At 55.7% G+C, this 60948-nt stretch overlaps 1 protein-coding gene across 4 annotated transcripts; it reads left to right on the forward strand.

Annotated features, from left to right (window-relative positions):
• The first annotated feature begins 14265 nt into the window (after nt 1–14265).
• On the forward strand, nt 14266–50498 carry HM13 (histocompatibility minor 13). 4 transcript variants are annotated; one of them, XM_004612594.3, is made up of 13 exons: nt 14266–14566; nt 26209–26307; nt 31252–31334; nt 35250–35338; nt 36548–36633; nt 36709–36834; nt 37137–37194; nt 38439–38522; nt 40916–40952; nt 42396–42498; nt 46103–46188; nt 47257–47403; nt 48207–50498. In XM_004612594.3, the coding sequence occupies exons 1-13, from the start codon at nt 14384–14386 to the stop codon at nt 48304–48306; spliced, it is 1281 nt and encodes a 426-aa protein (XP_004612651.1). In that variant the 5' UTR covers nt 14266–14383; the 3' UTR covers nt 48307–50498. The 4 variants fall into 4 exon arrangements, 2 of the variants coding, with proteins under 2 accessions (XP_004612651.1, XP_004612653.1); XR_008630169.1 differs by having other exon boundaries at nt 14267–14566; nt 47257–47459; XR_008630170.1 differs by lacking the exon at nt 26209–26307 and having other exon boundaries at nt 47257–47459.
• The last annotated feature ends 10450 nt before the right edge of the window (nt 50499–60948 follow it).

Consider the following 60948-nt stretch of genomic DNA (forward strand, 5'->3'; position numbering starts at 1 on the left):
GCTGCCCCCACCTGTCTTCCCCACCTCCGCAAGTGCCATCTCCGTGGCTCTGCTTAGAATCCAGTACTCGGGACCAGAGCGACGGCACAAGCAGCGCTTGGCTGCCCCTAGAGCTATCGCCACACCTTGTATGGCTTCCCTAAGCCCTGCCAAGAGTAATCCCTGAGCACAAAACAAGGAGTAAACTCTGAGTCCAGCTTGGAGTGCTCCAAAATCCAAACTTCCATCACACACACACACACACACACACAGTCCCTCCTCCCTCATCCAAAAAGTCCCATTGAGCCAATTTTATAACTTCATTATTCCTAAGAGCTGCATAGTATTTCATTGTTTAGATGTACCATAGTTTCTTTAACCAGTCATCTATGGAGAATTTCATACTGAGTGAAGCGAGTCAGAGGGAGAGATATAGAATAATTGGGCTCGTTTGGGATATAAAAAAGCATAATAGGAGACCGATAGACAAGGACAGTAGAAACGAGCACCAGGAGGACTGGTCCATGTTTAGAAGCCTCAAGGGCTGGAGGAGAAGGCAGGTGGGGCAGGGGAAGGACCCCCATGACAAAGATAGTCAAAAATGATAGCTCTGGATAAGAACTGAGTGCTGAAAACAGGTAAGGGAAAAAACATGATAACCTCTCAGTACTTGTATTGCAAACCATAATGCCCCAAAGGAGAGAGACAGAGAGAGAGAGAGAGAGAGAGAGAGAGAGAGAGGGGGGGGGGGGGGGGGGGGGGGGGGGGGGGGGGGGGGGGGGGGGGGGGGGGAGAGAGAGAGAGAGAGAGAGAGAGAGAGAGAGAGAGAGAGAGAGAGGAGAGGGAGGGAAGGAGGGAGGGAGAGGGAGAGGGAGAGGGAAGCAGAGGGAACCTGGGGCCACTGATGCTGGGAAATGCGCACTGGTGGAGGGATGGGTGTTGGAACACTGTGTGACTGCAACCCAACCATGAACAACTTTGTAACTGTGTATCTCACAGCAATTCCATTTTTTAAAAGTCCTGTGGATTCTATTTTCTTTTTTCCTTTCCTTTTTTGGTTTTGGGGCCACACAAGGCAGTGCTCAGGGTTTTCTCTGGCTCTGTGTTCAGGGTTTACTCCTGGTGGGGCTCAGGACTGTCACAGGGTGCCGAGGCTCACAGCAGGGCTGGCCAATAGCAAGGCAAGCACCCTACCCACTGCACTATCTCTCCAGTTCTTCAATGCTACTTTCTAAATAAAACCCAAACCAGCAACTTCCCAAACAGAACCCAATTTTCATCAACCACATCACATCTCCACCAAGCCTAAAGCACTAACTTTGATGCCTTTTCTCACATTTACTCCAGGCACTCACGGTGTCCCACTTCTGTCTCTTGCATTCACATATCCAGCATCTCTCTAGATCCACCACCACAGTTTTTTCTGGTCTCTCCTTCCCTATGTCTCTCTCTCGGAACCCCTTTTTGCTCATGGTGCAATATATTGACAGTTACCAAAGGCACCAAAAGATCTTACAGGAAGAACACTGAGGCAACATTATTCTCTTGTATCTGCAGGCCAGTAATCTAGGCCTCCGGAAAGCAGATACAAAACCAAAACCGAAGCCTTCCTTGGGCTGAAAAGCACTCCGATTTACATACCAAAGACTGGGCTGGGCTGCCACATGAAATCTACATTGTCAATTACAAATTAGGCAGCACCTGGAATCTACATCCCAAAGACTAGGCTGGGCCAGAGCCTGGAATCTACAATGTAACAATTCAAGCTTTCAGCAGGACCCATCAATGATGAAATCCCATGGTTGTGTTTCTCTTCTCCTTGTCCAACAAACATACGAGTTTTGTATGGGCATAGCAAGAGACGCATTAAACTTTTAGAATTGCTCTCCTGGGGTCATCTCAATCTCAGACTACAGTGCCCAGGCCAGATTAGTCTTTCCTATCCCTAGCAGGGTCCTAGTCTCGTCATTACTTTAAGATCATGATCAGACTCTTACAGTTAAGAATGAGGCACTTTGGCCAGGCCCATCTCGATGCCAGGGTAGCACATAACTTACCGCTTGCCCTGGGTCCATCTTGTCCCACGTCAGGACCCTGCTTTGGGGATGCTAGGAAGTAAGGGCAGCTGAGGCTACAGTCAAGAAAACAGATGCCCGGGAATTAATAATATTCAAAGCCAATTAAATGTCTTTCTTTGTCCATACAAAAAGGACTTGCTCTGAATAAACTATGCAAAGGACTCAAGGAGAAGAGAAAACCATTACTTACAAGTCAACAGAACACTAAGAAAGAAGCTACAAATAAACACAGAGGAATGGGAGCACTGTGACGGGAGTAACCCAATAAACCTAAACTACCTGAAGCTATGTAATCCTACACTCCGGGTCCCCTTTTCTGTCTGCTTCATTTCCTCCCTCCTGTATATTCCTTCTTGTTGTTCTTGTTGTTGTCTTTGGGCTGCACCCAGTGGTGCTCAAGGCTTACTCCTGGCTCTGCACTCAGGAATTACTCCTGGCGGGCTCAGGGGACCCTATGAGATGTTGGAGATTTAACCTGGGCATTACTGGGTGTGACGAAAGAAAGAAAGAAAGAAAGAAAGAAAGAAAGAAAGAAAGAAAGAAAGAAAGAAAGAAAGAAAGAAAGAAAGAAAGAAAGAAAGAAAGAAAGAAAGAAAGAAAGAAAGGAAGGAAGGAAGGAAGGAAAGAAAGAAAGAAAGAAAGAAAGAAAGAAAGAAAGAAAGAAAGAAAGAAAGAAAGAAAGAAAGAAAGAAAGAAAGAAAGAAAGAAAGAAAGAAGAAAGAAAGAAAGAAAGAAAAGAAATGCTCTAAGAAAACAATGTTGAAACAATAGCTTCTTCATTGTAGGGGCAGGGTTTGGGGTTGAGGGGCAGAGGACACACGTCAGTGCTCAGAGGTCACGCTCAGCTCCACGCTGGAGATTACTCCTGGCAGAGCTCAAGGTTCCATGCAGAGCCCCCGGTTTGATCCTGGTTTCACATGTTCTTCTCAGTACTGCTGGGAGTACTCCTGAGCACTGAGTCTAAGCATCCTACTTGTATACCATGCGCTGAATCAATAGCAAACTCCTCCTGTATGTACAACCCAGGCACGTGTCAGAGCCGTCTCTGACGATGGCCTTTTCACTGAGTGCATCGTGATGCTGACATTCTGTGACTCGTCTTCCCTCACTCTCTCCTCCTGGGATTCGGCTGGAGATTAAGGAGAACATTACCAGTTCCGGATTCCGACCCTGTGGGGCTGGAGAGGTAACTCAGAGGCCGAGATCTGGGGTTGAGCCCTGGCACTGCGTGGGCCTGTGCACACTACCAGGTGCAGTGTCCAAGTGCTGAGTCAGGAGAGGCCCCCACGCACTGCCACGTGTGGTACAAACAAACAAACAAGCGATTCTGATCTGCGGAGTCTCCTCATCCCAGAGGGTTTGAGATCCCATGACCATAGTGGACCGAGAAGGCCCATGGACCCAGGAGCTGGCAGCTTCCTGAAACAAATCCCAGCATGTCAGCTCAGCTCATGGGCTGCTACTCAGAGCAGGCAGGTTGGCTGAGAAGGAGAAGAGAGAGAGAGAGAGAGAGAGAGCAGAACAGAGTTCAGAGAAATCCTGACACATGGATGCTTTGGGGGTGGGGGATACTGGGACCCAACACTGTCCCTGCCAGTCCTGGCCAGGGTCTGGTCATTTCCCTCTTCGTTGGAGTTCAGTAGCCCACACAATCCGGCCTCTGCTGCTCTGTGAACTAAAGACGCCGGACTTGCTATGAGCTCTTGCTCTGCAAACCCAGCCCCCTGCCCCACCCAACAATGCGCAAAAGCAACTCTGAAGGGACTGCTTTTCCCTAAGGTCTTAAATGATGTGTGATTTTTCCCCTGTTAGGAGCAGAAGAAAGGGTTCATGGTACTCTCAGCCCCGTGGCACACCATCGGTATTGTTTTACACAAGCCCCTGTTTCATACAATGCAAGCATCTATTCTTGGCTATAATAATCCATTTTTACTCTTGCTCCCTTCCCTATATAGGCCACCATTCTAATATGCTTGCTCTGTAGTCTTTAATCACTGTCATCCCGTTGCTCATCGATTTGTTCGAGCGGGCACCAGTAGCGTCTCCATTGTGAGACTTGTTGTTACTGTTTTTGGCATATCGAATACGCCACGGGCAGCTTGCCAGGCTCTGCCGTGGTAGTCTTTCATATGTAAATTAAATTTCCTTGCTCAATTTGCCATGTGGTTATGTGCGCATGTTTTTAATGTACATAAATCATATCATACATTTGGGTTAAAGGCTCAGATCTACGTTTCATGACTTGGTGATGTGAGGGAAGGCATTGAGTCACACCCAGCAGTGCTCTGGGACCCATTCCTGGCTTTGTGCTCAGGAGTGATCCCGTTTATGGTACAAGGGAGTCAAATCAGGTTCAGTCACGTGCAAGGCCTTCGGCGTCTAAGCTGCAGGATTTAAAGATTGACACATATGAAGGAGATTGGGTAATTGTAAGGGACCGAACACAGTGTGTCCGTCCAGCCCTTCTCACTGAGAGTATTGACTGAACACCATCACTGCCACCTTCTCCGGACAGCTTCCCTTCATGACGCAGGAAACAGCTATAGTGCACACTCTCCCTCACCGTCTGCCCTCGAGACCATGGCCAGTGACTGGAAGATTCGGAGGGACAGGAACCTGAACTCTATGGTGCCATCTGTCCCCACCGCCCGAGTTCCCCTAGGAGCCAAACCGGCGTCCGAGCTGAGACCCAGCTTCACTTAGTCTCTTATCTCCTGCCTCCTCTCACTCTCTTTCTCCTGAGAATGCAGTCCCTCACCGTCACTCACTCAGACAAGGGTCCGCAGCCCCAGGTCTAGCACAGTAACCAGACTTTGTCTATAGGGGCCTATTTGGGCTGCAGAGATAGTACAGCAGGTCGAGCCCTTGCCTTACATGCAGCTGACCTGGGTTCGGTCGCCAGAACCCGAGCACCACTAGGAGGGATCCCTGAGCTTCAGAGCCAGGTGTAAGCCCCGAGCACCACCAGGCATGGCCCAAAATACAAACAAACAAGCAAAGGCGCATTTTCCCCCTCCCTCCTTACTGACAATGATTCCAGTGATTGGGAGCCACACAGCACTCGCATCTGTGCTGCTGGCCAGCTGGAGCAGGCCAGGGTGATGCTCAAATACTTCCCTGAGATGCTCCTCCATGAGGGGCTGGGCTATGGAAATCTGACCAAGACACAGGCAGCACCCGAGACGGATGAGAAAGGCCAGACAGTTTTATGACACAGGCGGACTTGACCTGTCTGTCTATCGCCACTACCAAGTCAAGCCTCGAACGCAGCTCACAGGAGCTTTCATAGGTCAGATACAGGCTGTATCACTTCCAGAGAAGCAGTTGCCCCGTGGATATCCACACGGTTGCTAAGTTGGTTGCTAACGAAGGCATCGTTGGGACAATCAGTGGTTCCTACAGTCTAAGGTTCATGTAAACATTTGCTACTTGTTTCAGTGGCCCCATTCTAGTCCTGTTCAGGTAACCTGGCCAGTCTGGTCCTCCTAATGTGCTCTTGTACTTTGGTCACTTATGACCCATTCATCGTCGGCCCAGCTCCTGAGATGGGGCACTCCGCTAGGATCTCGCTTCTGCCGCTAGTTTTCCCGATACCATTGCTCCATTCCAGTGGTTTGCTCACATGCTCACTGATTAGTCACTTCTCAGCTGCAAAGCTCATGTGCATTCTGGCTGTCACGCTTACCAACGCTCACCACACTCCCGACCACAGTGCTCACACACACACATGCACACACACACACATGACTTGGTACAGCTGGAAATTCCTTGCAGGGCTGAGGATCTCGGGAAGCAGCACACCAGGGGTTGAACTCTTGGCCTCACATTCACCAGGCAGGAGCTTTGGCCACTGAGCCATCCTCCCTCCCCCACCCCTGCCAAACTGCCACACTTTGAAGGGTGCAGGGGGGCTCTACTAATACTCAGGCGTGGGCAGAGGAGAGAAACCATGTCTGCCCTACCCAAAGCATGGAGCGGCATCCCCTCACCAAGCACGGGGCTGTAGATTCTAATAGACATCCCAGTGACGCCCAGCTCCCAGCTACTAGGGGGTGAAAGGGGAAGAAGTGGGGACACTGCTGGAAAGCCCTTGACATGCCACCTAATAGATCTGTGTGATGATTTCTCTAGGATTGTGGAACTGGAAGAACAATCCACAAAAGCAGTTTGAGCCTTCAAATAAAATTTCCCAAAGGGACCAGGGATATGGCTCAGTAATAGAGCACCTGTTCCGCATATGAGAGGCTCTGGGTTCAATTTCCAGCATATCACACACACACACACACACACACACACACACACACACACACCAATAAATATTCCAGCCCTACGGTGGTGGGATGGCTCAAAGGGCTGGAGCACGTTTTGTGTGTTGGAGTCCCCCCAGTGTCAATCCCGGAGCACAGGTTTTATGTGTTGGAGTCCCCTCAGTTTCAGTCCCTGACACTACATAGTCCTCTGGGGTAACCCCAAAAGCAAAATGATTCCAGCCCTATTGCAAGGAGTTTGGGGGCACAGAAAATAACAGTGATCAGGCTGGAGTGCTTGCCTTGCATGTGGCTGACCTGTGGCTTTTTCTTTCTTCCTCCCTTTCTCCCTTTCTCTCTCTTTCTCTCTTTCTCTCTTTCTCTCTCTCTCTTTCTTTTTTCTTTCTTTCTTTCTTCCTTCCTTCCTTCCTTTCTTTCTTTCTTTCTTTCTTCCTTTCTTTCTTTCTCTCTCTCTTTCTCTCTCTCTTTCTTTCTTTCTCTCTCTTTCTTTCTTTCTTTCTTTCTTTCTTTCTTTCTTTCTTTCTTTCTTTCTTTCTTTCTTTCTTTCTTTCTTTCTTTCTTTCTTCCTTTCTCTCTTTCTTTCTCTCTTTCTTTCTTTCTCCTCTGGTTTTTGGACCACAACCAGCTATGCTTACTCCTTACTCCTGCTCAGCACTCAGGAATCCCTCCTGGCGGTGCTCAGGAGACACTATAGGACACCAGAGATGGAGCCAGGGTCAGCCTCAAGCAAGGCAACCGCCCTAACCATTATTCTATCTCTCTGGCCCCATCACTGTTTCTTTTGTCTGAGTGAATCCCTGTGGCATGGGCTGCTCATCCCACCCCGTTAGACACATGGAACATCCCTGGGGGTTGAATGCATCTTGAGTTCAGACCCAGAAAAGGGTTAATGAGGGTTGTGAGGTGAGAAAGAAAGAAGGTTGGCTCAATGGAACAATCCAGCAATTCTTCCATATGTAAATATTGATTCAATGCCCTGTGGCCTCCACAGAGTATAAGAAGAGCAAATATTTAGTTTGACTGCTTCCTAACTTCGTCTGCCCGAGCAGTCATCATTGCTTCAGAAAAAGCTAGAATTGCTGGAGCGATAGCACAGCGGATATGGCATTTGCCTTGCACATGGCTGACCGGGTTCGATTCCCAGCATCCCATATGGTCCCCTGAGCACTGCCAGGGGTAATTCCTGAGTGCAGAGCCAGGAGTGACCCCTGAGCATTGCCGGGTGTGACCCAAAAAGCAAAAAAAAAAAAAAAGAGAAAAGAAAAGAAAAGAAAAGAAAAAGCAGGAATTTGTACAAATAACAAGGTTCTGTAACACTAGCACTTCTCCAACAATGCATGCATGCTAGGGAGCATTCTAAGGTGGAAACAGATTCTGCATTTCTTACTGGTTTCTGGGGAGTCTGGGGACCCCACATTGTCTAACAAGTTCTGACAGAATCAGAACACCGTGCTCACACCAACACAACTCATATTCAGATTTCCTGATTTATTTGAAATATTTCTCAGTAGTCTCCTTTATAAACTTTTTAAAAGTAGTGATACCAGATCTTATCAAGGATGGTAGTTTTCATGTGGTTCTTTTTTTTGGGGGGTCATCATACCCAGCGATGCACAGGGGTTACTCCTGGCTCTGCACTCAGAAATTACTCCTGGTGGTGCTCAGGAGACCACATGGAATGCTGGGAATCGAACCCGGGTGGGCTGCGTGCAAGGCAAATGCCCTACCCGCTGTGCTATTGCTCCAGCCCCTCATGTGGTTCTTATCCCTATTCTGTCTCCACTCATCTACAAGAATCCTTATGAAGGGTTTTCTTTTCTTTCATATTTTTGGAGTCCAGATTGATTGTCTGGATAATGCCACAGTCTGTATTTTTCTAAATTTTTCTGATGTTTTCTCATGAGTAGATGCAGGTTAAATATGACTGGCAGTTGGCCAAGCAAACAGAAGCAAAGCTAAACAAACAAACAAACAAAAAAACTACATCAAACTAAGAAGCTTCTTCACTGCATGGGGCCAGAGGGAGAGTACGAAGAGTGGGGTGTTTGCCTTGCACACAGCTGACTGGATTCAATCCCCGGCATCCCATGTGGTCTCCTGAGCATCTCCTGGAGTGATTCCCGAGTGCAGAGCCGAGAGTAAGCCCTGAGCACCATCAGATGTGTCCCCCAAAATAGAAGCTTCTGCACTGCAAAAAAAAATGATGACTAGATTAAAAGACATCCACTCCACACCTGGCAGTGCCCAGGGGTTCTCAGGAATCACTCCTGGCGGTGCTAGGGAGACCATATGGGATGCCAGGGATGGAACTTCGGTCAGCCATGTGCAAGGCAAGTGCCCTGCCTGCTGTACTATCACTCTTGCTCCTGGTTACTAATTTTTTAGCCCGAACTTATACTGAGATTTTAAAAGAATAATACTTTATACATAGATTTTGTGTGAGAAATTCAAGGCTAGAAAACTCTAAAATGAACAAACAATTGGACAAAATTTTTAGAACTATGACCAAAAGTTTGTTACTGAAAATGAATTGCCTCAAATGTGTAATAATAGCAATCACTGTATCACTGTCATCCTGTTGTTCACTGATTTGCTCGAGCGGGCGCCAGTAACATCTCCGTTCGTCCCTGTCGCGTGCTAGTGTAGCCCGATAGTATACTGGGGGCTCTTTCAGGATCAGGGGAATGAGGACCATTGTTGTTACTGTTTTTGGCATATCAAGTATGCCTCGGGTAGCTTGCCAGGCTATAAAATGTAAAAATACAGGAAAAAATATGTAATATTAAACTTATTTGATTAATGTTGAAGCATGCAAACACTAATTTTTATGGTTAAAAATATATGTTGGTTAATTTCCAGTTTTCTAGGTTAGACTAACACACATATTTGGTTAATAAAATATTGAATGTAAGTTAAAAAAATTAAAAATAAAAGACAGGGCCGGAGCAATGGCACAGCGAGTAGGGCGTTTGCCTTTCACGCAGCTGACCCGGGTTCGAGCCCCGGCATTCCATATGGTCCCCCAAGTACCGCCAGGAGTAGTTCCTGAGTGCAGAACCAGGAGTAGCCCCTGAGCATCGCTGGGTGTGACCCAAAAAAAGCAAAAAAAATAATAATAAATAAAATAAAATAAAAGACAGCCCACAGACTAGGAGAAAATATTTGCCCACCACATATCTGAAGGATTAATATACAGGATATATAAAGGAGTTGTAAGACAACAAAAAACAAGCACCTTTGGATTGGAGGGATAGCACAGCAGATAAGTTACTTGCCTTACATGCAGCTACCCAGGTTCAATCCCCAGCATCCCATGAGGCCCTCTGAGCACCACCAGGAGTGATTCCTGAGTGCAGAGCCATGAACATTTCCAAGTGTGATCCAAAAACAAACAAAGAACAACAACAACAACAACACCCTATTAAAAAATGAGAAGACATAAAGCAGGCACTTCCATAAAGAAGACATATAGATGGCCAATAAATATACAGGAAAAAAATGTTATGAATCACTTATGATCGGGGCTGGAGCAATATCACAGCAGGTAGGGCATTTGCCTTGCATGCGGCCAACCTGGGTTCAATTCCCCAGCATCCCATATGGTCCCCCAAGCACCGCCAGGAGTAATTCCTAAGTGCATGAGCCAGGAATAACCCCTGTGCATCGCCAGGTGTGACCCAAAAAGCAGAAAAAAAATCACTTATGATCAAGGAAATACAAGTCAAAATGACATATCATCTCACACCTGTGAGATTAGCACAAGAAAAACAAGCATAAAATTAGCATAAGAAAAACAAGCCAATTTGGTGTGACTGTATGAAAAAAATACCTTTATTCATTGCTAGTGAGAATATCAACTGGTTTATCCTTTTTGGAAAACAATATGGATACTTCTGGCAAAAAAAAAAAAATAAGGGGCCATAGCGATAGTACAAAGAGTAGGGCATTTGCCTTGCACATGACCAACACAGATTCTATCCCTGGCACCACATATAGTCCCTGAGCCCACCAGAAGTGATCCCTGATCACAGAACCACAAGTAAGCCCTGAGCACCATGGGGTATAGCCCCAAAAGCAAAAACTTAAAAATAAAAATAATTTTTTAAACTAAGAATTGGGTTTGTATATGAGCCACTAATTCCATTTCTTGGCATCTATCCAAAGGGCCCAAAAACTATTCCAAAAAGACATCTGTGCTCTTATGCTCATTGCAGCACTATTCACAATCGCAAAAATCTGGAAATAAATTACTACAGCTCAGCTGAGGATAATACAAAATCATGCAATTTATCACCATATAAATGAATCTGGAAATATCAAGCTGAGTGAAATTAGCTGAGTGAAAAAGGCTGAGAGGGACCGGTATAGCGTGATCTCTCTTGTTTGTGCAAAGAAGCATAGTAAGGGAATTAAAAAATTATCAATGACAATAGACTCTGAGAACTTATTTATAAAACAAAACTTAACCAAGTGTGGGGCGAGTCAGGCAGAGGACATGGTGTGGGTGGGGAAGGAACCCTGAGACAGCGGTGGAAGGAAACAGACACTCCAGTGTGGGGTGTGGTGTTGGAAAAGTGTATGCATGAAACCCTGCCATTAATAGTACTGGAAGTCACAGTGCTTCCATTGAAAATAAATAAATAATGAATTTATTAAATAACTAACATGGTTGATGAGTGTGAGAGCCGAGAGGTGTCCTGACATTGCATCACCTCTTGTCATTTCCCTCCCTCCCAATGGGTGATGCTAAGTTTATTTTGTCAGGAAGTGTTTGCCAGATCTGCCCTACTGTAAAGAAAGTTATACTCTGGGGGGTGGAGTGATAGCACAGCGCGTAGTGCATTTGCCTTGCATGCAGCCTATCCGGGTTTGATTCCCAGCTTCCCATATGGTCCCCTGAGCACCTCCAGGAATAATTCCTGAGTGCATAACCAGGAGTAACCCCTGTGCATCGCCGGGTGTGACCCAAAAAGCCAAAAAAAAAAAAAGAAAGTTACACTCATAATTAATCATCTGTGGGGTTAGCCCCCTTAACACCGTGCATATCCTGTTCTTCTGATAGTTTTATCATCCACTGATGAACCTTTACTGTTATTTTTTAGAGCTATTTCAACATTTAATAGTGTGTGTGAGCACATATGAAATGAAAATTGAAAAATCTGAAATTCATTCACGGTCATCGAATTTAGTAATATGTGATGGGGAGGAATAGATCTTCTATTGAAATTAGTATTTGTTCATTTAACTGAACCGTTTCTTTTCTTGCCCTCAGCTTCCATCTTCTCCGGAAAAATAACCTCAAGCAAGTCATTTCAACAGATTCAGAAAACCCCTGCCCTCAAGCATTCCCATCCCGTCTTCAGAGAATATTAAGACATAGCAGTTCCATGTCAGAAATCCAACATTATGGAAGCTTTCACGGGAGTTTTTGAGCTTGGATCAACCCTTGAGGTCCTGGGTTATCTTTACCACCTTCCACTCTGGAGGGTAATGAGAGATGCCCAGAACTGCCCGAAGACAAACTAGCTCAAGTGCTCAGTCTCTCGGAAGGAGGAGTATCTCCGATTTCCAATTGTACACTCTCAGATGAGGAGGCTCCAACCAGCAGCTCCGCTGGTGGGAAAATCCTGTGGCCTGAATTATTGATGGAGGAAATCATCAGATAGGTCGCTTTCATCCACTCAGGCCATGTTCATCTTACTGAACTCCAGACCCTGAAACTCTGCACCATCTTCCTAGGACTAAGGTACTCTGGCCCGAACTCTGTAGCCAAAGCTGGGTAGCTGGAATGTTTGAAAGAGCGGAGGTATGGAAATCCTACAAACCTGAGCTCAAGTCTCTCCTCTTTCACTGGTGAGCCCGGTGAGTTTCCTAATCTGTAACTGTGAAACTCATTCATTCCTCCCTGGTATCATTGGGACCAAAGAAAATACATCAATGGGGCTGAAGCGATAGCACAGCAGGTAGGGTGTTTGCCTTGCACGCGGCCAACCCAGGTTCGATTCCCAGCATCCCATATGGTTCCCCTGAGCACCGCCAGTGATAATTCCTGAGTGCAGAGCCAAGAGTAACCCCTGTGCATCACCGGGTGTGACCCAAAAAGAAAAAGAAAAACAGAAAATACATCAAGTTACGAGTACAAGCAAACATACTAGACAAGTAGTTTTAGTATTCAAAGTTTATAGACTAAATTCCCTATCTTGATATTTTCTTGCCATAAACTGTATGTTACAAACCAACCTCACCACCAGTCAACCTTGTATGGAGGGAGCCATGTGACTTTACACTATCTGTGCCATTTATCTGCTCTCTCTCTCAGTCAGAGTTCTACTTGTTTTGTTTTTTGTTTGTTTGTTTGCTTGGTTTTGGAGTCGCAAGTTCTCAGAGGCTCTCAGGACTTACTCCTGGCTCTGCACTCAAGAATCACTCTTGGCAGGCTCAGAGGATCCAATGGGGTGCCAGGGATCAAACACCAGTTGGCAAGGCAAACATCCTACCTGCTGTACCTCCTCTATGGTTCCAGCCTAGTTCTAATCTTTTTGCCTGTTCTATTATAATGGAGATTGGCCTTGCAACTCCCTTCGCTAGCTGACATATTTCAGAAATGACCTTTTCAGAAATGGGTTCTAGAAAGACACTCAAGAAGTGTGAGTGTGAGGGGCTAGAGCAATAGTACAGTGGGTAGGGGATTTGTCTTGCACGCGGTCGATCGGGGTTCGATTCCCAGCATCCTATATGGTCCTTTGAGCACCGCCAGGGGTGATTCCTGAGTGCAGAGCCAGGAGTAACCCCTGTGCATTGCCAGGTAACCCATAAAGCAAAAAAAAAAAAGAAGAAGAAGAAGAAGCGTGAGTGTGAGTGTGAACCCTACCTGCTTCCAACTTGTCTCACTTCTTGGTTTCTAGAGCAAGACTTGATCCAAAGTTTCTTCCAGCGCTAGAGAGCACCTTCAAGGTGAAGCTGCTCAGTTGGTCCCCAATATACTGTCTCTAGCTCTTAACCGGGGCAGAAACAGCATATCCCAGAGCCCCAGATAGTGTATTTCACACTTGAAGCTCTAACGCTAACCATCGTCAGAGCCAGTTACCTGACTTTCGTCCTCTGGAACTTCCTGTAACACTCTTGCCCAAGTCATAACATAGAGATGAAGTTCTCTCTAAATTACTAGTTATCTGTTAACGTGTTATGCAATGCCAAAGTAAACCCTAACATTCTATAAACTTATCTTTTTATTCTTTGTGTCTTCCCAACATCCTCCCTCCCACTGTACTAAAAATACAAGGCTTGTGAACTCAAGGATGAATTTTTTGTCTATACCCACTTAGAACCTAGATGCTCAGGAGGTGATGGGATACTCAAGGGCTTCAGAGATACTATAGGAGTTTGGGGTCATGTCTTGCATGCAGCTGACCCCAGTTCCATCCCATGGCCCTGGCCGCCCCCAGCATCACCAGTGTGGCCTGGTAAACAGTGGGACCACAAGAATTATCCAAGCAGACCCGCATCCTCAAGACCTTGCGTTGAACCTCCGGCCAGGTTGAAAATCTCTGAGCAGTACTTGGGAGATCCAAAAATAAAGATGATGATGATGATGATGATGATGATGATGATAATGATGATGATAACAGAATACTCAGTTATTTAAGGAGTAAAACAAAGACCAAATTGTGAATGAGGGCATGCCTGAATAAATTCTTAGCTCTCGGCATGAGACTCTGTCGGGAGTAGATCAACCTCGGATTGAGAAGGCACCTGGAACAGAGGACTGGAGGGGTTCTCGGATCTCCCCGGGATGCCTATGGCCGCGGTCCAGCGTTCCTTTGACGACCGCTAGCAGTTGCTTAGCAACGCGGCGCCCGCCCCTTCGCCACCGCTAGAGGGCGTGCGGGCGGGGGGCCGGGAGCGCGCCTGCGCGCGGGGCCCCGGCCGGGCGGACGTCACTTCCTGTTGCTTTAGGGGAACGTGGCTTTTCCCCCCGCAGTGTCTGTCTTCCCTTCCGCTTCGCCACCGCCGCCGCCGCCGCCGCCGCCGGAGCCGGAGCCCGAGCGCAGTCCCGCCATGGACTCGGCCCTCAGCGACCCGCACAACGGCAGCGCCGAGGCCAGCGGCGCCGCCAACGGCACGGCGCGGCCGCCGTCCACGCCCGAGGGCATCGCGCTGGCCTACGGCAGCCTCCTGCTCATGGCGCTGCTGCCCATCTTCTTCGGCGCCCTGCGCTCGGTGCGCTGCGCCCGCGGCAAGGTAGGGCCCGGGGCCCCGGCGTCCTCCCGCCCGCGCCCCCTGCCCCTTGCCCTGCAGCCCGCGGCCGCCGGTGCCCACTCGCCTGGCCCCGAACCTGCGGGGTCCGCCCCGCCCGCCCTGCCCTCGGCGCCCGCCGCCCGTCCTCCCATCTGGAGCGGGCGCCGCAGCCCACCCAGGGCTCGGGCCACCCCGAGAGCCCCCTGCCCCGCCCCGGTTGGCTCGGGCTGGTGCCATCCCCGGCCGAGGATGGGCGCCGCCCTCCGACACCCCGGGATGCACGGGCCGGCCGCGCCCGACTGACCGCGGTTCCCGGGGCCCTTTGTGTCCTCCTCCCCAAACCCACACCTGACCCTGCCCCCAGCCCCAGTCAGAGCTGTCCCGCAGCTCCCAGTTTTCGTTTTATATGGGAGGGTCGTTTGGGGTTTTGTTCCGGTTCTTGCATCTGCATCGCATCCAGGAACCGCTAGTCTGAACCAGGCACTGTCAGGACCTCTCTCTTTTTTTTTTTTTTCTTACCCCGTACTGACCCTTGGTTTTGTGGATTTCCTCTCCCGGCAGCCCACCTTTCCACTGCCTGAGCCCAGATCCTGACCCTCTCTCGGAGTCTCATACCCCCAGACACTGTCCCCCCACCAAGCCAGCCCTGTCTGCTTGGGCAGCTGTCAGCTCCTCGGCCATACTGGGCAGAAGCATCCTTGGTCTTCCTCAACCTCGCCCCGGCAGGCACTCTAGGGGATTCTGGCTCTTTGCATCTTCCGACTTCCTCCAGCTCAGCCTTTTCCTCCGTCCTCAGCCCTGCCTAAAGTCTTGTGAGATGGCTTCGCTGCTCAGGCACCCTCTCCTCTCGCAGTGTGGCCAGCCGCAGCTTCCTGAGCTGCTTCTGCCCATCCCGACCTGAAGTCGAAATCTAAGCGGAAGCCGCCTTTGCTCACAGGGCAGCCAAGCAGACAGCTGAGTTGCCCAACTCGAGCAACGGCTGGGGCCTGCCACCTTCCTTCCCCCAAATCAGAGTGCTCGCTCCCGGGCGTGCACAGATGCCAAGGGGAGTTGGCGGGCTGGGCCTCGGTGACCGTCTTTCTGTTTTGCCACTTCGAAGCAGAGCTGCCAGTGGCCTCCACCTCCCTCCCCTGCCTTTCCGGCAGCCCTTTGGTGGAGGAGAGATCCTGAGTAGGTCAGGACTAAGGGCAGTGTGGCCAGAGGGGCCCCCTCGACTGCGTGATCCCCCTTCAGTGCCTTCTGCACCCCAATCCCTAGTCTCTTCTGGGAACGCCTTCCAGGCCCCAACTGTTCTGAGCCTCCGCTGCTGGTCCTGGGTGAGGGCAAGCCGCAGAGGTGAGTGGATCAGAGCCCGTGTGCATGGACGCGTACACAGTTGTACCCGTACGCCAGGCACGTGCAAGTTAGGCTGAGGGGCGAATGACCAGCTCTGGGCTGGTGATGCAGATGGTGCTCTGGGGGTTGGGAGAAGGGAAGGCTCCCGGAGAGGTGGGGAGGCTGTGTGCTAGAGACGGGCTTGGTGCAGAGGGACAGTGTCGGCCCAATGTCGTGGGCAAAGGAGAGCAGGTTAGCCGAGGGCGAGGCAACGCCAGAGCAGGCGATGCATCCAGCTGGGCTGGCACAGAGGCCATGGACTAAAGAGAGGCTCAGAGGGCCCCGAGTGATAGTACAATGGGCAGGGTGCTTGCCTTGTTCCCAGCCGACCCGAGTTCTATTCCTGGCATCCCATAGGGTACCTGGATCCCTGAGCGCAGAGCCAAGAATAAACCTGGAGGGGGCTGAGTGACAGCAGAGTGGGTAGGGCTTTTGCCTTGCACATGGCCGATCAGGGTTCAGTTCCCAGCATCCCACATGGTCCCCAGAGCACCACCAGGAGTAATTCCTGAGTGCATGAGAGCCAGAAGTAACCCTGAGCATCTCCGGGTGTGACCCAAAAAAGAAAAAAAGAATAAACCTGGAACACTGCTAGGCTTGTAGGCTTGCCTCCCCCGTCCCCACGCCCCCCAAAAAGAAGAGGTTTAGATCCTCGGCAGCCTGAAATTTCTCCGTAAGTACCACCTACCACCCAACTAAGGCGAAAACTGCAGGGAATTGCAGATAGCCCGACCCGGAGTAGCTTTTGTACCACCAATAACCAGGAGAGCAGAACAGAGGTTCCCGAAGTGGCTGTACCACTGTGCTGGGATAATGGTAACGGTGGATAGGGCCCTTGCCTTGTATGCAGAGAACCTGGATTCTGTCCCTGGCACCCCATATGGTGTCCCCACACCAGGAGTACCCCTGAGCAGTGCGGGGTGTGGCACCAAAATAAATTGTGGTCATACCACTCTGGTCCCCTGGAGGCAGCACTGGAATGACCCAGGGGGCAGTAGCAGTCATGGGTGCCATGAAAAGTGTATGTATTGGGTGGCAGGATAGGGCACTCTCTGTTTGCTCTCTGTTTCGAGGGGACACAAGGATTTTTTGGTTGTTATTTTGTTTTTTAGTATAGCAAGCCAGATAAGTTTGGGAGCCTCTGGCCTAAAGTTTACAAAGCCTTTGCCATCTGATTCTCAAAGTAACTAACTGTGACAGGTAGAGCCAGTGTTCGAAGGAAGCCCCTGAGGGTCGGTGGGGTAGAATGACTTCTCGACCTCTGTGGCAAGTAGGCGCAGCACCCGGTCCCCCCAGTCCTAATCTGGGACTCCCTCTTTGGGTGCCTCTGAAACCCCACCGAGTGGCATGTTTGCATCTGGTGAGGAGAGAGAAGTTGGTGGAGGTCAGGGAGTTTTGATCACCCGATCAGCGTCAAGGCCCCCTGAGAGGTGCCCACAGACTGAATCCTTCCTGATGCCGGGCTCTTCAGAGCCGGCAGGGCAGGGTAAAGCCCATGGGAAGAGAAGATAGAACACTGGAGTGTGGAAGCCCAGGAAGGGCAACGCTGACCCTGTCCCTCCCGAAGAGACCTTCGAAGGAGGGAGCCCGCCAGTCCTGGCCAAAGCATCCCATCCTTTGGCCAGCTTGGCAGGGCTCCTGCCTGGTGCCAGGCCCTGAGCGGGGTTCCCTGGACACTGGGGCAGGGAAAGCCAAGCCCGGCTGTCACAGAGCTCTGGCGCCAAGGAGAAACAGATGTGTGGCCAGCTGCCGGAGCTGAGATCCCGCTCCCTCCTGGGGGTGGCACAGGAAGCGAGGGGCCGGCAGGTGTGTTCGGGAGACCGTCCGGGGTGCGAGGGGAGCCCAGTCCTGAGGCTTGGACGTGCTGGCGGGAAGGTTCCCTGGGAGTCTGGGGCCACCCTGAGGTGAGACCCCTGAAGGCGGCCTGATGGCTCCCCTTCATCGAGGCCCACACTGGGGGTGTGGCTGGAGTGGTGGCTTACAGGCAAGGCAGGCGCACAGCCCGGGCTCAGGGCCCCACAGAGCACTGCCAGGTATGACCCCCACAACTGACATACACTCCCTCCCTCTCCCTTCCCTTCCTCCTCCCCCTCCCCCCTCCCTCCCTCAATGAAAATTGACTACTACCCCAGAAGTAGCCCGGGTGCCTATTTGATGTTAAGTGTGTGCCTACACGGGCTGGAGCGATAGCACAGAGGTTGGGCGTTCGCCTTTCACGCGGCCGACCCGTGTTCAATTCCTCCGCCCCTCTCGGAGAGCCCGGCAAGCTACCGAGAGTATCGAGACCGCACAGAAGAGCCTGGCAAGCTACCCGTGCGTATTGGATATGCCAGAAACAGTAACAATGAGTCTCTCAATGAGAGACGTTACTGGTGCCCGCTCGAACAAATCGATGAGCAATTGGATGACAGTGACAGTGATGTGCCTACATATATCCATTTTTCAGTGGAATCAGATAACACATACCTCTCAGCTGTTTGCCTGTGTTTCCCCCTTCAGTGTGTCTTGGTCATTTTCCTGTGACAGTTCATTGACGACCTACCTCATTTCACATACTCCTCCCCAGGGCCAAGTACTGCCATCTGTGTTAGACTTCCATCCGCACTGAGTCTGAGGGTCAGACATAGTACGGTGGGGAAGGCACTTGCCTTGGACACAGTGATGCTGGTTCAGTTCCCTGAGCACACAGGGAAAAGCAAACAAGCAGCGAGTTTTAGGCCTTTAGCATGTGCTTTCTCACGTTTGCTGAGTGACTTGTATTTGCTGTGTCGACACCCTCGTACACGTCTTTCACCGAATGTATTTTGAGATCAAATATGTCAGTACAAGGGCTGGTCAGACAGGACAGCGGGGAGGATGCTTGCCTGCATGCCATTGACCCAGGCCGGTCCCTAGCACTCCATATGGTCCCCAAGATCTGCCAGAGGTGGCCCCAAAACAAAAAGTAGCAAAGTATCGGTATAGTTGGGGTGGCAGTCATGTTCTGTGACCACTGCTCGGTGGCCCACCCCTGCCCTACAGTTGTTGGGAGCAGTGACGCTAAAGCAGAAACCCGGGGAGCCATAGTATGGGGGTGGGTGCCTGCCTTGCATGCAGCCCACCCAAGTTCAGTCCCCAGCACCCTGTAGGGTCCCCTGAGCCTCACCAGCAGTAAGCCCTGAACACTGCTAGGTGTGACCCCAAAAAATAAATAAAATAAAACATCCCTGAGACTACCAGCATCCGTGTCACCTGGGAACTTCGAAGAAATGTCAACTCTCTCAGTGCTGGAGCGATAGCACAGCAGGAAAGGCGTTTGCCTTGCATGCGGCCGACCTGGGTTCAATTCCCAGCATCCCATATGGTCCCCCAAGCACCGCCAGGAGTAATTCCTGAGTGCATGAGCCTGGAGTAACCCCTGTGCATTGCCGGGTGTGAACCAAAAAGCAAAAAAACTTTAAAAAACAACAAATGTCCACTGTCCATTCAGAAATGAAGGTCAGCCCAGCATCTTCGCTAGCTGGGCGCTTCTGACGTCTGTGTCCAGTGTGGGGCTCCTGATTTCAGTCCCGCCCGTGCTGTAGGTAGGGCCAGTCTTTGGCCGTTAACGGGTCACAGTATAATTTCATATGTTGGTATTGACACGTGTGTTTTGTTTGGGCCTCGGCAGTGCTGGGGACCCCCAGGGCTACACACAACTGTCCTCAGTAGATGGACATGCCAGGGGTCACGGGTGTGCCAGCCTTGTCTGTGTATCAGGGGTGGGTTTTTGGTCTTTAATGTTGCTTGTGGTCCTGTAAAGACTGTAGTTATGACTTTTTTGTTGCCCGCCCTATAGTGCTCCAGGTTTACTCCTGGCTCTGTCCTCAGAGATCACTCCTGGTGAGGCTCAGCTGGTCATCTGCACGCAATGGAAGAGGTCTACTACCCACAGGACTGTATCTCCCGCCCCTGTCTGGGTTTGCCAAGCAAAATCCCTCAACATTGATTTTCTGGGTCAAGGTCTGTGTGCATAGTTGGTTGATGTGGACGTCACCAAATGGGCCACCACAGAGGCAGTTCTGGTGACCTTGATTCCCGCTCAGTGGCCTCTTCGAGTTCCCTTTCCAGACTATCATGAGCAGAAGTGTGACGTAATCTGGTCTAGAAAGAGCAGCTGGCTGGGTCTGTGATCACCAAGGGCGGAGTTTAATTATGTACTTGCCCCGAGTGTGGGTTGAAGGACTGGGGGCGGGGGCAGGTCAGGAAATGCTCAGGAAGTAGAATAATGCAGAGGGGAGTGAGTGAGGGGTGGGGGGGAGGGGAAATGGTGGGCTGCCCTGCTGGAGCCACAGACCAGAAGAATGGACGCGATATCACTTCTGGGGCGCAGCCTGATGCTCGCGTGGATTCAGTGGCTGGAGCTGGGCGTCTCCGCCACCTCTGCCGCCGCACACCCAGATTGCCGCTGGAAGCTAAATTTATTTCTTCTGTTTGTATCTGTCTCTGCCCCCGCCCCCCACTTTCCACACTCTCATTATGTTTGTGTTTCGAGAGCGACTGCATTTGCATAAGAGCATCTGCTTTAAAATTCAGAATCAAAATGGAAGACAGTTCTAACAACTTAGGTCTGAGTCACCATCCCGCAGGGACTGGGGGTCCCTGGTGCATTCAGGGCCGAGACCATCCACCGCTTGATGGATGAAGGAATGGGTGCACAGGCTGGTAACCAGTGGCAGTTTATTTAAATCAATCAGGATTACTCTAAATCTTGGGGGTTGGAGGGCAGCCATTACACATAGGTGTGGGTGAACATTAGCATAAACAATGAGGTTGTGGGGCTGGAGCAATAGCACAGCGGGTAGGGCGCTTGCCTTGCACGCGGCCAACCCAGGCTGACCCAGGTTCGAATCCCAGCATCCCATATGGTCCCCTGAGCACCGCCAGGGGTAATTCCTGAGTGTAGAACCAGGAGTAACCCCTGTGCATTGCTGGGTGTGACCCAAAAAGCAAAAAAAAAAAAAAAAAAAACAATGAGGTTGTAAGGCCCATCCTTCAAGGGAGATTCTTCTAAGAGATCCACTCAAGAATGAAATTTTATCTAGGGGCTTTAGTACTCAAGATTCCTTCCAGAAGATCCACCTGGGGGCGGAATTCCATCTAGAGGTATATTGCTTTCTCTTTTCCTTTACGGGTAAGCCATTTAAGCAATCATAATACGTTTACTTAATAATATTTCTAGTCATTTTGTGTAAACACAGTAAGAGATTTATCTCTACCCTAGAAAACACTGTCATCCCGTTGCTCATCGATTTGTTCGAGCAGGCACCAGTAACGTCTCTCATTGAGAGACTTATTGTTACTGTTTTTGGCATATCCAATACGCGTGGGTAGCTTGCCAGGCTCTGCCGCACGGGCTCGATATTCTTGGTAGCTTGCCGGGCTCTCCGAGAGGGGCGGAGGAATTGAACACGGGGCAGCCGAGTGAAAGGCGAACGCCCAACCGCTGTGCTATCGCTCCAGCCCGAGTTCATCTCTACCCTAGATTAAGCTCAAATGGTCTCTGAACTCATGATAAAGGGTGGCTTTTCCCAGGGACGTCTCGCTACATTTCCCAGACCACAGTCCTCAGGCCAGGTTAGTCTTTCCTAACCCCAGCAGGGTCCTTACTCATTACTTCTTTTCGGGTCATGATGGAGTTTGTGGCATGACAGTGCTCTTCCTTCATGGCCCTTAGGCTGTCCCATGTCCAAGTCAGGGTAGCTTATGACTTGGCCCGGCTCCATCCAAGTCCCTCGGCGGGACCCTCCTTTTAGGTATAGGAACTAAGGTCAATATGAGGGCTGAAGTCAATATGGCAGGTGCACAGAGCCCTCGGGGCATTTGACTTTATAAGATACCGTGTCTGGTTTGGAGACATTTATGACTGACAGGGGAAGAAGAACACACAGGAGAGGGCAAAGATAAACACAGAGGATTGGGAGTGCCGCAGGAGCACTAGAGTGAGTGTAGTTCAGTTAGCCTCAGCTCGCTGCAGGAGGAAGGACAGCCCAGTGTTAAGCCTAAAATGCTTGGAACTATAATCCAACTAACTTGTAGTATTTTCCTAACTGCACAAGTTTTGTTCGTGTCTTGGGAGGGCCACACTGACAGTGCCAGGGTCGGCCACGTGCAAGGCGGGTGCCCTACCCGCCGTACTGTCTGTCTGGCCCCACAAAATTTCTGTTGCCTTTAGGAGTCTCTCCTTCAGAAAGGTCACAGGCTCCTGGGCGTCTTGTCACATCTGTCCTTCAGAGAGCTCCCTGGAGGCCAGGTGGAGGCCACCTGGGGCAGGGTGGCCAGGAGATTGGGCACTAGACTCACATTGCCTCAGTCGAGTCCTGGCTCCCTGGCTTTGTGACCTGCTCGGGTTCCTTCGCCTCTCTGAGCCTCCATCTCCTCGTCTATAAAACAGCTGTTAAACAAGGTCCTGCTTTGGGGAGAAGTGGGGCACGTGGCCGGAGAGAGCGCGCAGGAAGCCGGAGCTTTGCATGCAGCAGGCCTGGACTTGGTGCTCAGCTCCCTGTGGTTCCCTGAGATACAGAGGAATGCAAGTGCCTGTTCTTCACGGGTTTTGTGAGCATCAAATCCTGCGAAGCACTTGAGAGAAGCCTGCAAGCTCTTGGTGAGGCCGTCCAGGCTGCAGTTCCTGCCTGGCCGCTTTCCCCGCTGACTTGGGGCTGCAGCTGAGGCCCGTTCATCACCGTCACCCACCACGCAGGAGGCGCGGCATCTGTCCTGCCTTGGCTCGTCATCAGATAGTACTAAGCCTCTTCTCACCCAGGAAATAGGGCTGAATTGAAAGGACTGTGTGACCAAGGCCTCCTGCTGGTCTCGGGTGAAGCCAGAGCCCCGTGGAGCCTTCCCCAGGTGCTGTGTCCCCCGCGTCCGTCAGGTACCTGCTTTCCTCCCACCCGGAGCAGACAGCCTGGCTCCAACAGCAGCTCCACAAACAGGACCCGGAATCTCTGCCCAGGGCCACCTGGTGCTGGCGGGCGTCTCCTGCACACGCTGACATGGCTGGTGAGGAGTCCGTAGGAGTGCCCCACTCAGGACCCGGACAGTGCAGGCGTTGGGACTGAGGAGCTGGCGTGCTGGGGTTCCCCTGCCAGGAGTCCGCCTGAGAACGCTCAGCCCCGGCCTGCAGTTCTCATCCCGTCCCTCCATTGGGGTGTCCCGTGCTCAAGGGGGTCTTTGCCTGCCAGCCAATGAGCTCCGAGTCAGGAGCTGTCTTGTCTCATGGGCTTTGTGCCATGCCACTGCGACAAAGGAAGCAGCCGGTGCTCGTGCTGGTACCCGGGGGTGAGGCACTAGCCTGCGCCCTGTGGTGCACACTGCTCTAAGGCAGCAGCCAGGGGCTGGGGAGCAAGGGGAGGCTGGTGGCCCCACTGCCCCTTGGTGCTGCCAGGCCCATGCCTGTGTGTCGGAGGCAGTCACTGACCTCTGATGGTGCCTCCCAGGTATCACTGCCTGCCTGCAGCCCTGCCGTGATTCACACCCAGGCTTCCTGGCCCTCCCCCGGGTCATTACGCCTTTAGCCTTTCCTGAGGTCTGTAAAGCTAGAGGTAGTTGAAGAAACTGAGACAGAGAACAAATGGTTTGTCTCAGTCCCCCAGCTGTTACTAGAGCAGTGACAGCCCTAGCTGTACTCTGTATCCGTGGCGTGTTTGGTTTGCTTTTCAGAAAACTCCCCAGGTATGAAATTGTTGGCTCAAACCATGTGTGCAGCTATGCCTGATCCATCCTGCCCAGGTGCGCTCTCCTGTCAGCAGCGGGGGGCGCCCCTGCAGCCACAGCATCACCCGCTCCCTGTATCACCAAGCCCGCACTGCTGCCGCCCTGCTCGAAGCTGCACCCTTCCCTTTGCACTTCCCATACTGGAGAGAGCAAACGGTTTCCCGGAGGGTTGGCGCCGTTGGCGGCTTCCATTTCCTTGACTCTTCTCTCGGTGCTGCCATGTCCAGCTTCCAGCTGGATGCCTGCAGGTCACCCCCCCCCCAAGTGGCTGAACCCATTTGTCACAAACCGGTGGGGCCTGTTCCCCGATTCTTCGTCTGCCCACGACTTCCCCAGAGCTTGCTTTCCTGTGCCCTCATCATCTTCTGCAGCCTTCCACCCCAAGCCAGGATGGCCACACACACACACACACACACACACGCCCCCATGCCAAGGACCCTGTAGTAATATGTGCTGTCCATTGGCAAGGTGGCTCTGATTGGAATGACCGGTGAGACGCTGGTGCTGAACAGCTCCTTCCTCGTGCCAGGGTCATCAAGGCCTTCTTCATGGCACAGACTTGTGACGGGGCGCCTGGGCTCTGGAATGAGCCTGGAGCTCTTGGGGTGAGAACACCCCGTTAGCGTGAGGAGACGTGGAATCTGGTAGCACGAGGACTTTTCTAGCTGTGCTGTAAAATGGAACCGGCCATTTTACAGCATGGGAATGGCCATTTTACAGTAAAGTGGCATGGGAGTCACCGCTGGGGACGGGGCTCGTCCTGGTGCGGGCTGTGACTCGCACAGCGCCAGGAGAGCGCCCGAGATCATCCTGAGAGCTTTGGACTGTGCCTTTTGTACTTAGAGCAGAGTTGCACTGTCATGGGTGGTTTTTCATTAGAAAGTCTTACGGCATTCTCTGATGATTTAATTCTTGTGTTAATGGATATTCCAACTCCCAATTTTTTCTTTTCTTTTCGTGTCACACTGGTGATGCTCAGGGGTCACTCCTGAAACTGCACTCAGGAGTTACTACTGGTGACGCTCGGGGGACCGTGTGGGATGCCAGGGATCGAACTGGAGTCAGCCGCGTGCCAGGCAAATGCTGAACCCACTGTACTATCGCTCCACAATTCCCAATTTTTCTACACTGGACTTACTTGTTTGTAGGACAGGGGTTTGGTTTGGTTTTTGGTTTGTTGTTTGTTTTATTTGGGTTTGAGTATGGGGGCTGTACCCAGCAGTGTGCAGGATTTACTCCTGACTGATCTGGGATCACTGTTCACAGGAGTGCTGGGGGACCATCTGGGGTTCCAGGCTGCAAACCCCGGTTAGCCACGTGCAAGACCAGGAGCGGCCTGGTTCTGGGCTGTCTGGGGCTTCGGGTCCGTGCCGGTGCATGGCCCCCTGCACTGTCTCTCTGGCCCTCTTTGCTTTGGGGGGCCCTGCACCAGGCGTTGCTCAGACTCTCCTGGTTTGATGCTCAGGAAGTCATATGTATGCCAGGGATTCTTGGCTTGGCCCAGTACTGAGATTATTTGAGTGGTGCTCGGGGAACATGCAGTACCAGGGACCTGCCAGGCCTTCCGTGTGCAGAGTATGCTCTTTACACTGTTCACACGCGCCCCTTACACTCCTACAGCCCAGGATTCAGTTATTATATAAACATTTATCCTCCGTCATCTCTTTACCCTGATTACTTTCTTGTCAACAAGAGCATCTGCCATTAAAAATTTGTGGGTCCTTTGCGGAGAGGGGTGGTGCTGAAAATGTGGGCCCCACCGGCCTGTGTTCAGGCCTTACTCCTGGCTGTGTGCTCAGGGATGGAGTCCAGGTAGTTCACATGCAAGGAAAGTGCTTACCCACTGTACTGTCTCTCCTGCCTTACTAGTTGATTTTGATTTCTTTTTTTTTCCCCCAAGGTGCCTAGTGGAACCAGTCAGTCGCTGAACTGTACAGTTTCAGCCCTACTCTTACCAGATTTTTTTTTTCAGTCAAGTTTTGCCAAGAGTTGCTTGTACTTATAGTTGGTTCTTCTCCCATCTGGTTTCAACCCTCACCCTCTCCGTTCCTTAGTTTGTTTCCATTCATAGATACCCCTCCCACAGGAGGAAGGGCTCCCGGCCTCGGCCTTTGCTAGTCCTTAAGAAGACTGGTTCAGGGGCTGGAGCAGTAGCCAGCGGGTAGGGCATTTACCTTGCATGCAGCCGATCTGGGTTCGATTCCCAGCATCCCATATGGCCCCTGATTCCTGAGTGCTGAGCCAGGAATAACCCCTGAGCATCGCCGGGTGTGACCCCCCCAAAAAAAAGGAGAAAGACGACTGGTTCTGGTTCTCCTGTGGCCTGTCACTGTCGTCCAGACCCTGTCGGGCCCATCTCCTCCGTGGACACTGAGAATGCCGGGCCACCGAACACAAGAGCCTTGAGGCTGGGAAACGTGGGAAGCCGCAGGGCCCGTGACGGGGTCAGGAGTGGCCTGGTTCTGGGCTGTCTGGGGCTTCGGGTCCGTGCCGGTGCACGGCCCCCGCGGCGACTCAGAGGTCCCTCTCTCCTCCAGAACGCTTCGGACATGCCCGAGACCATCACCAGCCGGGACGCCGCCCGCTTCCCCATCATCGCCAGCTGCACGCTCTTGGGGCTCTACCTCTTTTTCAAAGTAAGTCCTTCGCCAGCATTGTGCCCTCTGCTTTAAAAATAACTTCATTTTGGGCCGGAGCGATAGCACAGCGGGTAGGGCGTTTGCCTTGCACGCGGCTGACCTGGGTTCGATCCCCGGCATCCCATATGGTCCCCCAAGCACTGCCAGGAGCAATTCCTGAGTGCAAAGCCAGGAGTAACCCCTGAGCATCGCTGGGTGTGACCCAAAAAGCAAAAAAAAAAAAAAAAAAACCTTCATTTTGTTTATTCCCGTCACAGGGGTAATGCATGTTCATTTGTTGAAAGAAAAAAAAAAGTGTTTTTTCTTTAAGAGAAGGAAAAGAAAGTCTCCCCCAGCCCCACCACCCTCCGCCTGGTGCTTGCTATTCCTCCCAAGTCTGTTTTCTAGCTCCCAGTAGCTTTTGGCTTTGTGTTTTGTGATTCCAGTTTGGCGTCATTGTACCGTGTGTATGGGGATGGGATTTTATAGCTTGTCTCCGGCATATCTCTACCATACTAATTGCCTTTTTTGTTTGTTTTGTAATTTATCAAGGTTTATTTTCCCAGTAAAAGTTACGCAGGCTCAGTGTTGAAACCCTGGGAAGCGCAGAAAAGTGAAAAGGGGAAAGCAGCAGTTATCCAAAACCCCCTGCCAGAGACAGCCGAGGGCTTCCGGCTGAGGGGTGTCCTCCCGCCCTGCCCCTGCGGCTTCTCCGTCGCTGTGGCCACATGGTGTTTGCAGTGTCATGGCTGCTTCTCCCACTGCATGTTGACAACATCCTGAGCATCTTCTCAAGTCACTGCAAAATCTCCTTAAACTTTTTTCTTTTTTTTTTTAATCTGCTCCTTCAGTGCTAGATTAGAACTCCGCTTTGTAACAATTTCAGCAGGTGGCCAGAGCAATAGTACAGCAGGGAGCGTGGTTTGCCTGGCACGCAGCCAACCCGAGTTCAGTCTCCAGTATTCCATGTGGTCCCTGAGCTCCACCAGGAGTAATTTCTGAGTGCAGCACCAGGAGTAAGCATGTGACCCAAAAGGGAAAAAAAAAAGTTTCAGCAAATTTCTCCAAATAGGTGCACTATGGCCGACTTCCACTGCCCCTGTCATTTGAAGCAGAAAAGGTTGTTCTGGTTTTAAATCTCTGAAGAGTGGATCAAGGAGAGCCAGAGTGATGGAATAGTGGGCAGAGTTCTTACTCTGCACGAAGCCCACCTGGGTTCAATCCCCGGCACCCTGCCAGGACAAATCCTTGAGCACAGAGCCAGGAGTAAGCCTGAGCATCACTGGGTGTGCCCCAAAAACAGAAAAGAGCGCATTAAAGGCCGAAGAGAGAGTTCAGCGGGCTGAGCACAGCCTTTGTTTGCAAGAGGCCTCGGGTTCCATCCCTAGGCACCATGTGGTCCTCCAGGCACCGCCAACAACCACCCTTGAGCACTGAGCTGGGAGTAGCATCCTATGAAGCGTCAAGTGTCACCCCGAAAACAAAACAAACCAGCGTATGTCGAATTAGGTAGTCACTGGGGTTTTTCCCCCTCTCTTTTCCTGGGTAAATAGTTGAGTTTATCTTCTCCTGCGAATCATGGCGCTCCATCATCAGTCCGCGCCAGATCCTCCTCGTTTTTTTCCATCCCGCATCACCCCTGAAACCCGCCTCTACCCCCAGCTGCATTTCCTTCACCAGAGGCTCCTGCTCCGCCGCGTTGAGTCGTGTCCTCCGCTGTGTGCCTCCTGGTCACGGCGCTGGTGTCCCTGTGTGCCGGGCCTGGGCCTGCTCTCCCCAAGTCCGGGTGTGTGCTGTGTCTGTCGGTGCCAAGTGCTCGGGGTATACCTTTTCCTCAGAACCCTCTCACATTTTGATGACTTCAGAGTCTTTCTTGCAGCAGGGTTTCCCGAAAGAATTTCTGGCAACTAGGGCCAGAGAAATAGTATGCGGCCGAGCCAGGTTCAATCCAGCTTCTCAGTATGGTCCTCCGAGCACTGCTGGGAGTGACTGCTGAGTGCAGAGCCAGGAGTCACCCTTGAGCATCACCAGATGTGCCCCAAAACCATGTGCTTGGCCCCAGTTCCATCCCCAACACTGCATGCCCCCCTGCCTTGAGAACTGCCAGATGTGGTGAAAGAAAACCTGAATCGTACAGCATAAAAAACATAAAAGGATGGGGCTGGAGTGATAGCACAGCAGGTAGGGCGTTTGCCTTGCACGCGGCCGACCCGGGTTTGATTCCCAGCATCCTATATAGTCCCCTGAGCACCGCCAGGGGTAATTCCTGAGTGCAGAGCCAGGAATGACCCCTGAGCATCGCTGGGTGTGACCCAAAAAGCAAAGAAAAAAAAAAAAGAAAAGAAACATAAAGGGAAGGGGGCCAGATCGATAGCACAGCGGGTACGGCCAATCTGGGTTTGATCCCAAACATCCCATATTGTCCCCCGAGTACCGCCAGGAGTAACCCCTAAGCATTGCTGGGTGTGACCCAAAAAGCAAAAAAAAAAGAAAAAAGGAAGAACTTAGAGTAAATCATTAAAATAGGATCAAGGGGCCAGAGCGATAGTACAGCGGGGAGGGTGTTTGCCTTGCATACAGCCAGCCCGGGTTTGATCCTCAGCATCCCACATGGTCCCCTGAGCACTGCCAGGAGTGATTCCTGAGTGCAGAGCCAGGAGTAACCCCTGAGCATCACCAGGTGTGACCCAAAAAAGCCAAAATAGATCATCGTTGTCATCATCATACTAAAAGAAAATAAGAAAAAGAAGCAGCCTTGGGTGAAGGCCATGCCCAAACCCCATGTTCTAAAGATCTGTGCTCCCCGCTCAGACGCCAACGGGGCCACAGCTCTGCCTTCCTCACAGCCAAAGCACAAAGAAACGAGAGCCTTGGGCCTCAGCCGTGCTCGCCAGCCAGGCTTAGAAGTAACACCCAAGGAAATCGTCTGCCTCATCAGCAGAACCCGACCGAGAGCCTGAAAAATGGGCACCCAGCTCCTTGGTGCAGCCTCCAGATCTGTTCACTCATTCGTTCCAGCAACCAGCCAGGCTGGGTGCCAGGGCCGAGGCAGCGAGAAGGCGCCCCAACACCCCCAAACACACACACACCCCGCGGCAGACTCCCCCCCACACACACACACACCTCGGCAGACTCACACCAGGCAGATCGTCCCAGGATCAGAGGAGAAGCGAAAGCCAGTCTGCAGGCCAGGAAAGCAGAAGGCCCGCCTGGAGTGAGCCCCGATGCCCGCCACGGCCTGCCCACACAGCAGCGCCCTGCACTGCCCTGCTCTCTGAGCCTCGCCAGCTGCTGAGCACTGCCTACCACTTCCACTCTCAGGGGAGACCTGGACTCTGGCCACTGACTTCAGAACCCTACACCCCCAATTCATGGTGCCGCTGCCAAATGGTGCAGGGCACACACACCCCTCCCGGGGGCCATCTGCTCCCCCACATCAGCAGAGATGTCCTTTAGGCATCAGATCACAGCTGCCCTGTCTCACCCCATGCCTCTCTAACCCCTACCACCTTCCCAGAGTCTCCGGCCCTCTCTCTTTCCTGCATCATCTGCTCTCACTCACCTCAGGACCTTTGCATACACCCTTCCTGCCATCTCAGATATACCCCCTGACAGCCGCACAGCTGTCTTCCAGCAGGCTTCCCCTGGCTGGCTGGCTGGCTGGGGCACTGCTCTCCCCCTTTGCTCCCCCTGCCCCCGTGTCTGTCTGTCCTCATGACCCCCAGATGGTCTGTGGTGAGTGAAGGTCCTTTGATGTTCTTTTTCACTGGCACTCAAACCCCGTGAGACCATGGACTCATCTCCTTCTTCCCTGGGCCTTCCCCGGTGGTGAGCACGTAGAAGAGACTCAGAAAAAATAACACCGGAGTGACGGTACAGTGGGAAGGGCGCTTGTCTTGAAGGCAGCTGACCCGACTTCGATCCCCAGCATCTCAGAGGGTCCCCCGAGCCCGCCCGGAGTGATCCCTGAGCAGCGAGCCGGGAGTAGCCCCTGAGCAAAAGGAAACAGCAGATGAATTAAGAAACAGAAAGGAAGTAGCAGCTGAGGGGGAGAGCCTGGGAAAGCGTCTGAGCGGAGACTGGAGGAGACGGAGGGGCCGAAGAGAGCAGGTGGGCACGGGATGGCGGCTCAGACAAGGCCTGTGCGAAGGGCAGCGTGGCGCATGGACGCACGACCAGAGTGAGCGGGGCGGGGCCGCCCCGGAGAGCCTGCAGGCGGGGGCGCCCCTAGCTCCCCTCCTGCTCTCCCTATACCCTCCCCACCACCCCCACAGCACGCCTGTCCCTCCCAGTGAGAGACCCTCGGTGGTGACAATCAGAAGATAACACAGCAAACGTGGCGTGATGGGGTGGGGTGCTGCCGTCTCAGAGCTCAGGAGCACTGTGAGAGAGTCTAGTCCACCAGGAGCAGGACTCAGAACCTGCGGGCGTGACCGGGGAGACAGCACCCAGAGAGCTTGTATCTTAGGGTGCCCGGAGCTGAGGCGGCCTCTGGCCCTCCCGGGATTCTGAGCAAGGAGAAGGAGTCGGAGAAGAGTGTTTCCCGGGGTGCAGGAGACTCGGACCCGGAAAGGGCCCCCCAATCCCCCCATCGTCACGCAGTGAACACAGACAGGCTGGTGCCTGAGCACTTGGGGTTCCTTCCCCACCCGCCCCCAGTAGCCAGGACTGTCCGAGAGTCCCCTGACACCGTCTGAGCCCCCCCGCCCAGAAAGGGGCCGGGGGGCCACACTGAGGGGATGCCTGGCCTGCTCCTCTTTGGCCCACCCTTGTCCAGTCTGCCAAGCACCACAGACGGTGCCCCGGGTATCACCAGGGGTCACTCCTGAGCACCGCCTGTTGTGGCCCAGACCCCTGCCTCCCCCCTCTTACTCTCCCACAAAAAAAAAAAAAAAAAAAGAGAAAGGGGCACGCTGGTTTCCTCGTGGCCTGACTTCGTTTCTCCTTGTGTTTCTGCCCCAGATCTTCTCCCAGGAGTACATCAACCTCTTGCTGTCCATGTACTTCTTCGTGCTGGGGATCCTGGCCCTGTCCCACACCATCAGGTCAGAAGCCGCCTTCTCGGGCAGCGTGGGCCCGGGGTGGGGCGTGACCTCTGCCGGCTTGCCCAGCCGGGTTCTCGTGCCCCGTGTCACACTGCGGTGACCTGGGACCAGGTCCCGAACCTCTCTGGGCCACAGTCCTCCACAGCCCTCCTCGGGAGCGGGGCTGAGAGTGGCCAGGCGCGGCTGTCCCCAGCGTGCGGAGCTTTGAGGTGAGGGCAGGGTGAGGTCACCCCCGCTCTGAGACTGGTGACGCTACTGCCACCCGCAGGCACCCTCACCCACTGCCGGGGGAACCGCCTCACCTGAGCGGGGGTCCGGGTGGCCCTCCGCTGCCTCGCCTGAGTGTGGGAGGACCCCACGGTGCCTTCCTACCAGGAAAGCTCTGGACCCAGAGCCTGGCGCTTTGCGCGTCGTGTGAACTGTGCTCACACCAACTGCCGGGTAACCTCCCAAGGTCGGCTTTCGCTTTTGATCCTGTGTCACGTTTGAAAACGGTGGCCCAGAGAGGTTATGAAACCAGCCAGGGTCACATAGCTGATGAGATGGCAAAGCTAAGAGTCCAACCCAGGCCTGTGTGGCCTCAAAGCCTGCGCTCTCCTCCCAGCCACCCTGCTCTGACACGGGCCGGTGTGAGTGGTGTGAGTCCAGTGGGGGTGCCTGGTCTAGGCCTGGGGGTCTGTGGTGCCGCCACTTCGGCCCCCGAGGCCTGCTCCTCGGGGTCATCAGCATCCAGCATCCCTCACTCCGCTCGCCACCTCAGAGCTGGGTCCCCACCCCACCCTGCCCCACACTTGTGACCACGGCGTGTCCCGGCACATTTCCGGCTGCTCCTGGAGCTGGCGTGCGGCTCAGACTCAGCTCCCCGAGGGGCAGGGGCGCGACTAGCACCCGCGCAGAGAGAGAGAGAGAGATGACGCGAAAGAGGCCGGACGCGGGGTGAGCATGGCCTCGTGCCCACTTGCTGCCAGTCAATGCAGCAGCCAGTGTGGACCCCGGAGGCCGGGCCGCCCTGCAGGTGCCCAGGAGCAGCCTGGCTCCAGCACTCACCAGGCAGTCCACGTCCTGACCCCTGGAGGCGACTCAAGGGCCCCAGGCCTGACACCAGCAGTGGCTCTCAGAGCCCCACCAGGGACACCCCCCGCCCCAAGCACCACCAGGTGTGTCCCAGAAACCAAAAAGAGGGCGGGAAGGAGGCAGGGCCAGAGTGATAGGACCGCAGGTAGGGCGTTGCCCTGCACAAGACCAACCCAGGTTCGATCCCCAGCATCCTCTATGGTCCCCTCCTCCCAAGCACCACTCAGGAGTAACCCCTGAGCACTGTGGGTGTAACCCCATAGGGTTTCCCCCTCCCCTGCAAAAAAAAAAAAAAAAAGGAGGCTCCCACAGACCTCTCCCCGCGGGGAAGGGGAGAGACAAGCCACCACGGGGCCCCGGGGCGCAGAGCCGGCACGCCGGAGCCTGCCGGGCAACCGGACTCACCCACACTCAGACCCGGAGCCCTTTCACGGCTGCCTGTCGTCTTCCCCTGCCGCCCCTCCCCCTGGTTTTTGTTCTGGCCGAGTGGGTGGGTTCCTGTCCAGTCCCCGAGCCACACCCGATGTGGTCGGCCCCGTCACTGCCAGGCAGAGCCTCTTGTGACTTGAGTCCCCCACGCTCGCCCACCTACCCCGCATCCACAAGAGCCCCGAGACCCCCACCCTCTCTGTGGCCCGACGGGTCTCACCTCTTACCGAGGGACTTGTTTGTTCTTTAATTCTCTGGGGATTTTGAACCTGTTATCTTTTTAGTGGTGTCTTTTGGGGAGGTTGTTTTGGGTTTTGTTTTGTTACGGGGAGGGGGCACACTGGGCAGTGCTTAGGTGCTTACTCCTAGCTCTGTGCTCAGGGTCGAACCCAGTCAGAGGCATGCAAGGCCTTACCCACTGTGCTCTCTCTCCAGCTCCCATTTTTTTTCCCCTTTTAGTACAATAACTAAGAAACCTTGTAGATTCCTCATTTATTTTCCAGGAGGCAATTGTCTTTTAGCCAGTTTATAATTTTGACCCTAGAAATGACCAACACAGACTAAACCAGGAGCCCCAATGAACTGGCCATGATAAAATGTTTCATTACCAGCCAGAGAGATTGTTTGGCAGGTTGCAGCTTCCTTTGCACAGGGCCAGCCAGGTTTGATTCCCGTCGGCTGATACAGTCCCCCGGGCATCATTAGGAGTGATCCCTGAGCACAGAGCTCTGAGCACTGCAGGGTGTAGCCCAGAAACACAAAAGAGAGAAGAAAGTGTGCCATGTTATTAGAATTCTGGTGAGCTGTCTATGCACAGACCTGGAGTCAGACCCTCCTCCAGGCCACAGGTGGTCTGAGGGTTGGAGACAGGGAATCGGGGCCCAGAGGGAGTGTGCCCCTGGGGGCGGGGGCTGGCCATGGCGGGTGGGAGCAAAGTGAGGACCGGAGCCTAGGTCTGTCGCCACAGCGCACGTTCTTCCCAGCTTCAGCGGAGGGGCTGGGTCAGCCGCTCTCCCTTGGCCGCTGGTCTCCGAGGGGCTGGGGCGGGGAGGGCGCTTGCCTTGCACAGAGGCGACTCACGTTTGATCTCGGCATTCCCTGTGGTCCCCTGAGTGCAGAGCCAGGAGTGACCCCTCAGCACCCCCAGGTGTGACCCCAAGGCAAAAATGCTGAGCTCAGAGCCACAGGCGGGGGCTCTGGGACCCTTGCCTCTCCCGCCCACCTCAGGCCTCTCTGGAAGATGCTGCCGCCACCGAGTCCACAGCTGGTGCCTACCGTCACTCGCCCCTGGCACCAAGACTCCAAGCCCCAGCCAGGGTCCTTGCTGCCAGATTAACCTCAGCATCTTTCCATGCCCTTTGAGCTCTCCCTCTCGCCTTCGCTGACCTTTAGAGCCAGCAGAACCCACACCGTGGCCCCACTGCCCGGGCCTCCGCCCCCAGCCTGCGGGGAAGGGCGCCAGGATGTGGTTTCAGGGAGGAGTGACCTTTAGTTCTGACAGGAGCCAGGAGGAGGCCGCCTGCCACAGGTGTGGGGCAGCCAGCGGAAACCGAGTCTCCCCCGCGCCAGGCACACTCCTGCCCCTCCTCCCTCCGTGGGATTGGCTGTCGGACCAGTGGAGGATTGAGGCCCAGAGTCCTCTCTTGAATCCACATCTTTTCCCAAGGCCCAGGGCCTCATAAAGGGAGCCTCGGCTGCCCTCTCACTGATGCACACCTGCCACCTCCCTCTACCTGCTGCTGGGGGCGGCCCCTCTGGGTTTGCCGCCCTCCTCAGTCATTGCCGACACCCCAGCCGAACAGCCCAGCAAACACCGCGTGTATGGGTCCCGGCCGGGACTGGGCCACTCCCAGCCCCGCTGCCCCAAGGCCCCGGGCACTGCAGTGGGAAGGTGATCCTTGAGAGAAAGCCGGTGCCTCGCCTGCCTGGGCATTGCCGTATTCTGAGTCACCAGAGAAAATTCTTCGCTCTGGATCTGGATCCGAAGAGGCCTGGTGGGAAGGAGGACGTGAGGGTGCTCCCACCCACAGTGCTCCCACTCACCTGCCCGTCCCATGCAGCCCCATAAACGTGTCAGCTGGGCTCAGGCCATCTGACCTGAGAGGACCAGGCGCAGGGACCAGGCCTCAGGATCCCTGGCCGCCTGGGGACCCGCGTGCGTGTCACCGCACGTCCACCTGGGCTCTGTGCGTCGTGGGTGATCGTGGAACAGTGGGGGCGGCTCACTCGGATCCTGACACCCTGTCTGACCCTCCGCAGGTCTCCGCTTCCTCCCCTGTGGAGCAGGAACATTCCCCAGCCATGGCGGTGGTGCCTGCAGGGGGCAGGGGGCAGGGGGCAGGGGGGTGGGGGCTACCTGGGGCGGTGGTCGCTCTCCCCAAACACTGCTGACATCTCTGTTTCTCCTTCCAGCCCCTTCATGAATAAGTTTTTCCCAGCCAACTTCCCAAACCGACAGTACCAGCTGCTCTTCACACAGGGCTCCGGGGAGAACAAAGAAGGTCAGTGCTGCCCCCTGCCCTGTCACCTCCCCGAGAGGTCGGGATGGCGGGGTCAGGCCCCCCTAGACCCTGGGTTCTGGCCAGCACCTTTCCCTTCCCAGACCTCGGCCGGCTCTGGTTGGGAGGGTTCTCTCGTCTGTACGGTAGACCCTCGGAGACATGTTGTCAGGACCCCATGTATGAGAAGGGGAAGCCTGCACGCCAGCCAGGGAGACAGCTCCGGGGGCTGGGGGCTCCTCTAAGCACCCCTGGGCACCACCAGGTCGGGGAGGCCATCCTGAGCTGTTTCCGTCATGCCTGTTCTCGTGTGTGACTGCTGCCCCACTGGAAGGCTTTTCATGTGTAGGTGTGTGTGGTGCTGGGGCTCACACCCAGGCAAGCCCCCCGCCCCGCCCCCATCCCCCTCGGGGCCCCCTCACGGAGCCACGTTCCCAGCCGGGTTTCACGGTGTTTGGGAAAGCGGAACTAGGGCCATCGCTGCCCCTCAGGGCTCCTGCCTCACACACCAGCCCTGAGTCCAGCCCCAGCGCAGAATGCACAGCGGGAAGGAAATGAGACCCTGGGAGTCGGGCGCGGCCGGCCCTGGGGCTGCTTAGGGCGTGGGTCTCGGTGCTGCGGGGGTGTGAGTGCCCTTCCGGGGAGGAGGAACAGTCGCCGTCTGTTCACAGTGGGGCCCATCAGACAGGCCGTCCATTGCTGCGTGGCGCGTGTTGTCCCTCTCGCCCAGCGAACAAGTCGAGTCTGAGCTTGTGACGGTCCTGCCCTCTTGGGGTGCCTGGCACATTGCCCTTCTTCATGTGATGACTCGAGTCCTTGAGGTCCTGTTTCCTAGGTCTGGTGGTCAGTGAGGGCCGACACGTGCCAAGGTTGAGCCTCCGCAGGACCCCCCAGGAGCGCCGCAGGGCGCCCCCTCTCCATTCCTCCTCTTGCTCTGCCAGCACCCTTTGTCCTGCCCCACCCAGGGTAGCAAGCAGGGACCCCCGGGGCACCACGCTGGTGGTGGCCGGTCAGGAGGGCGCTCTGGCTCCCTCATACCGATGAGCCCAGCCCGGCCCCCGGTCAGGCCCCTCTTCTCTCTGACCCCTGCGCCCCCCAGCCTGTGGCCTCTGGCAGTGCCCACAGCCCTGCCCTCCTCCGTCCAGGGGCTGTCAGGTGGGAGGGGCGGCCCGGCCAGCCCGGGGAGTGGACTCACCTGGCCTCTCTGCCCAGAGATCATCAATTATGAGTTCGACACCAAGGACCTGGTGTGCCTGGCCCTGAGCAGCGTCGTGGGCGTCTGGTACCTGCTGAGGAAGGTGAGCGGGGGCCCAGCCGGCCGGGCGGGGGGCCGGGGTGGGCGCGGGCCTGGGCCTCACCGCCCTCTCCCTCAGCACTGGATCGCCAACAACCTCTTCGGCCTGGCCTTCTCCCTCAACGGGGTAGAGCTCCTGCACCTCAACAATGTCAGCACAGGCTGCATCCTGCTGGGCGGGCTCTTCGTCTACGACGTGTTCTGGGTGAGTCTCGGCCCCGCCTCGGCCCGCTGGGCCCGTCTGGGGACGGACGGTGACGTCGAGCAGGGTGGCAGGTGCCGAGCCCGAAGGAGCAGTCCTGGGGCGGTAGGGGCTGCCCAGGGCGAGGGCAGCACTGAGCCGTGCCCCGGACAGACACGCCGTTCTCAGGCTTGCCGCGTGCCCCCCACCCGGAGCCCAGCCCTCCAGCACCACACGAGCAGGCCGGGTGGCCTGAGCCTCGGCCTCGGCTCTGTCCAGGGCCCACCCTGGCCCGGCCTCACCCCATCTCTCCTCCCCTCTCACAGGTGTTTGGCACCAACGTGATGGTGACCGTCGCCAAGTCCTTTGAGGCACCGATAAAATGTGAGTGAGTGCCCCCCCGCGCCAGCCCGGCCTCCCTGCTCAGAGCGCCCCCTGAGCTCGCCCCCACGCGGCCACTGCCCAAGACCCCAGCCTGTAGATCCAGTGCAGCATGCGGGGAACTGTCACCCGGAGCTCCGCTCCTTGCTCGTCTGGGTCTTCCTGTGGCCGCTGTTGCGGGTCTCAGGAAGCCTGGCCCCTGTGACGGTTCCCACACACCCCTCCGAGCACGTGCTTGCGCAGGGTCAGCGAGAGCCTAGATGTCACTCACTCCCCTGCCACAGTCCCAGCAGTAGGCGGAAGGTGGGGGAGTGGGGAGCTCCTGGTCTCTGATCAGAGGGTTCTTTCCCCCCCCACCCCCTGCCAAACCCAGACTGTTGTGGGGGGCTGGGGAAAGCGCAACAGGCTTGGGAGGGAAGCCTGATTCATCTCAGGCCCAGAGACAAAGGCAGCGCCAGGGGCCGGGGGCCGGGGCGGGGAGCACCGGGAGAGCCCAGGCTCCTGGCAGCAGGCAGGTGTGGCTGGTCTCGCTCTGGCTCCCCAGCAGGCCTCAAGGCCACGGCCCCTCCAAAGAGTGTTGCCCCCATGCAACCCCCAGCCACGCACCCACACTCCCCGGGAGGCTGCCCCGGCCGGCCACATTTGGGGTTGGGTTGGTAACGAAGGCAGGGGGCGAACCGCTCCCCGGCTTGCGAGTCGCTGAACCTCCCCGCAGTAGATGGAGTGAAAGCTGTTGTACCCACTTGACAGGTGAGCAGCCTGAGGCACAGAGCCGTTACGTGGCCTGTTCACAGCCACCGCAGGGCCTCTAACCGTCAGGTGGCTCGCTCTCTGCCGGGGCTGCACGGAAACAGCTCCTCCCGAGTGAGACATTTCTCCCCGTCTGTATCTCTGTGTATCCAAACACGTCCACCGGCAGGACTTGCAGGGGAGGGCCTGGAGCGCGGAATGTGCCTGTGTGGCCCCTTTCTCCCGTGGGGGTCCATGATCCGGGAGCCTGTCAGACATCAGTGTCGAGTGGCGCGTGCCCCGGGCGGTGCCCGTTGCGAGGCGGGGCCCGTGCGCCGGGAGCTTCAGCCCGTTAGCAAACTCAGCTGTGGCCCCAGCAGCCCTGGGCTCTTCCCTCTAACTGCAGCCCGGCTGCACGCGCTCGCCTCCCCACCCAGAAACCCTGGTTGTGCTCTGCAGAGTGGGGGCTGGGGCTGGCGGGGGCTCTGGCTGACTCTTGCCCCTGCCCTTCCCTGCAGTGGTGTTTCCCCAGGACCTGCTGGAAAAGGGCCTGGACGCCGACAATTTCGCCATGCTGGGACTTGGAGACATCGTCATTCCAGGTGACCAGGCTGGGCGGGGGCCCAGGGCGTAAGAAGAAGGGGACCCACGCGGAAGGGCAGCGGGAAAGGGTTAGGGCGGGTGACTCCTCTGCAGGCCCCCACGTGGCCAGGGCTCCGGGCGCTGCACCTGCAGGTGTGGGCTTGGTGTCCGGGCAGCGGCCTCCGAACCTGGACTCCTGGGCCCAGGGACTCGGAATCAGGCCTGGAAGCCCCACCCCTGCCCCCACCCTGAGGCCTGCTTACAAGAACATTCAGGAGCGATAGCACAGCGGGTAGGGCGTTTGCATGTGGCTGACCTGGGTTCAATCCCCAGCATCCCATATAGTCCCCTGAGCACTGCCAGAGGTCATTCCTAAGTGCAGAGCCAGGAGTAACCCTGGCATTGCAGGGTGTGACCCCAAAAAAACAAAACCATTCAGAGGGCCAGAGCGATAGTACAGTGGGTGGGGTGTTTGTGTGGCCCAAAAAGCCACTCCCCAAAAAAGAAAAAAAATTCAGGGCCAGAGAGATAGCGCGGGAGTTTAGGTGCTTGCCTTGCCCATGTATGGCTCCAGTTCATTTCCTGGCACCACAGATGATCCCCCAATCACCTCAGCACAGAGCGGGGAGTGAGCCTGGAGCAGCACCTGGTGTGGCCAAAAGGAACAGGAACCTGAGGCCCAGCAAGCCCCTGGCTTCTCTCAGGGCCTCCACGCTCCGACACCCCGCGTGCTTGTCGAGGCAAGCACGGAGCATCCGTCTCCCTCCATCCCTGCAAAATACCTCCGCCTCTCCGCGGGTGTGTAGATGTCAGTTGACTGCACCCGCCCGGAGCCTCTGACAGAGCCCCTGCCCTCTCAGAGACCCGGGGGTCTGGGCTCCGATTGAAGATGCCTCAGAGTTCTGGGCAGAGCCTTGTTCCGGAGCTGGTTGGAGAATCCAGCCACCAGGGGGCGCCCAGCACGGAGAGAGGCCGCTCTGCTGCCCCGCCCACCCGTTCATTCCCTGCCTGCCCTGTGCACCGCTACACCCAGCCCCTTTGCAAGCTTTAGTTTTTGAGACTGATGAGAATTGGCCCTTGTCCTGTCTGGCTCCCAGAGATGAGTCAGAGAGAGGCTGTGTCTCAGGGGCTGCAGCCGCTGGGGCCTGGGCTCGAGGGGGTGGTGTGGAGAGCAGAGGGAAGGCCCTTCCAGGAGGCTCAGCGTAGGGCCAGGAATGAGCCCTGAGCACTGCCAGTCGTGGCCCCCAAACTACAAAACAATGGGGCTGGAGCGATAGCACAGCGGGTAGGGCGTTTGCCTTGCACGCGGCCGACCCGGGTTCGATTCCCAGCATCCCATATGGACCCCCGAGCACCGCCAGGAATGATTCCTGAGTGCATAGCCAGGAGTCAGCCCTGAGCATCACCGGGTGTGACCCCTTCCCCCCCAAAAAAAGTACAAAACAACACCTGCCTCGGGTCCAGAGAGAGAATAGCACAGGTCGGGTGTTTGCCTTCACACGGCCAACCCGGCTTCAGTCCGGCATCCTGTGTGGCCCCCTAGTTCCACCAGGAGAAGTTCCTGGGTGCAGAGCCAGGTGTGACCCCTGAACATCACCAGGTGTGACAAAAAAAGTAGAAGGAAAGAAAAGAAAATTTCTTTTAAAAAAATAAAAAAGGAAGAAAACCTGCCTCCAGGGTGCCCCCACCGAGACCCTTCCCACGGGTGGCCCCTCCATCCTGGCCAGGGGCCTGGCTCGCAGCGCCCCGTGCAGCCACCGTCAGCTGCTGCTGCTCAGGACTGCAGCCTTCCCGGCCTCTCCCTTCAGACGACTGCACATGGCCCCCCCGCAAAGAGCCCCTCCTCCTTCGCTGCCCACATCTCCCCCCCTCGGGGCCCCCTGAGAGCTGATGACACAGGAAGCTCCCCCTCCCACCTGTGCACTTCCAGTGCTGGTGTCTCCACGGTCAGCGGCCGTGCCCTCGCCCCGCGCCGGGCTCCTGAACAGCAGCAGCATCTGCGTGGGGGGCCTGAGGGTGGACAGGCCAGTGACACGCAGCCCGGTGCTGCCACCGCCATGCTGGCAAGACCACGGCGCCAAAGCTGCTTCCCAGTGGGCCGAGGCTGGACAGATGGGGTAGCGGCCACCCCTGTGGCCCACGGCACTGGTTCCACAACTGGGCAAGCTATGTTTTGGGAGTGTCGGGGGAGGCTAGGCCACGCCTGACGGTGCTGACGGCTTATTCCGACCCCTGGGATCACCTTCAGTTGGCCTGAAGACCGGATACAGTAGTAAGGATTGAACCCGGTCGGCACATCATGTCTCCCCCCTGCACAGCCCAGGGGCCTGGTGGCCGGCTGCTTCCTGTCTCGCCCCTTCCGGGCTCCGCGGGAAGTCTCTGCACCCCTCTTACGCACGCTCTCCCCCCGCAGGAATTTTCATCGCCTTGCTGCTGCGTTTTGACATCAGGTAAGTAAGCTGAAAACTCTGCCCCTCGGGGGGCCCCCCCACCAGCATACACACAGAGAAACATGCCCCTCCCGGCCCCCAGCCCTGTAGTGTCCCGACTCAGGCCCTGTCTGTGTCTCGCCCCATTGTAGGAAGTGAGCACTGGGGAGAGGAGAGCAGGCCAGCTCAGTTCTGCAGCTGAAACGGGGAAGGTGGGGCCAGAGGGTAGTGGAGCGGGTGGGCTCTTCCCGAGATGCAGCCGGCCCAGGCTCGGACCCTGGCTCCCCACGTGGTGCCCTGAGCACCACCAGGAATGATTCCCGAGTGCAGAGCCAGGAGTAAGCCCTGAGCATTGCTGGGTATGTACCCTCCTCCCCCCAAAAATAAATAAAAACAAAAAATAGGGAAAGGTGTGCGTGGAGGGCGTGAGTGGGTGCTTGGTCTTGAGGGGATTAAGAGCTTTGCTCTGTCTCCATGTGTCCCCATCGAGGCAGAACCAGCAGTAGTGTGGCCAGGGGCCAGGAGAGGTGTGAGACCGAACCCCCGTGTGCATGGCACCTCGGCTCTGCCCACTCACATCCCCCACCATTATTAACAGTCACTCCCAGGACGCTCACACGCACACACACACACACACACACACACACACACACACACCCCGGCACTCTCCTCCACCTGTGCCCATGCAGAGACCCCACGTCTTGCAGGTGAGGCAGGTTTCGCCGCCAGCACACGGCAAGGCACGGACTTGGCGGCTAGGCTAGACCAGCTGGGCAGAGCCGCTTCCAGGATCCCTGCCGCACTCCCAGAGGCTTCCCCCAGGGGGCGCTGTTGGGGTGCTTGCAGCTGCCGCACCAGGCACAGAGGAGGGGTGGCGAGTTAGTTCCCTGGGCCACTCAGAGAAGGTTGGGCCCGGGTGGGCTTGTGGAGCTCTCTCAGCAGAGGACAGAGGGGTGAGGGCAGGGCTGAGCAGGGCCCCCGCCCCGTGCAGACACAGTTCCCGCATCTCAGAGCCTGAGCTGCCAGTGTGTCGTAGCCACCTGAGGTTTTCAGAATGCAGATTTCCTGGCGCTTGCCCGGGACCTGTTAGAGCAGAATCCCTGGGGAGTGGACCAAGAATTTTTTTTTTTTTTCCTCCCACGAGTTCTGGGTGATTCATGCACTGCCTAAAAATACAGCCACTCTCTTGGGCCTTGGGTGCTGGGTGTTGTTTTGTTTAAGCTGTTTGACATGCACAGCCCTGGGGAGACAGCTTGTGGTTTTCCCATTTTGCCCCCGAGTGAACAGACGGTGGGGGGTGGCGTGAAAGCGGGGTGACAGGTTCCAGGTTCAAAGACAGTTGGGGGCCACACTAGGATGCCCCCGCCTACTTCCAGGCTCCTGGGGTCCCCGCCGCACTCCGGGTCGCTGCTTCTCCAGTACTGACCTGCCTCCCCTCTCCCCCGCCCCCCACCTTCCTGGAAGCCTGAAGAAGAACACCCACACCTACTTCTACACCAGCTTTGCCGCCTACATCTTTGGCCTGGGCCTCACCATCTTCATCATGCACATCTTCAAGCATGCCCAGGTGAGCACGGCGGGACTCAGTGGGTCCCCGGGGCGGGCTGCAGGGCGAGGTCACTGCAGGTGGCCAGCAGTGCAGAGCCGGGCGGTACCCAGGGGCGTCCATAAGCACGGCCGTGATCCTCTTGGACTTTCCTCCATGTCACAAGGCAGCCGCCACTGCGGGCAGCAGACGCGTGTGGGTGGGATGGGGACATTAGCTGCGCCTGGCGCCTTGTCAGGAGTGCGGGGCCTTTTCCAGGATCCTCAGCAAGTTTTTGCCCACATCTCACGGGCCTGTTAGCGTCCCCTGGCCCCAGAGGCAGCAGATGTGGGGAGGCCAGTGGAAAAGGGGGCGGGGTGGGTGTTGGGTGTTTCAGCCCAGTGCCCACCCGCCTTGCCGTCACTTGCCCTCCACCACACTGAGTGCTGGCCTGCCCCTGAGAGACGGCAGCTGGGCAGGAGCCGCCCGTGTGGCCGGAGGGGTCACTGGCCGGGGTAGGGCAGAGCTGGCCCAGGGAGCACGGGCTGGCTTCACTTGCAGGAGCCCCCAGTTCCAATCTCAGTCCCACCACAAAAAGGAAGAGGCCTTCCCAGGTGCCAGGCTGCGCTCAGTCCTTCGGAAGGGGCCCGCAGAGGTGGGAGATGAGCTCAGGTGTCTCCCATGGGCGCGTGGTGGGACCAGGGCTCCGCCCTCGCCCACACTCTGGGCCTGCTGGCTCCTGGCGTGAGGCCAGACTCCCCTGCTCGCTGGGCTAACGTCCCTCATAGATTCACAAAAACCAGGGCTGGGGAGATAAGCGTTTGCCTCCACGCAGACGCTTCCACGAATCCGGGTTCAGGTAAGCCCCGGCACTGTGCGTTTTCCTGAGCACTGCTTGGGTGTGACCCCGGAATCAAAAGAACAAGAAAGAGGGGCCGCTGTGGACGTGCAGTGAGTGTCCAGGCCCTGGCAGTGCTCCCCTCAGCCCTTTCTCCCCAGGGCCCCTTTGAGTTAATCACCAGGCTGCTCGCTCTCTGCAGGCCCTCAGCTAAGTGCTCTGCTCACTAACGCATTCAGTCCTTACGGTAGTTCTAGGTCACAGTGTCTGCACAGTGGGCATCAGGTCATGGAGGGAGAGGAGTTGGGGGCCACACCCGGTAGTGCTTGGGAGCTTCTCCCATCTTGGGGTTTGCTCCTCGTGGTGCTCAGGGGGCCCACGGCGTCAGGGATCAAATCAGGGGCTCCTGCACGCAAAGGATGCTCCCCAGCACTCTTGAGTCCCCGCCTGACCCTGGTATTCTCTGTAGAAGAACAAGTGGGGCAGAGCAAAAGCCAGTGGGAACCACCTCCCCTTCATTTCTGCTCCAAAGAGTCACGGGGATCTTGCGCACTGAGCGTGATCTGCGTTTGGCAAGGAGGCCAGCCAGACTCGGCTCAGCCCTTTGCGGTCGCCCAGGCCGGGAGCCATTCCCCAGGAGGCCACCAGGTGGCAGGCTTGCACTGGTCCCTGGCTACACTGCAGGAGGCCAAGGAGAGGGCGGGTTCCTGCTGGGGAGAGGACAGGAGACCTCCAGGGGGTCTGACTGCAGTCCAGGGGCCCCTCGCCTCTGCTCCCAGCCCGTGCGCTCCCCTGCGGCTCCCCCCACCCTCTTCCATGTGGCCAGCTGCTGGAATTGTCTTGCCATCTCCTTCTCCGTTGGCCGCAGGCGATGGTTTCCTGATGGGGTCACCTGGTCTGTGAGCCTGGCCGGAAGCCCCACCCACAGTGCAAGCTCGGGAGAACCCTGGGCCTGGGGCGCAGAGGGAAGTGCTGTAGCCAAGGCCACACCACAAAGCCCAGGCAGATGGGGCATGGGGGCGGCCCAGCTCCCCAACCCCCGCTGGGCCTCCCACCCACTCCTTCTCATTTTCTCTGGAGGCCTCAACTCGTCCTTTGAGAGCAGAGAACTCTCAGCCGCCTCCCGCCCGGGGGGGGGTAGCCCGTGTCCCCGCCGGAGAAGCGCTCCCTGTTCTCTCGGGAGTCCCCTCACCACCCGTAAAGCCCCCCGCCCCCTCAGCAAAACTGTTTTGCTCCAGAGAGATAAATGAGCGGGCAGGGCATTTGCCTCGCAGGGCCCTGAGCACTTTGCCTCGCAGGGGCCCTGAGCACCTCCCGGGCATCACAGAGCACCACCGGGTGTGGCCCTCAGAAACAGAACAAACAAAGCAGAAGCTGTTTCCGCTCCCAAGGCAGAGGACAGGTGGACTCCCAGAGGAGCTCCAGGGTGGCTGCGAGGTGGGCTTGAGGGGGCCTGACCTCTCCCTCCCCCCTCCCTGGAAAGCCCTCTCTTTTGCCAGCATAGCCGCAGCGAAGAGAATATGCTGGACTTAGCGATCAAGGAGCCTGCGCGCACATCCTGCCCGGCTGTGTGATTAGGGCAGAGCCTTTTCCCTCCTGTCCTCAGCCTCTTCATCTATGAAATGGGTATGAGGAGATCGACTTTTCGGAAATATCGCTTAGTACGTTTGTGTTTGTTCCATTTTCTACTTCATTGATTTCTGCTTCGGCCTTCATTTCTTTTTCCTCGGGGGTTTTGGTTTTGTTTTTTGTTGGTTTTTGTTTTGTTTTGGTTTTGGTTTTTTTTGGAAGGGGGGGTTGTTTTGTTTTACCTTTCCCTAGCTTTACCCGACTTGGGAGCTTAGACCGCCTGCTTTGCTCATTTCTAGTAGATGCACTTGAGGTTGTAAGTTTTGCTGAGTCCTGCTTTTGGCTGCCTCTGCCAGGTTTGGTGTGGGCCTGTGTCACTGTGAGCGACATCAGTCTTGTCCCAGAACCTAACTCCTAGCCGGGCCCTGCAGCCGTGGGGGGCGGCGGGGAGGCGTGGCTGTCCGATCTGAGCCCCAGCTCCGCTACTTTCCCACGCTCTGGGGCCTCGGGCAGCTCATTCCCCCGCCTCCGCCAGCTCCTCTAGGAAACGTGGGTCCTGACACGCAGGGCCGGCAGGGATGCTCATGGCGTCCAGCCCCGGCCAGGCACAGTGTCCTCTCCCAGGCGGCCGTCCTGAGCCCCCGCGTTGAAGCCATTTGCTCAGAATTGGCCGGGCCGGCTTCTGCGTGCCAGGCCCCGGGAGCGGGATGGCGAGTGGACGGGCCTGCCTGCAGCTCACAGCCAGGCCAGCACCCCAGACTCTGCAGGGCGGGGGCCTGCCGCCAGTGACCAGGAGACGGGCGGGCGGGTCCGGGCAGGTTACAGGAGGACGCAAGGGTCACTTCTGGGGGCTTCAGACCTCAGGGATCACTGAGCGCCTGCGGGGCTGCACCTGGGCCGGGTGCTTGAGGAGAGTCGCTCTGAGTCGGCACGGCTGAGGGCCGGGACACCGTGACATCCTCCTCCTCGGAGGCCTGTGGTGTTCCCCCGGCCCCGCTGACGTCTCTGACACACAGGCTCAGCCTGGCCCCCTGGGCGAGTCCTGGCAGAGCCATGTCCCTCTTAGTCCCCACCGAAGGACTGAGGCTCTCTGGGAATAGGCTGCACCCAGGCAGGGGTGCTGGGCAGATTGGGGGCTCCCTGTGTTCCTGAGAGGGCGGAGCCGCCACGCCCAGCAAAGGGCCCAGGTGAGTGCCCCGCCCGCCCCCTCACTTGCCCCGTCCTTCCGTCCTTCCGCAGCCAGCTCTGCTCTACCTGGTCCCCGCCTGCATCGGCTTTCCCGTCCTGGTGGCACTGGCCAAGGGGGAAGTGACAGAGATGTTCAGGTAAGGCCGGGCGGGGCCTTCCTATCCCCTGCAGTGTCTGTTGCCGCTTGGGGCACCTGGCTTAGGGCAGCAGCCGGAACTGTCTCTGGGCTCACTGCCCCGTCCCCACCCTCCTCTGCTGCCCGGTGACGTCAGGACCCCCCCCCCCCGCCCCCGTGCACGCGCGCCTCGGTCCTCCCATCTGAGTAAGAGGAGAAGGGCCCTGGCTGGCAGAAAGCCCCCACACGGCAGGTCCCGCACAGCTGCACACGCTCCTTCCTGCAGCCACACGCACACCTGCCACGCCCTGTGCACAGCCTCGCCCCTGCCCCCGAGTTCGTGACGCCGACAGGTGTCTGCTCCCCGACACCCCCAGACCCGCCTGCCAGGGACCCAGAAATAGCTGGAAGCTGCCCACTTGGGGGCCCGCAACCCCGCTCCACCTGCCTGGCCCCGGTCGTCCCTCCGAGCGCCTGCGGGGGCCTTCGGTGCACCTGGCTGCCTGCAGGGAACCCGTGACTCACCCTCCCCCGCACCTGCCTCTGCCCTGCCCTGAGCCCGGGCTCTCCGCCCGCCCGCCTGCAGCCCCACACACTCAGAGGCACGGCTGGGGGTGAGCCTGGGGCCAGGGGGGCCTCCCCCCTCCCAGCTTCGGCCCCCGATTACCAGCTCGGCTTTGAGTGTCTTCTGCCGACCAGTGCCCCCCACCGCCCTGTGCAGGCCTGAGGAGCTGGGGGCACAGTGAGCGCAGGCAGGCCCCTCTTTTCCCTGCCCACCACTTCTCCTTTCCTGCTGTCTCCTTCAGTCCTCCCTTCCCTGTGGGCCCACCTGCCCAAGGGCAGCCCAGCCCTGTCACTGGCCCCCCTCAAGGCGCCTGCACCCCCCCATGAACAAGCCCGGGTGGCGCAGGCCCTCTGTGCTAGCACGCGCCTGTTGGCGTGGGCCTCTGGGGTTCACGCGCCCCGCCTCCTGCACAGCTGCATGGGGTCCCCGGGGGTGGTGTCCCTCAGCCCTGACGCCCGCAGGCTCGGCCCTCCCCAGTCTCTCCTCTCCGTCTCTTTGTTCTCTCTCTGTCTGTCTCTCACACAGCTACGAGTCCTCGGCGGAAATCCTGCCTCACACCCCGAGGCTCACCCACTTCCCCACGGTCTCGGGCTCCCCTGCCAGCCTGGCCGACTCCATGCAGCAGAAGCTGGCCGGCCCGCACCGCCGGCGCCCGCACAGCCCCAGCGCCATGTAGTGCCCAGCGGGTGTCCGCCTGCCCACTTCCCCCCACTGCCCCGAGGCCCAAGGTAGGGCAGACCCCACCCAACTCCAGGGCACGGGCCAGGGAGCATTGCCTGGGGCGGGTGGCACGACCCTCTCTCCACACGCCACCGCCAGGTGTCCATGGCCGGGCCTGGGGGCCATGGCCTGGGGTGTCCCCGGGAACGTGGGGCTCCCGAGAGAGGGTGCAGGCTGTGGGGCTGCTACTGCTCCTCACTGTGCGTATATACATGACCTTGGGCAAGTTACTTTCCTCTCCCCGAGTTCTCTTTCTTCATCCCTAAGTGGGCACATTCCTGCCTCGAGGGGTGGGGGGGGAGCTGGTGAGGAAATGTGCTGTTGGCCTTGGCTTGAACTCAGTTGCTCAATGAGTGAAGTCCATAGTAAGAGGTAAGCCAGGGTGTCCGCCTGCAAGCGTGGCGCCTTGCCACCTGCCGGGAGAACTGCCCCAGCCCCCGCCTGCACCCCGGGAGGCGGCCCGTCTCCCGGCCTTTCTCCTGCCACCCCTGCCACTGCTCTCTGGTGGAATGTTCAGGAAGCCTAGCACCGGTCTGCAGCAGCCTGAGCCTGACCTCTCCTCCCCTCGCCGCTGCCCTTGCTGTCTCGTGGCTACTGTGGGCACAGATACCTCCTGTCAGAGGCAGGCGGTGGCCGCAGGGCAGGCGTTCCCATGTGCCGAGGGGCTTCCTGGGAGGGTCAGCCCACCAGCCGGTCACACAGGAGTCTCCCCGTCCTCTAAGCCTGATGTTCTGCTTGTCTTGCTTTCCGGTCAGCTACGAGGAGTCCAATCCTAAGGATACAGCAGCAGTGACAGAATCCAAGGAGGGCACCGAGGCGTCGGGGTCGCAGGGGCTGGAGAAGAAGGAGAAGTGACACGGCAGCGCCCAGACCTGCAGCCAGAGCGGCCAGCGGGACCTCGCACGCACGTGCAGCCTGCCGGCACGGGAGCCAGCTGACCGACAGACCCACCAACTGACCAACCAACCAACGACCGACCGACTGACTGTGGGGCTGGCCCGCCCCTGCCTCTCTCCACCCCCCACAGGCAAAGGAAGCCCCCTACGGTCCCCATCCCCCAGGTGCCAGGTGGGGAAAGTGGGTGTGCTTTGTAGGGTTTTGTATTGCGAACTGACTTTGCCTCCCATTAAAAAAACTCATTCCATTGCCCCCACGGGCCGCTGTACTGGCCGAACTCGCCGCCCCCGCATCTTGTGTTGGATTTACTGGGTCTTCCCTTCCGCAAAAAACCTTCTCAGTGTGCTCAGTCCTGGGCACTCTGGACTCACTGTCTGGGGTGAGGCCATGACCTCTGCTCCCTTCTGTGCCCCGAGGTCTTGGCCCTGCATGGACCAGTCAGTCAGCTGAGCACCCCAAGGACACTCTCTGGCCAGCAGAACGGGCTCTGGGCCCTTCACCCCAGCACCAGCCACTCCCACCAGCGGGGCAAACGAGTGTGGTGGACCCGTGCCAGGCGCAGCGGCCCTGGCCCCACGGGACAGGCATCCGGAAAGCCAGAGGCAGACAGAGCCTTGCAGCCCCCGAGAAGTTTCAATTAATTCCCGGGCCGGCGGGAGCAGCTTCTGTGGTCTCAGTGGCTTCAGCAGGAGCATGCTGGACTCGAGACTGCCTGGACACCAAAGCCCATCACTTCTGTTCTGCGTTTTGCCAGGGACCTTCCAAAGTGACTCCTGCACGGTCCAGAGGAGCCTGATGTAGGCGTGTCCCCATCCCCACAGGGAGGCCGGGCCACGAGCCCCAGAAAGGCCTGAGGGTCTGGGGAAGGCAGCATCAGGCTTTCTCCAGGACGGACAGCAGCCCTGGCCAGCGGGAGAACCCCCAGAGGACCAGGCAAGGAGAGGACGGGCACGGCCCTTCCCCACCTGCCTGGCACAGGATCATGGGGTTGAGAAACAGGTGAGAGGGCACGGCCTCAGGTTCAAGTCTCCAAACCCCAGCCCGCCCCTTCCCAAGACCCAGGCTGGAGGCCGAAAGCTCCCCAGAGTTTGGATTGGCTAAAGGACAAGTAAGCTCAGAGAATCAAGTGTCACTGTCATCTCTCTAGGCATGGAGTCCAGGCCCGCCGCCTCAGACCATAGGTGCTATTCTCAGTCCGGGTGTGCGGACGTGAGCAGAGGGGAGCCTGCTGGCCACCGCAGACCAGGGCGGCGCAGCCCCTCTCCAGACCCCGGGGCTGCGGCTGCTGGCCCGTGCGCACAGGAACCCTTCGCTGGGCCTTCCTGGGATGCTACGAGGCAAGGAAGAGGGGGCCGCTGCACCTCGGGGCTCTCGGCCTCACCGGCTCCACCGCCTCCAGAGGGGAGGCCATGTGGTCCTCGAACAAGGCCCCTCTGAGGGCGGCAGATGGGGCAGACAGCCCAGGCACACAGCGCGGTTGGCTCCTCGGCCCGGGGCCTACAAAGACCTCATTGAGTCACCGCCGGCCCCCAGCGGAGCCTGAGGTGGCAGTGGCGCCGGGCGCCTGCCACCTAATGACCATCCTGGCGGGGCCAGATGTTCCACAGACCTCGGCAACGGCCGTCCAGGGCCCGCCCGGCCAGCCAGCACCACAGCGGCCACTCTAATTCCAATTAACCAGCTTCAGCTGAGCAAACAGCGGGCAGCCGTGGCCCGCCCGGGCGGTAGGCCCGGCCCGCAGAGCCTCCGAGTCTAGACTCCAGATGTGAACCGCCACCACCAGAGTCCCATGGAAAAATGGCACCAGGCCGGGCACTGATCGGGCTTGCGCACTGGGGAGGCGGGAGTGGGCGGCTGGGCAGGGCTCTGGGTGGGCCTGGCGCCAGTCTCACCCGGGAGAGTGGGGGTGGATTCCTGGGCAGCAGCCGCCAAGCCCCCGTGTTCTGCCCCTGATCTGTTTGGGGTTCCTCCAGGCCTCTGCAGGCTCCGGGGTTATAGTAGGTGGGAGGGAGCCCCTGGGGGCAAGACCAATCTGGGCAGAGAGCCCCAAAACATACTTATTTCATTTGTATTTAACATATGTCTAGCATTATGCTATGTATTTCAGAAACATTTAATAGTTGTAACAGCCCTGTGAGGCAGAAAACCTCCGTTGGTTTTTTTGTTGTTGTTTTTTCGTCTTGGTTTTATTTTACTCATTTTTTCACTTACAAAGGAAACAAGTAGAGACTTTAATCGCACAGGGAGGATTTGTACCCGGATTCTGGGGTCCCTTTCCTGGAGGGGGCTGGCGGCGGGGAGAGAGTCGCATCTGCTGGAGCAGGGCCGGCTCTGTCCTGCCTCAGCGCACCTGGCCAAGACCCTCCCCTCCCAGGACCACCGCTCCTGCAATGGGGGGGGGGGGGAAGAAGCCCTGCAGTGCCCCTGGGGGGTCAAGCATAACCCCCACGTGCCCCATGCCCCGGCTGACTCTGCTCAGGGCACGTCTGCGGGCTGAGGACTGGATGCTGTCCTGTGGGTCACATGCAGGACCCGATGCAGGACTGGGGTGTCCAGCTCCCACGGGCGGGGGCGGGGGGTGGTGGGATGCAGGGATCCGAGCTCGGTCGTTCTTAATCAAACAGAAGAAAGGAGACATCCACCACCCGGCCCTGCCCCCCCGCACACACACCTTCCGGAAAGTGGGCACGGCTGGCCGGGGTCTCCCAAGGAGTGGGCACCGGATAGGGCCCGGCTGCCCCCTGCGTGCGCACTCCTCTCCCGCCGCGAGGCCGGGAAGGCTGCATCCTGCCCCGGGCGCGTCAGGAAGGGCCGAGCGGGAAGGAAAGCGCCGCCCCCGCCCCCGCCGCGGCCACACCTGGGCTCTCCAAGCGGGCAGGGCTCCCCCGCAACCCCGCCCGGCCGGCGCCTGGCTCCAGTGAGTCTGGGCCGCCTCCCCGCGCCGCCCCGTGGGGGCCGCCAGATGGGCCGGCCGCCCGCCCAGCCGCGCAGGCAGGAAACGGCCGCCGCTGCCAGGAAGGCGGCGGGGGCGGGGGCGGGGCGTAGTCTGGGAGCCCCGCCCCCGTGGGCGGGGACGGGCCGGAAACCCCGCCCGATGCCTTGGAGCCCCGCCCCCGTGGGCGGGTCCAGGCGGCTGCCGCAGGGCCTCAAGCCAACACTAGTTCTGAGCCTTACTAGGATCCCTGCCCTCCTAGGGTCCTTTGCTGGAGCAGGTCACTCGCTTTCCCTGCTCTCATTTCCACACCCAGTGAGACGGGGACGCGCATTTCAGCTCGTGGGCCGTGGACCGCAGGGCAGTTTCTGGCCTTCTACCTTGGTTTTCCTCTTTTTTTTTTTTTGGTAGGGGCAAGGGTGGGGGTCACAGCCAGTGATGCACAGGGCTTCCTCCTGACTCTGAGCTCAGGAATCACTCCTGGCAGGATTCGGAGACCCTATGAAGTACCAGGGATTGAAGCTGGGTCGGTCACATGCAAGGCAAGGGCCTCACCAGCTTGTCTATCTCTCCAGGACCTACTATCTTGGTTTTCCTACCCAGAAGATGGGACGATAGTGATGGGCAGCCGTCTGCTGAACTCTGGGCCTGCCACTTCCTCTCCTCCTTTGAAGGTCCAGCCAGAAAGATAAGGGCACTCACTGGGGCAGCTGAACTGGCCAGTCTGGGACCTTCATTAGAGCCCAGGCTCCCACTAAATCACAATCACCGCTTCCCAGGGAGCTTCATGAGTCTCCGAAAGGGGGGCTCCAAAAGCCTCCATAAATGATACTATTCCTCCTGTTCCTACCAGCCTGGTGTGGCCCTCCAAACTATACATACAGAAGAGTCTAGAAGAAGTATAAAAAATTCCTATTGGGGTAAAGTTGAAGCCAACAACAGGAATTAGGTGACCTGGAAAGAAATCTGCTGTAAATGTGATCTTTGTAATCTTTTGTATTTCTAATATTTCTGCAGGTGGCCACATTTTCCAAAGACAAGTGCAAATAACAAATTTAGCCTTAAGGAAAAAGAAATATTCACGATGAACTCCATCTGGCCAAGGAAGCATCTTATACCTGTCTAGGCTCACAACCCACCTGCAAATGACAAAGATGAGATCTGAATGCAAATCTGTTGAACTCCCATATGGTACGCCAAGCACCCACCACCAGGAGGAATTCCTGAGTGCAGAGCCAGGAGGAACCCCTAAGCATTACCGGGTGTGTGTGGCCCAAAACCAACCAAACAAAAATATCCTAAGCGATGGGCCTGAGCATTGGAATAGCAGGTAGGGCACGAACAAACAAAATAGCCTAAAAGAGTCGAGGGCAAAGCCTGGAGACATGCTTGACCCCAGCACTTCCAAAAGTGACTCCAACACCAAGTCAGTTGGGAAGAGCCCTCAACACCAAAACTGAGAGGGAAAAATCAAGCGAAAATGTGGCAAGGCCCTTCAAGTTCCTGGGTCTAGTCAAGTATCAGAAGTTTCAACTTCTGGCAACTTTTAGCTAAGGCAGAGGGGCTGGAGAGATAGTACAGCGGGTAGTGGATTTACCTTGCATACAGCCAACCTGGGTTCAATCGCCAGCATCCCATATGATCCCCTAAGCACCGTCAGGACTGATCAGTCAGGAGTACCCCCTGAGCATCGCTAGGTATGGCCCAAAGACAAAAAATCAAAAGTCCCAGATGAAGGGCTGGGGTCCTCTTTGCAGGTGCTTGGGCACATGCCTAATGCCCCCACACAGGGCAATGCAGCCTGTGCAATACACACCCAGGTGCACACCCAGAAACCTGCACCAGTCACGAGCACACCCCTCACTGTAGGCCCCAGGATGGCCCAGTCTGGACTAGGCAGTGTAGTCTTTCAGGAAGAATTCCAATAGCAGGGCTGGACCAATGGGACAGTGAGTAGGGTGTTTGCCTTGCACGGGCCGACCTGGGTTCAAGTCCTGGCATCCCATATGGTCCACCCCAAGCACCGACAGGAGTGATTCCTGAGTGCAGAGCCAGAAGCCACCCCTGAGCATCACCAGGGTGACCCAAAAAGAAAAAAACTAAAACTAAAAAGCCACAGCAACAGCTGCAGTTCACACCCTAGGTACACCTGTTGCTGCCCGGCCCACCTGTTGAGTCTCCACTGTCCAGAGGAGATAATTTGGAGAAAGGCCCTGACATTAGCAATCGGGAACCTTCCCAAACTCTGGGCCACAAGAAGCTACTACCCCCTTGTCATGTGCCATTAAAAATCTTTTTTTTTTTTTAAATTCTCTAGGACTAGAGAGAGTACAAGGGATAAGACACTTGCCTTGCACACAGCCAACCCAGCACCACATACAGTTCCCCAAGCACTGCCAGGAGTGATCCCTGACCACAGCTAGGTCTGTCACAGTCACTGTCACTGTCATTCCATTGCTCATCAATTTGCTCAAATGGCACCAGTAACGTTTCATGGTGAGACATTGTTACTGTTTTTGGCATATTGAATACATCACGGGTAGCTTGCCAGGCTCTGCTGTGCGGGTGTGATACTCTCGGTAGCTTGCCAGGCTATCCGAGAGGGGCGGAGGAATTGAACACGGGTCAGCTTTGTGCAAGGCGAACGCCCTACCACAGGGCTATCACTCTAGCTAGGTGTATGACTCCCAAAAAACAGCAACTATAAACAAAAACAAAAACTTGTGTTATCCAGAAGCCATGCCTTATAGAAAATTAGAATATGGGGCCAGAGTGATACCGCAGGATGTAGGGTGCTTACCGAGGTTCGATCCCTGGCATCCTATCTGGTCCCGAAGCACTCCAGCAGTGGTTCCTGAATGCATAACCAGGAGTAAACCCTGAGCACTGCTGAGTGTGGCTCAAACCACCACCCCACCCCACCACCCTGGAAATAAAAATAAATAAAATTAGAACATGGGGTGGGGGTAATTGCTCAGAAGGCTGAAATGCATGTTTTGTATGTGGGACCTCTGGCATTGATCCCTAGCACCTCTTGGTCCTGAGTACTGTGCCAGGAGTAGCCGCTGAGCATGGTCAGGTATGACCCCCCCCCACTCACCAAAAATAATGGAAAATTAGAATGTGTGAAGTTATGAAGTAAAACAGCATATTCCTAGGGCTGGAGCAATAGTACCGTGGGTAGGGCATTTGCCTTGCACGCAGCTGACCCGGGTTTGATTCCCAGCATCCTGTATGGTCCCCTGAGCACCACCAGGAGTAATTCCTGAGTGTAAAGCCAGGAGTAATCCATGTGCATTGCCGGGTGTGACCCAAAATGCAAAAAAAAACCCAGCATATTCTGCCAGCCATAGATTACTGCTATTAATACCTTCACATAGATTAAGATATCTTTCTCTCTTTTCTTTTTGGGCCACACCTGGCAATACTCAGGAGTTCCTTACACTCAGGAATCACTCCTGGAGGTGCTCATATGGGATGTCAGGGATGGAAGCCGGATCATCCGTGTGTAAGGAAAGAACCTTACTTGATGTAAATCTGGTCCCAAGATTTCAGTTATTTTCAGGCCTATTTTGTATTTTAAACTCAGAGCCTGTCTGCAGTCCATCCTCCTTTGACTTCTATTTTGTTTCCACTTTTAGTAACCTTTCTTTTGCCTTTTGGCCAATTGTCATCTCACCCAATACCTGGCAGCATCTGCCTTCTCAGTCCTTTTCAGGTAAGACAGAGAATCCATCTGCATCTGAAAGTGAGACCAGGTGGTGGATGAGAGCCCCTGAGGTTTGCTTACAGGCCTTTCCTCCCCACCACGCTAAAGCTCCTCAGTGCCCTGGGGTGGCCCTGCCCTGTGCCCTGGGACCCGCTCTGGGAGAGAAAGAAGAGAAGACTTCACCTCTGGGGTTCTGCTCAGGTACTCCCTGTGCCTGGTGCCCTCACTGCTGGGAGCTAATGTCCACCCCCTCAGGTAAAGGGCTCAGCTGGGGTGGCAGAGTGGAAGAGGCACAGGACACATGCATGTCACAGGAGGTGGGGCCAGAGAAACCCAGAGGCAAGGTGTGAAGTGAGGGGTGGGGGTGGGGCGCCCTGGACCCTTCTCTTGGACCCAGGTCCTTTTTGCTCAACAGACCCCGCGCGCGCGCGCGCGCGCGCGCGCGCGCGTGTGTGTGTGTGTGTGTGTGTGTGTGTGTGTGTGTGTGAGAGAGAGAGAGAGAGAGAGAGAGAGAGAGAATGTTCTCCTGTGAGTGTCCAAGTGTGCGGGCGTGGGAAATGTCCGTGGACAGCGTCATAGATGTACTTCTACCCACTTGTGTTTGTGAAGGCATGATCTGGTCTACAGTGATGGCTTGGTGTGGCTGAGAGCAAATGCCCACTTGGGTGTGTGTGACAGGCCACTGGGAGTGTTAGCGATAGTGAAAGGATCGTTGACGGCCTTGGTGGTGATGGGATTGAACCCAGGACTCACACCATGAGGTATTCAAGGCAATCATTTCACAAGTTTCTAACTAGGCGCTATTTGATGTTCTGTGTGTGTGTGTGTGTGTGTGTGTGTGTGTGTGTGTGTGTTCTGGATCTTGTCTTGTGTTTCATGCTCCCCTCTGCCGGTGTCACTTCCCAGTCTTGGTGTCTGCAGGAGCCTCTGTATCCTCTCCTCTGACCTCAGAGAAAGAGCATGGACTCTGGGTTAGAAACGAGGATTTGAGGGGCCAGAGAGATAGTACAGTGGGTAGGGCGATTGCCTTGCACACGGTCAACCTGGGTTTGGTCCCCCAAGCACCACCATGAGTGATTCCTGAGTACAGAACCAGAGCACCTGAGCACCTGACCCCTGAGCATCACTGGGTGTGACCCCCCCTTCCGAAAAGAAAAAAAACAAGGATTTGAAATTCTGATTTTCACTCCCTCACTATGTCAAGTTAGCCAGCTCACAGGAAGCTTTTATCTTCTAATCTGCAAAATGGGCACAGCACAGTTGCTCATTGGTGTTCTCCTTATTCTGAGCCTTCTAACCCTCCCTGCCCTGCCGCCTGCTTCCCAACCAATTCTATCCACTTGGGCCAAACCGATGGCACCTTGGTTTGGTTTCTGTTTAGAGAGGCCTAAAACTGGCTTCTCCCAATTTGCCCTGCAGCTCTTTGCTAATCACCCTGGATTTACCTCCGACATATTTTGCATGAATGAAAGGGCCATTCAGGGCTCAGCCTGCTGGGAAATGCTCCCACAGAGATGCTGATTTGCGGCCCTGCTGTGAAAGGCTCCCCTGGAACCATTCAGGCCCCAAATGTGCAGCCTTCAGTGGGAAAGTTGCCTGAGAGGAGAGAAAAAAAGTTTTTCTCTGCCTTTAAAGAAATCTCTTTGTTTTCAATCTGTGCTCTCTTAATCCCCGCAGGATGGAGACATCCTAAAATAAGAAGTTAAACAGGAGAGGAAATCCCATTTTCTATCACTGTATATTTTTTAAATGGGTCCCTCAGGATGCTTCAGGGACCCCTTTCCAGCCCCTGTGTGGTCCAGGCCTGAGAACCCCAAGCCCCCAGCCCAGCTTACGCCCACCCACCACCCAGCCTGCAGCCTTTTCCCAGGATTCACATGGTAATGAAGTCATCCATCTTCCCAGACACACATGGGGCCCCTCCAGCCCTCCAAAGTCCCCTCCCCCGGCCCCGCCCCCCACCCCTGCACAAAGGCCAGTGCCAGGGCCCCACCACCTGTTGGATTTCCCAGGGAAGGGAGAGAGGGAGGAGAAGAGCCCCCTTCTCATTCCCCTTTGGTTTGTGAGTCAGAGGGGGACAACACATGTCCCCCGGTCCCCATTGTCAGTCAGCTCGATGTCTCCTCTTTGATCTGAAGAGGACAGAGAGACATGGACAGGGAGAGTGGTGAGAGCGCCAAGGCCTCAGGAATCCCCGCCAGTGACCAGAGCTGTCAGGGCAGAGCACAGGGCAGCAGCTATCCGGGGGACACCTCATTCCCACCCCATTTGCAGGGAGGGCTGAGGTCAAGGGAAGATGCTCTCACATGTCAAGTACCACAGTCCCAAAGCAGCAAGCCAGGACTGGAATCCAATTTCGCCTTATCAGAACCTGAAATCTTGACCTCTGGGTTACTGCTGTCCTTACTTTTGGTTGGTTGGGTTGGGGGTTAGGTTTGGGGACCACACCCAGCAGTGCTCAGACAGGGCTTGGGGGCGGGGGTGAGCATGTCTGGACCTCCAGCACTGAGAGTGTGCTCGCAGCCAAGTTCTCTGCCCCGGCCTTCTGAGGCCCACGGGGTGCGTTTATGGAGTGAAGATTACTGATGATTTTGAACCAGAGCAATAGTACAACAAGTAGGGTGCTTGCCCTGCATGTGACGGACCCAGTTCTGATCCCCAGAACTCCATATGGTTCTCCAAGCCCTGCCAGATGTGATTCCTGAGCACAGAGACAGGAGTAAGTCCTGAGCACTGCCAAGTGCGGCTCAGAAAAAAAAGTTAAAGACGAATGATGATTTTAATTTTGCTTAGAGCGGATCTATATTTCCAAATGATCTAGGAGTCCAGGGCAATAGTACAGCAGGTAGTGCTATCGCTTGCATATAGTGCTTGCCTTGTATACAGTCACCCAGGTTTGAGCCTCATATGGTCCCCAGAGTACCGCCAGGAGTCATTCCTGAGTGCAGAGCCAGGTGTAAACCTTGAGTATCACCTGATGTGGCCCCTAAACAAACAAACAAAAATTTATGATGCAGATGTGTCCATTAATCAGTTTTAATATAAGGAATACATTATTATTTTTAAAAATCATGTAAAAGTGCATATAAAGAACGGGGAGGAGCTGAAGAGAGAATACAGCTGATAGGGCACTTGCCTTGCATGCAGCAAGCTGGGGTTCTATTCCCGGCAACCGGGATGGTCCCAAACATCCTTCAGGAGTGATCTCTGAGCACAGAGCCAGAGTAAACCCAAAGCACAGTCAGGTGTATCCCAAGAATCAAAAAAAAAAAGAAAGAAAAACGGGCTGGAGTGATAGCACAGCAGGTAGGGCGTTTGCCTTGCACTCGGCCAACCCGGGTTCGATTCCCAACATCCCATAGGGTCCCCCAGCACCGCCAGGAGTAATTCCTGAGTGCAGAGCCATGTATAACCCCTGTGCATCACCAGTGTAACCCAAAAAGAAAAAAAAAAAAAAGAAAGAAAGAAAGAAAGGAAATGATCCACCTCCAATGTGAATCATACCCCAAGCCCTAAGAGATAACCACTGCCACAGCTTGCTAGGGTCTCTGGGCATTTAAAACATTTGAAAACATTTTAGGGCCAGAGAGAAATAGTATAGGGGGTAAAACATTCACTTTGCACATGGCACAGCCCTGGCTTGATTTCCAGTACTGTATGATTTTCTCAGTACCACCAGGAGTGACTCCAGAATACAAAGCTAGGAGTAAGCCCCTTGCACTTCCCAATGTAGTCCAAAACTAAAAATATTAAAGTTGAAATAACTCTTATATTCTTTGCAGCTGTATTCATAGTAGCCAAAATCTGGAAATAACCCAAGTGCCCAAGAACAGATGACTGGTTAAAGAAACTATGGCACATATACCCAATGGAATGCTACTCATAAGTAGGAAAGATAAAATCACACAATTTGCTACTTTTATTGTTGTTTTTTGTTTTGGGGCCACACCCAGCAATGCTCAGGGGTTAATCCTATCTCTCTGTGTTCAGGAACCACTGCTGATGGTATTAGGGGACAATATAGGATGCAGGGATCGAACCAGGTAAACCACACGCAAGGCAAATAACTTACCTGCTGTACTATCTCTCAGCCCCAGTGATGCTGGGTTTGACCAGCAAGGTCTGACGTTTGATCCCCTGCCCTGCACATATCCCTCATTTGGCACCACCAGGTGTGGCTCCAACAAAGTACCTCTAAGTATGATCTCCTCATTTGAGGGGAAAAAAACGGGGAGCATGGGGCCAGAGACAGTGCAGGAGGTAAGACATCTGCCTTGCCTATAGCTTAGCTGGCTGCAACCCTGGTTTTAATCCCTGGCACCACATATTTTAAGTCCCCTGAGTGTACCCAGAGCCAGGAATAGCCCCTGAGCAATGCTGGGTGTGGTTCAAAAAAACCAACCAAATAAAAAAGTTCAGAGGCCAGAGCAACAGTATACCAAGTAGGGCATTTGCCTTGCAAGCAGCCAACCTGGGTTCAATCCCAGCATCCTATGTGACCCCTCCCCCCCAGCGTTGCCGGAGTAATTCCTGAGTGTAGAGCCTGGAGTAACCCCTGAGCATTACCAGATGTGGCCAAAACAAAAAGAAAGTTTTGTGGCTGCCAGGCTAACTGTGGGGGGACGGGGGCGTGACTGCTAGTGAGTGTGGCATGCATCTTGAGAGTGATGAAAATGAATTCCAATTAATTGTCATGATGGTTGCACAGCTATGAATCTAACTCAAAACCCTCAAAATGGGTGATTTATATAACATGTGAATTATACTGCAATAAAACCATTAAAGGAAATGAATTCCAGGGGCCGGAGTGATAGTATAGCGGGTAGGGCATTTGCCTTGCATGCGGCCGATCCAAATTCAATCCCTGGCATCCCATATGGCTGCCCAACACCACTAAGAGTAATTTCTGAGTGCAGAGCCAGGAGTAACCCCTGAGCATTGCTGGATGTGACCCAAAAAGCAAAAAGCAAAAAAAAAAAAAAAAACTATTTAAAAATAATAATAAAAAATAAAGGAAATGAATTCCAAAAATGTTCCCCAGAACCCAGCCCAGGGACAGGTCCCATGCCCTGCAGCCCCCAGTCCACACACAGGTGCTAAGAAACCGTCCTCATGCTGCTACTAGGAACATTACTCTCCCCCTTAATCTTGTCTGGGTCCAAATGTCTCACCCTTTACATTTGAATTTCCTTTTGTTTTGTTTTGGTTTTGGGGGCTTACTCCTGGCTTTGTGCTGAGGAGTCATTCCTGGTATGGGGTGCTCAGGAATTTCGAGGATTGAACCCGGGTCAGCTGTGTGTGAGTAAAGATATTGGCTTAACTATCCCTCCAGCCATTTTCTTGTTTTTGATTTGGGGCTTTGTTTGTTTGTCTGTTTGTTTGTGGGCCATATCCCAGGGTGCTCAGGGCTAAGTCCTGACTCTGCACTCAGGAATCACTCCTGGTGGTCCTCAGGGGCCATAAGGGAAGCAATTCGGGGAATCAAACCTGAGTAGGTTTCATGCAAGGCAAGCACCCTACCTGCTGTACTATCTCTCCAGCCCCATCCATTTTCTTGGTTTTGAACACAAGTTGTTAGCAGTCTGTACATAACACTCTGCTGCTTGTTTAAGGATTTTCCTTCACTTATTAACATATACTTTGAGGGCACAAGAATATGTCTCACAGGGGCTGGAGTGACAGCACAGCGGGTAAGGTGTTTGCCTTGCATGCGGCCGATCCGGGTTTGATTCCCAGCATCCCATATGGTCCTCCGAGCACTGCCAGGAGTAATTCCTGAGTGCAGAGACAGGAGTAACCCCTGTGCATCGCCGGATATGACCCAAAAAAAGGAAAAAAAAAAAAAGAGAGAATATGTCTCATTAACAGAACACATGCCTTGCATATATGTGGTCACCCAGACACCCCCAGTCAACTCCCTGCCATCACTAGGTGTGACCCTTACAGTAACAGCGATACT

Source organism: Sorex araneus, chromosome 5, assembly GCF_027595985.1.
Source record: "Sorex araneus isolate mSorAra2 chromosome 5, mSorAra2.pri, whole genome shotgun sequence".
Lineage (NCBI taxonomy): Eukaryota > Metazoa > Chordata > Mammalia > Eulipotyphla > Soricidae > Sorex > Sorex araneus.

What these genes read in the sequence shown, in the direction of transcription:
- HM13 (XM_004612594.3), top strand. Translation starts at nt 14,384, where the DNA reads ATGGACTCGGCCCTCAGCGACCCGCACAACGGCAGCGCCGAGGCCAGC. An exon ending in TGCGCTGCGCCCGCGGCAAG is followed by an intron (nt 14,567 to 26,208) that starts GTAGGGCCCGGG and finishes TCTCTCCTCCAG; the next exon opens with AACGCTTCGGACATGCCCGA. An exon ending in TCTGGTACCTGCTGAGGAAG is followed by an intron (nt 36,634 to 36,708) that starts GTGAGCGGGGGC and finishes CCTCTCCCTCAG; the next exon opens with CACTGGATCGCCAACAACCT.